The sequence below is a fragment of the Punica granatum genome, chromosome 3 (assembly GCF_007655135.1).
Source record: "Punica granatum isolate Tunisia-2019 chromosome 3, ASM765513v2, whole genome shotgun sequence".
Taxonomy (NCBI): Eukaryota; Viridiplantae; Streptophyta; class Magnoliopsida; order Myrtales; family Lythraceae; genus Punica; species Punica granatum.
This window is the reverse complement of record NC_045129.1, coordinates 25,277,623-25,349,711: the sequence shown is the minus strand read 5'-3', so window position 1 is coordinate 25,349,711 and position 72,089 is coordinate 25,277,623. Positions and strand designations below refer to the sequence as shown.

Below are 72,089 nucleotides of genomic sequence, written 5' to 3'. Positions count from 1 at the left end.
GTATAGCAGTGGGTGCCATAAATGACAGAGGGAATGTAATAAAGGAAGCTAAGAGCTCTGCAGGGCTTGATTGTTCTGGGCTGAGGGGAAGAAGATCGAGGAATTGATTGCCAAAGATCGGGGAATTGATGGCAGAAGTAGAAGAGTGAATCAGTGAAAGGAAAGCTAGTGGTTGGCGGTTAAGGCTTGGATGGTAAAGGTTAATGGCTGTTTCAGATTCGAGCAGATCCTTCAGTAAATGGTGCTGCAGCGGGGAAGGAGATGCAGAGAAGATCTCCGTGGTACTTTGATCGTAACTTTGCTGAGGAGATCCTTGAAGTTTTCGAGAAGAAGTGGAAGATGAGGAGGGATGGAGCTTCCAACAAAGGGAAGAGTTAGAGAGAGAAGCTCTCAACTTAGGAGAGAGAAGGAAAATGAAGGGCCCCGGCTTCCACGGTGATTGTCACTCTCGATCAATATATGAGGATTACTCTTCCACAGACAATCATCATATTGTCGGCTCACTCACCACTCCGTTGTCATTTCACAGATCATAATACGCAACTTCCATGGGAATCAAGTGTTCATTCTTGAGGGCACAAGGCCTAATTCCCCCGATCGTAAATAATTAGAAATGTGCCATAATTGATATCTCGGAAAAACAGGCTCTAGAATGAATTGTCAAAACTTACGAATTTCACTGACTGACAATAAGATAACTGATCCAGCACATATGTAAATAATGGAATCACAGTTTAACTCCCTAAACAAGAAAATTTCGAAAAGCAGCCGCGATTGCAGCTCACTCATCTCACTATACACATATGGCAACAGCCAAGCCACCTAAATAAAGGAAATTAAACTACCTATAATATTGAGAATTGTTCACAGCGTTTCAAAGTGAGATAAGGTACTGGCTTTTCCTCCCCCGGGGGAAGGAATCACCTCATTGAGCCTTGCCCCTGAACTCTTATAGCATTCTGTACGAGCAATATTTGAAGCCCGCTCCCGAATTTTTATTGTGTTCTTTATCAGTAAGTTTTTCATCCACCTGCCGGAAACTGCCAGGCCGAAAGAGCTCGGGATCGTCATCCTCCATGAAGATTGGAACTCCGAAGTGGCCTTCAAACTTGACGCCAGGGTTGACCATCGCAACCGTGGGTCTCTCATAAGGCCCAGGCCTTATTGCACGACGGGTTGCAGCATGGGCTTCCATACCTATTGACCAGAAGGCAACATCACGTGGAGGGGTAGGGACAGCTCATGTACTGGCCCAAGAATAGGCCCATCAGAAAAATTAAATTCAGGAAGAATAAAAAGTCAACTTCCAAATTGAAGAACGAAAACAAAATTTCTACACTTTCTTCGAATTTGAAATAAGAATCTACTAGGGTAAAACACGTTGAAAAATTCATTAAAAATTATATTCGAGATCTATAAATATGGGGAACAATTGCCGGAAAAAAGTTTCTCAAATTTTAGTTGTTAAAAAAAATTCATATTTTCTAGTCAATCCCCAAACTTAAAATAGATTCGGGACTCCTATAATGCACTGGCCATCCTATACCAATATAAGCTAAAGAACACTTAAATGAATACTATCGACTCAAATAAACTATTAGGAAACTAATCTATGATATCGGTTGTGAGTATTACAATCAATGTTCGAGTTTCCCGCTGCCATGTAGAGTTGTAGAAGTCTTTCTGTATTTTTGTAAGCAGATAGCCAAAAGAATGATATGACAGAGGGGAAGTCGTAGTTTCGATCTTCACCTGCATGAGCGAGAAACAGATTGAATGAAGTCGGGCGTTTCACATCCTTTAAGATAAGGCTCAAGTAGGTGAAAGCCATGCTGAAAATGAAACTCTTTCATGCCTAAATAGTATGATGCTTAAATTTGGCTTTGTCACCGGCATTTAGATTAACCAGACATGGCTTTGTCTCATTCAATGCTAGTTTTGTTAGTGAGCAAAGCCACCGAAGTACTAAGCTTCAAATACATACTAAAGCATTTGAGCGCCATTACTTCAGCTGTTTCTAATTCATCATGCAAAGATGCAATGGTTGAATCACATCCGAAACTGAGGGGCGTTGTTCATTTCAGTGAAACTTTATGGACTGTGGGTGGTGCCGAACTAACTCAATCAGGTAAAGCTGAGATAGGTGGTGGCTTGAAAATGATGTTAGATACAAAGATGACTTCAGAAGACAACACTAAGCTAAAATTGGCGCATGAGAAATAAATACCAACTCTTGTTGACATATTTATTTTTCCAGCTGATTATTGGAGGCAAAAGACTTCGACCTAAGACTCTTGAAACATCAAATGCGCCATCGTTATAGAAAGGACGGCCGGGGATATGATTAAGACTGAAAGCATGCCCATGTGAACGAACAACTTCTAGTGTTTTTTTCTCTAGATGAATCCAATAACACATCAACATAGTTCCAGAAACATGTGCTAAACCCAGAAAATGATCAATTTAGAGACTCATTTAATCAACTGGAAGACCGAAAGTGATGCGAACCTCGACAAACCTGCTGTGAGACCATCAACAATAGAATGAGATCAAACTAGGGATCGTCCAATGAAGGTTTCAGGGATAGACAATATTAACCGGCAAAAAAAGAGCCAGAAATCAATATTATAATATGAATATTGACATGCTAGCTATAAGGAGGTAGAAACCAATATTGAAAATGTAGGGAATCACAAATCATCACACTTGCAATAACCGCGGAGTTGTTGAAGAACAGTTTAGAGAAAATATCTCTCACAAGTAGAATGAAATCTAATCTATCATTCTCTGTGGATGCCACATGCCTATTTATAGAGAGATATTAGCTACTAACCTAAATGGGCTAACGAACTTGGCTAAAATAAATTCTGAGTTTAACAAGCCCAAAATGAAATTGGCCCAACTTGTTGAAAGCAAACTAATTATGTCTTAGAACAAATAGCCAAAATTCAGTCATTTGAACTTAGATCATTTTCTAGATTGACTTGTAGGATATTTACAGTCGTGGCTTCTTGTTCAACATGCATCTCGCCCTAGAGCTCGACTTCTCCTCCAATGATGGGCAATACCAGCCCTTGCATGGCTTGTTGGATTCGCTTAGCTGATGCTCTTATACTTGGTCCAGCTGGCATATGCATGCTCTTGTTGGACTCCCCCTCTCTTCAAAAGGATTCGTCCTCGAATATGCACCCACATCAAAAGCAGAAAGATTAGAAATGTAAAGAGTAGAACTCACTTAGTACTCCCATAGAATATCCAACTTGTATGCATTATCATTAATTGATGCTCAACCCATTTGATTGGTGGCTGTTCTGGGGCATTTGCTCAAGAAAAACATCCTTCAATTCCTGCAAAAGAGATGTAGTAATATAGGGTAACGAAGAATCGACGTCAGTAGTAAAATTATAGGCCTTTTTGTTAAAGAACAAATTCATTGGCCTATTTTCCTCAAACGCACTCTTGATCTCTCTGTCATTTTCCCTCTTCACTTCACTTTCTTTTCTCTCATGTTCACACATTTTTTCTCTTTCTATTTCAGCCATATGCTCACTTTCCTTTCAATTGGAAGCAACGAACTTGATATGAAGTTGCTCCTTATACACTTGGTGAGGTGGAAACAACACAAGTGTTACATTCCGACCATCGTTGTCCGGACATTGGGAAGCAATATGACCCTTATCTTTATTGTTGGGTTGAAACCTAGACGTGAACTTCTCTCCTTAAGGCTACTTTCTTTTCTTGTTTCGAAGAAGAACCCCACTTCGATTTCTAAGAGGAAGAACCATAATCTTCATCATAGGCATCTATCGGGTCAACGAGAGGAACACGTTGTTGGTTGTGTAGTCTTCTAGTATGTGGCAATGACGCTCCTAGCAACTGTTCAAGCTTCTTATCTCGTCTTTCCAACAGATCACAAATCTCATCGAATACCATATTCATGCACTCAAATTGTTGTTGCATATCTTGCATTAGCATGCTTTGGGCCTCTCCACCATTCTCTTGCGACATGGTGAAATCTGCAAGTGAAATGTTAGAAATACAAATGGACCTCACACATTCTTTCACGTGTTTACACTCAATTCAATGTCACATAAACACTCGTATTTCACTCTATTTTTAGTCTTTTACCCTCTAATATGCTCACTCGCTCTTGCCTCTTTCCACTCTTATTTTCTCCTCAAAGTCCTTGAGTAACTAAGCAATTCAATAGCTGAATAATGAATATTATTAATTAAAATTAGTGCCTAAATTAAAAAAAGAAATTCAATAGCTAAGGTAATCACATGATCAACCAAAACACTGAAAATATCGATTTAACATCTGAGTTGAAATAGAAAGCAATTCAAGTCAAGGAGACTAAAATGGTGAAGCGAAGGAATGCAAGACGCATTGGAGTTGGAAAGTGACAACTATCACCTCTAGACACAATATGAATGAAAGGAAACTTGTTGGACTTCCAAAGAAAATTTGATTCACCTGAAGAAATTAGAATGGTATAAGGAAGGTAACATAAGGATAATGGCATATATGGAAGAAAATGAAAGAAAACTTTCGGAATTCCCAACTTTGCTTGTAGAGCAATCTTTATCTAAGGAAGTTGCTTCAGTCCAAAAGTCAAGAGCCAATCCAACAAATACTCTTTCTTTTCTTTCTATTTTTTGCCCTTTTTTTTCTGCTCAACTTCTTTTTTGTGCTTTTCTTCACTTTTCCTTTTTTTCTGTATTTTTTTGGACGAATTTCTTTCTTTATTATTATTATTATTATTTGTATTTCTAATAAGATAAACTAAAACCTTAGGGTTCTTGAGGACAACTGAAATCAACCAACAAGAATCACAACTTCTATCAACGATTTACACTAAGAATAATGGATAACAAGAACGAAATATGATAGGTGAAACCTGGATTAGAATCAAAGCCCTAATACCAAATGATGCGAACCTCGACGAACCTACAACGAGACCCAACAATAATAGAATGAGATCAAACCCTGAATCATCCAATGAAGGTTTCAAGAATACAGAATATTGACCTGCTGACTATGAAGAACCAGAAACCAAGATTATAATATGGAATATTGACTCACTATCTATAAGGAGTTAGAAAACAATACTATAAATGTGGGAAATCACAAATCTCACCCTTACAATAATCGCAGAGTTGCTGAAGAATAGCTCAAAGAAAACCCCTCTCATAAGTAGAATGAAATCTGACAGACCTTCCCTATGGAGGGCACATGCCTAACTATAAAGAGATACTAACTACTAACTTAAATGGGTTAATGGACTTGGCTAAAATAAACTTTAAGTTTAACAAGCTCAAAATGAAATAGACCCAATTCATTGAAAGCAAACTAATTATGTCTTAGAATAAATAACCCAAATTCGACCCTTTGAACTTGGATCATCTTCGAGATAGACTTGTAGGATATTAACGGTTGTGACTTCTTGTTCCACATGCATCTCGCTCAATAGCTCGATTTCTCGTCCAAGGATGGGCAATACCGGCCTTTGCATGGCTTGTTAGATTCGTTTGGAACGTGCTCTTGTACTTTGTCCAGTGGCACATGCATGTCTCAAAGCTCGCCTTCATGCTCGACCCTATTATCCTGGGATCCCTCCTCATGCTCTTGCAGAGAGTCCTCTAGTTGGATCATATCAAAAAGAGTGCTAAACTCAAAATTAACAATCAACATAAGATATTTCAACCTCTAGCGAACATCAGAGCCGTAAAAGGTCAATTTTGCAGTTCTATTCTTCAGAAAGCACAAAAAACTACAAATAAAAGTCAATTGAAGAACAACTGAGAACCTGAGTTCGGCATACAAAATGGAAACACACACAAGAATCTTAGTGCAGTCCATTTCCATAGTTTCTTGAAGGTAAGAGTCGTTCCTGTTATGATGGATGGTTCAGTAGGCTAACGCGGCGTGCAAGACGAAAGGAAGCATAGGGTGGGGGTGGGCGCAAGCTTATAGTTTATGCCAAAAATGGAGATATGGTTCCATTATTATCACATCAAACATAGAGAGAGCGAGAGAGAGAGAGAGATAAAGAACAACAATTATGGTGTATAAGCAGAAAGGGTGGAGATGGGTGAAGTCAGAAGGGAGTGAGACACACAGGGAGAAAGAGTGTTGGATATCCCTTCAATTTGGAGGAAGTTTAGCTCAAATTGTATTGGGCTTTTATCGGGCTTTAGTAGGCCCAAGGACCCACTTTTGTAGGGTTTATTTTTCAGCAAACCAGCTGAGGAATAGGTGCAGTAGATCTGAACAGAGAAGATCAGATCAAAACAACAGAACAGGGAGAATTACATAGCAGAATTCGGATCAACAGAGGGCAGCGCGCAGCTGGAGATCAAACGTCGATCGGAACGTCAAACAAACTCCGATTGGGACGAAATTTTGACAGCGGCTTCACAACACGTGGGGCTAAGTTCTGAACGGTTAAAATTTCTACTCGAGCTCTGTAGGTGCTGTTTCAACTGACTTTGTGAACCACTCGGTGTGGGTGACGAATTTAGTGTTTGGATGATCCAAGAGAGTGTTTCTCTTGAGTTTGGTGATCCAAGGGTTTACCCTTGATGAAAGACATTGTATAACCTTCATTCATAGTGGATTGTTGATTCGGAGTTGGTCCCGTGGTTTTTCCCCATATCGGGGTTTTCCACGTAAAATTCTTGGTTTTTTTTCTTTACTGCTTGTTGGTTGATTTGATTAGTTCCTATCTCGATTACACTAGTAGGGGAGGAAGATTAGTCGCTGCGTTATTGTTTGGTTGAGCACATCCCTTCCCAACAAGTGGATTGTGTTGGGCTTTTATTGGGCTTTAATAGGCCCAATGACCCACTTTTGTAGGGTTTATTTTTCAGCAAACCAGCTAAGGAATAGGTGCGGTAGATCTGAACAGAGAAGATCAGATCAGGACAGCAGAACAGGGAGAATTACATAGCAGAATTCGGATCAACAGAGGTAGCGCGCAGCTGGAGATCAAACCTCTGTCGGGACGTCAAATGAACTCTGATTGGGACGAAATTTTGACAGCGGCTTCACAGTACGTGGGGCTAAGTTCTGTACGGTCAGAATTTCTATTCGAGCTCTGTAGGTGCTGTTTCAATTGACTTTGTGAACCACCCAGTGTGGGTGACGAATTTAGTGTTTGGGTGATCCAAGAGAGTGATTCTCTTGAGTTTGGTGATCCAAGGGTTTACCCTTGATGAAAGACATTGTATAACCTTCATTCATAGTGGATCGTTGATTCGGAGTTGGTCCTGTGGTTTTTTCCCACATCGGGGTTTTCCATGTAAAATTCTTGGTTTTTTTTTCTTTACTGCTTGTTGGTTGATTTGATTAGTTCCTATCTTGATTACACTAGTAGGGGAAGAAGATTAATCGCTGCGTTATTATTTGGTTGAGCACATCCCTTCCCAACAAGTGGTATCAGAGCCTCGGGTTAGAAAAGTTTAAGTTTTTTTCGGTGTTTTCGAGATGGGGGAGTCTACAGGATCTATGTTCAAGTTGAATGCAACCAACTACTCTATATGGAAGTCTCGGATGGAGGATCTTCTATTTTGCAGGGATTTGTACGATCCCATTGAAGGGGATTCCGCGAAACCCAAAGATAAGGATGACAAGGCTTCGGAATGCACAAATTGGAAGACTATTGGTTTGATTCGGCAGTGGATAGACAATAGTATTTATCATCATGTTGCTCAGGAGACAAATGCGAAAGTTTTGTGGGATAAATTGACAAATCTCTACGCGAGGAAGACTCCGCAAAATAAAGCCTTTCTCGTGAAGAAGTTGGTTCATCTTCGTTACCAGGATGGAGGTGATATGGCTATGCACATGAGTAATTTCCAGGATATTGTTAACCAGTTAACGAACTTGGAGATAATACTACCCGATGAGTTGCAGGCTTGTCTAATTTTAGGGACTCTACTGAATAATTGGGACACACTTGTGGTTGCATTGAGTAATTCTGCGCCAAATGGGAAACTATCATTGGCCACGGTGACAGATAGTTTATTTAATGAGGAGACTAGAAAGAAAAGTTCTGGGATTTCTATTCGGTCTAAAGCTTTGGTTACATAACAACGGGGGAGAAGTCAAAGCAAAAATTCCTCTTCCAAGCATGGTAACTCACGTGACAAATCGAGGGGTAGATCAAAGTCGAAGACGAGGAAAGTGGTCACTTGCTATCACTATGGAAAAGAGAGACATTACAAAAGGGAGTGTAGAGCTCTGAAGAAAAATCAGAATGACAATGGTGAGAGCAAGAAGGAAGAAGGCACTACAGCAGTGCCATATGATAGAGAGACCTACATCGTTTGTGATGAAGCCTATGTGAATTTCACGTGTCAGGACTCTACCTGGGTTGGAGATACAGGTGCCTTGTTTCATGTCACTCCTCATCGGGATTTCTTCTCATCTTACACTACCGGGGACTATGGTTATGTGAGAATGGGGAATGGACAGTCATGCAAGATTGTCGGTATTGGTGATGTCTATCTAGAGACCGAACTTGGCTGCAAGTTGCTTCTAAAGAAGGTGAGGCATGTTCCAGAAATTCGCCTTAACCTAATCTCGACGGGTCAGCTTGATGATGAAGGCTACAGTAACGAATTTAGCAATGGGAGATGGAAGCTCTCCAAGGGTTCGTTGATTGTGGCACGGGGTCAGAAGACCGACACTCTCTACAGGTTGCGTGCCAGGCACAACTCCGGTCAGGTTAATGTTGCTGAGGATGATCCTATTGAGCTATGGCATAGGAAACTTGGGGCATATCAGCGAGAAATGTATTCAAATTCTTGCTAGAAAGCAATCTTTGCCCGTTAAAGGTATGCACTTGAGCACTTGTGATCACTGTTTAGCTGGTAAGTAGAGGAGAGTTTCTTTTGTTAGAAGTCGTCCCTTTAGATGCGATCATATACTTGATCTTGTGCATATTGATGTTTGTTTCATGTCGAATAGATCTCTTGGTGGCGCTCTCTATTTTGCGACCTTTATAGATGATCACTCTAGGAAGGTTTGGGCTTACCCTATGAGAACTAAAGATCAGGTGACTGAGATTTCAAGAACTTCCATGTACCAGTGGAAAGAGAAACGGGCATGAAGCTGAAATGTGTCAGAGCTGATAATGGTGGTGAGTATAGGGGTCCTTTCGAGAACTATTGCAAGACTCACGGTATCAAACTTGAGAAGACGGTACCAAAGACACCACGACAGAACAGGCTTGCAGAGAGGATGAACAACACAATTGTTGAGAGAGTTTGTTGTATGCTTTCTCAGGCGAAACTATCTAAGTCTTTTTGGGGCGAGGCAATGAGGACAGCGGTTGATCTTATTAATCTTACACCATTAGTTGCACTTGATGGAGATGTTCCCCAGCAGGTGTGGACCGGCAAGAAAGTATCGTACAAGCATATCAGAGTCTTCGAGTGCAGGGCATCTGTTCACATTTCTCGAGATGAAAGATCAAAACTCGATGCCAAGGTAAAACAGTACATCTTCTTGGGTTATGCACATGAAGAGTTCGGGTACAGGTTTTGGGATCCTGATAGCAAGAAGATCATCAAGAGCAGGGATGTTGTGTTTTTTGAGGACCAGACAATCGAGGATTTGCAAAAGTTAGAGAAGGCCAGAGTAAGTAATCCTCACGAGATCTCTATTCCTGTATCGGTTGATGTAAAGCATCCAGTGGAAGAGGTACCTGGTGAGTATGAAGAAACCACGACTAGGGGTGAGATTCCTCAGGTAGATGATGATGTGACTACGGATGATACAGGCTCGCAGTTACAGTTGGAGTCTGCAGATAATCTACCTAGACGATCTGACAGAGTAAGACGACCTTCTACAAGATATCCGCCTCATGAGTATGTGCTACTAACTGACGGGGGAGAACCTGAGTACTATGATGAAGCTGTGGCACATGAGCACAAGGAGCACTGGTTGAAGGCGATGAATGAGGAGATGAACTCCTTGTCTGAAAATCACACGTATGACCTAGTGAAGCTTCCGCAAGGTAAGAGAGCATTGAAGAACAAATGGGTCTACAGGTTGAAGACAGAGAACTCGCGACCTCGATACAAAACTCGATTGGTAGTGAAAGGTTTCAACCAGAAGAAAGGAGTTGACTTCGAGGAGATCTTCTCACCCGTTGTCATGATGTCATCGATCCGAGTTGTTCTCGCACTGGCAGCTAGTCTGAATTTGGAAATCGAGCAGCTCGATGTAAAAACAGCTTTCCTGCATGGTGACTTGAAGGAAGAAATATATATGGAGTAGCCTGAAGGATTCCGAGTTAAAGGTAAGGAGCATTTGGTGTGCAGGCTGAGAAAGAGCTTGTATGGGCTTAAGCAAGCACCTCGGCAGTGGTTCAAAAAGTTTGACTCTTTCATGTTGAGTCATGGCTACACATGGACAACTTCAGATCATTGTGTGTTCGTGAAACAATTCTCGGATGGTGATTTTATCATTTTACTGTTATATGTAGATGATATGTTACTTGTTGGTCATGATATGAGCAAGATTGCAGAGTTGAAAAAAGAGCTCAAGGATTTGGGACCGGCAAAGCAGATCCTTAGGATGCATATTTCTCGTGACAGATCAAGTGGAAAAATTTGGCTTTCTCAAGAGAAGTACATCGAGAAGATTTTGGATCGGTTCAACATGGGTAATGCTAAACCAGTTTCATCACCACTTGTTTCTCATTTCAAACTTAGCTCGAAGCAATGTCCTACAAGTGAGAAGGAGAAAGAAGAGATGAAGAAAGTTCCTTACTCATCAGCTGTAGGAAGTTTAATGCATGCCATGGTCTGTACAAGGCCATATATCGCTCATTATGTTGGTGTGGTTAGTCGTTTTCTCTCCAATCCGAGGAAAGAGCATTGGAATGCGGTTAAGTGGATCCTGAGGTATCTCAGAGGAATATCCAAGGTGTGTTTACATTTTGGCACTGGTAAGCCGGAGTTAGTGGGCTACACGGATGTGGATATGGTAGGAGATATCAATTCCCGGAAATCCACTTCGGGATACTTGATGACTTTTGTAGCGGGAGTTATCTCATGGCAATCAAGACTTCAAAAGTGCATCGCTTTGTCTACAACGGAAGCCGAATACATTGCGGTGATCGAAGGTTGCAAGGAGATGTTGTGGTTGTAAATTTTTTTGCAGGAGTTAAGCTTGAAGCAAGAAAGGTATGTTCTACATTGTGATAGTCAAAGCGCCATTCATCTTTGCAAGAATCCGACTTTCCATTCGAGGTCGAAGCATATCGATATCAAGTTTCATTGAATTAGAGATGTGTTGGAGTCCAAGCTGGTGAAGTTAAACAAAGTACACACTGATGATAATGGAGCTGATATGATGACAAAACCTCTCGCTAAGGAGAAACTTCATATTTGCCGAAGTATAGCCAGTATGCTCGAAGCCTCCAAATAGTCGGGATGGGGAGTTTGTTGGATATCCCTCCAATTTGAAGAAAGTTTAGCTCAAATTGTGTTGGGCTTTCATCGGGCTTTAATAGGCCCAATGACCCACTTTTGTAGGGTTTATTTTTCAGCAAACCAGCTGAGGAATAGGTGTGGCAGATCTGAACAGAGAAGATCAGATCATGACAGCAGAACAGGGAGAATTACAGAGCAGAATTCGGATCAACAGATGGTAGCGCGCAGCTGGAGATCAAACCTTGATCGGGACATCAAATGAACTCCGATTAGGACGAAATTTTGACAGCAGCTTTACAACACGTGGGGCTAAGTTCTGAACGGTCAGAATTTCTATTCGAGCTTTTTAGGTGCTGTTTCAACTGACTTTGTGAACCACCCGGTATGGCTGACGAATTTAGTGTTTGGGTGATCCAAGAGAGTGTTTCTCTTGAGTTTGGTGATCCAAGGGTTTACCCTTGATGAAAGACATTGTATAACCTTCATTCATAGTGGATCATTGATTCAGAATTGGTCTCGTGATTTTTTCCACATCGGGGTTTTCCACGTAAAATTCTTGGTGTTTTTTTCTTTACTGCTTGTTGGTTGATTTGATTAGTTCCTATCTCGATTACTTTAGTAGGGGAGGAAGATTAATCGCTGCGTTATTGTTTGGTTGAGCACATCTCTTCTCAACAGAGAGACAGAGAGAGATAGAGAGAGAGAGGAAACAGATGATGACCCATTGGATGAATGTTAGTTGGACCCATCAATTCCTCAATAGCTAACAACAGAGACAAGAGAGAGAGACAAAGAAAGAGGGGGAGAGATAGAGCACTAGGTGACCCGGTATGTACTGCCTAAAGAAGAGTACCCACATTGTTTCTCATGTCTTTAGTCCCACAAAAGAAAATATAAACATTCATGAGACCGGGTGGTTGACTTCGATGCAGTAGCACAATTCATCAATTTAAAATCAAATAAGTCCTGAATTTAATATACTTCAGGGAACTTCAATGCCCTTTATATTACTTTTTCTATTTTTGTACCGGATCTATATGTTTCGCAGGACTATTCCATGTGAATTTCTAATTTGAGCGTGGGTGTCCTGCTTTGATTCACTTGAAGAGGTAAACCACTCTGAGGTAAGAGCGAGCGATGCTGACACCATATTATCGCATCAGAAGAATATAAACAAAGAGGGATAAGCATACATAGTAGTGCCCTCCCCTTTCTTTCTCCTGCGTTAATTCTCCCACTTTAGTGAAGAAGTTTGTGGTCAGATTCTTTCTGGCTATCCTTTTTCCCAACCCAAAGATTTATTTGGAATCCTTGTTCCACTGTAATTAAAATAAAAAATTCAAATCAATGCTCTTATGACCACGTTAACATAGCATTGTGTCATACTAGAAATTGCCCAAATATATATATATATATATATATATATATATATATGAAAAAGAAAATGATGATGAAAGGGAAAGACCGATTTGATTTTGATCTTTGTTCTGTGCCAGCCAAGGGGATTAGGACATAAGTCCCATCAATTTACTTATGGCATCCCTCGTTGATTCAGAGATTGCAACATGTGACCTCATTGGATTATTATGTGAAAAAGAATTTCGAATTTTTGGCTGGAAATAAAGACCCTAATTATTTTCACAATAAAAAATACAAAGACGGATTTGTTTAGATAATTCAATATATTTTTATTTATTTATTTACTTATAAAAAAATTGAATATATTTTTCTTAAATAAGATTTTAAGTTTGATATTTATATTTTAATGAGTTGATGCGATTTGAACTTGAATTAGTCATGTATTATGATCAAACTTCAAAATATAGGCAAGTGGAAACTGAAAAGGAAGATGCTAATTCTGTCCTTCTGACCAAATATCCCCTTTTACTATGGACGACAAATCAAACTTAGCGTGAAAGCTCATTCATATATAGAAAACGAAAACGAAAAAGATATCTCCTTATTATCCGGAAAAAAAAAGATGTGTTTTCTACCCTTCCGGTCTTGTCTTAATCTCTCTTTAAGTAATTCCCCTTCCCAAAACATTCCCTTCTTCTGGCCCAAAATTTTTTTTAAAAAAGAAATTATTAATTTTAGCCCTTTTTTTTTGCCACTTTTTTTTAATTTTCATTCTTTTTTTCCTTTCATATATCTTATGTTAATTATCTTTTTTCATCCTTCCGTCTATTTTTCCATTAAGTGTATTAAAGTTTGATCCCTTCAAGTGATTCATGTAAAAACGAAATGCCACATGAAGATACATCATTAATTTTCTAGTTTCCATGGAACTGAACCAAATTATATAAATTGGTATCCAACTCTATGCAAGAGTAATTAGCCGTAATAAGTTACAAAATTGAACGATAATTCGAATAGCAATTCGGACAAATAGAATACTATAAAATTAAATGAATTTCACTAGTATAAGAACTTGGAAATTCAAACCGATACAAAGACGAAACCGGAAGATCTGAAGACATGAGAGAGCCGAGTTCTGTGTTAGATACAAACCCCTTGAAATAAAATTATCCCCTCCTGGGTGCTTGAGGTCACGTGGACAATCGTTTCCCAGGGTAAAACGGCAACAACAGAAACAGCAACACAAACAGCAACGCTCCAGCGAACTTGAAGTGAAGCATAAACATTATCTCAAAAATCCGGATGCAAGTTCAGAAATTTAAGAGAAGAAAAATGTTTATGTGTATTTCTTAGATGAGAGAATTGTTGGATTTTATAGGCTAGGGGTTCAATGCTTCTATGATTATTCATGAATGCAATCCATATGATTATTCATGAATGTAATACATTCATCTCTTGTAACCACCACTTAAATATAATTCATTCTCACTTGAATGTAGAGGAATTTTAAGTGAGATTAACATAAGAAAATCAAGAGTCATTACCTTGTGAACAATTTCCTCATTCACCCATTAGCCATAATTCCCAACACTATATACTCCGTGTAGATCTCCATAGGACTCATTGGAGGGAAACTCACATTGGGCTCAGGCGATTAGGTGTTGATGAGTCCGAGACAGTCAAGCTTCTTCCTTTGTATATCAAATTCAAGCAGGTTCCCTCATCTCGGCCACATTGCCGATTCCCAATCTGAATCAATGTGGGTCTTGATTGATATTTCCAGTGCGATATATTCAAAGAAGGAGAACTCTTTTTCGCTATTTCAAAATTATGACATTCTTAAATCATACTGGTGAGGATTGAACCGAGAACCTCTTAATTTCGATTCAGCACCTTGTGTCACTATACTAATATAGATTCCTTCCTTGATTTTTATAAGTGATGTTAGTTTGATCTTTCTTGTGTTGTCCATCATCATCTTCTTACGTGTTCTTTATTTTTATTTATGGTAAATTATACTGGTGGTTCAAAAAGTTTTAATAATGTATCAGGTTAGTCCAAAAAGTTTTTTTTGCAACTTGATGGTACAAAATGTTTCAAAGTTGTAACATGATAGTACAAATAATCATCTCGCCATTAATGCCGTCAAGCCGACGCTGATGGTGCAAAATCGGTTTTTGTAGGACGTTACATGATAGTATAAAATGTTTTGAAGTTGTAATTTAATAGTGCAAAATATTTTATGTAAGTTACATGATAGTGTAAAATTTACAGTATTGTAAAGGACGGCTTGACGGCGTTAATGGCGAGATGACGGTTTGTATTATCATGTTACAACTTTGAAACATTTTGTACATCAAGTAGCAAAAAAAAACTTTTTGGACTAACATGATACATTATTAAAACTTTTTGGACCACCAGTGTAATTAACCCTTTTATTTATTATTTTTTCTTTTAAATTCTAGACAACCTTATTACCAATTCTTGATCAATCAAGGAAATTCAATTGTAACAGGACCTCCGAACTTATGAGACCATGACCTTAAAAAGTCTAGGAGGTATCGTATCATGCACCTTAGGCCTGGATATCTCTCTGGCCTTAAGTCCTCATACCTTAAACAGCAAAGTGGCAACTCTCTCCATTCGATCATTTAGGCGCCCCTTGACACTTGTGGTCCACACAGCCACCTCATCGAAGAAGAAGAGCAAGCCATTGTCCTATGTGATAACTCTCAGGAACTCGAGGAACTCTGACTTCGAGTATCGGCTCAACAATGATAGCTATCTGTCCCTCTTGTGCATTGAACGGCTCATCCATAGCAAAAAATTCTTTAAATGGAGGTTCGACGAAGGGGAACTCATGGCCAGGGTAAGAATGGCAACCTTCAAACTTCATAGTCTTGTTGCGACCGATGAAGAAAACTTAACCACTTCTAAGCTCGGCTTAGCCTTAATCACCATTTCAACAAGGCATCCTTGTAGTATAGAAAAAATCCAAAAGCCGGTTCCTCTTCTCACCCGTCAGCAACAGCAAGGTGGACCTTAGGGTCTTTGTGGCCGAGAATGGATGCACCCCTAGAGCCCGCATAGTCGATGTAGTCATTTCCATCAGTGTTCCCCACGCGAGATCCCTTACAAGATTCAATACGAATTGGCGGTACCTTAGCGACGTTCCTATTCTCATCTCTAGATATTGACATTCCACTAGTGGTCCTTTGGAGAAAGGCGAAGAACGATAACTGGACGTCATTCCTAGTGATGAAACCTTGGTAGCTGCCAAATCCCTATGTCTCGGACTATGAAGCAAACTGGACAAAAGGGTAGTGAATTGGCCATCGAAGGGTGCCTTATCAGTTGAGTTGAGCTTCCGAGTCGGGCCGAGTCAATTACCTTGATGCCTAGTAACATGGAACTTGAGATAGCCTAATGGGCACAATGCGAATTCAACGGGTCGGCCCATGTCCTTCTTTCCCTTTGAAAACTAAAATTGATACCGAGACATTTTTAATTCAATTTAAAACACCTCGAATGCATGGCCTCTCGGTCCGACTACGACAGATTTCCCTTTAATTTCTTCACTCTTTCCAATATTTTATTTACCATGCACGAATTTATCCTGCATGAGTTTGATCACCCATTTTTGTCAGAAATTCCGCTTACTTTTTCTCCTGCTTAATGCCAACTGCGTGATGAGTTGGATGGTCCACATATCTCTTATATATATATATATATATATTGTGTTTTTTTTGTGAGTATGGTTTTTTCTCCAATCATCTGAACAAATTAATCAAATATTAATGCCATTTTTGGCAGCCCATCAAATTCTAGATAAAATGACCTGATACCGTGCAATAACGAGTTTGTTCTTTAGTTCCAATTTACCTGTAAAAATCGGGTTTAGTATTATTACAAACCTACGTTTTAATCGGAAACCCTAAAACCCCAAACAAAGAAGAATTTTGAATACTTTAACCATTAGGTTAATTATCCAGAAAACCTCGACCTTTACATTTTTTTTCTAAATATAGCATGACTTTTATAAATTAGTAGAGAAATGTCCAACATTTGCATTTTCTCTTAAATATAGCACAACATTTTGAGAGTAGAATAGAAATGCACGACCTTTGTATTTTTTTCTGAATATAGCGCGATCTTTAAAAAATAGGATAGAGAGACACGACCTTCAGATTTAGCTGCGATTCTAGTACATCGTCAATTATTCATTCAATGTAACAATGATAGCTAACGGCGCCTCGTAACACAATATGATTGGACGAGTGGGTCCCACGTATTTTTGTTTAATTAAAAACAATTCTAAAAATTAAAAAAATTAAAAAGAATATTTTTTTGTAAGAAAAAGAAATGAGCGGATTGTAGATTGCGAGGGACGCAATCAGGCCTCCATCACCAAAATGTAAAAGCCCCCAATTTCAAGGCTCTTTTTAATCCGATGGTGGGTGCCCCAATCACGGCCACCACTCACGTAATCAGAGTCCTGTTGCAGCCGGCGACCCCAATTGGGAGATAGTTGCCACCAACGTAGCCACCACTATCGGCCCCTCCCATTTCCTCTTATTAAGTTGAATTCCCTTTTCTTTTCTTTCAATTTTTTTATTTATTTTTATTTTTTTTAAATAAAAACCTGTGAGGTTTACTCATCCAATCATGTTGTGTCATGTAACATCATTAGCTCCATATTAGCCGTTATCATTACAATCTAACGGAATAATTGACGTCGTGCTAGATGCGCAACTAAACTTGAAGGCCCTGCATTTCTGTGTTATTTTTTAAAGGTCATTCTATATTTACAAAAAAGTGCTACTCTCTCAAGGTCGTGTTATATTTAAGAAAAAATGCAAATGTCATATATTTTTATACTATTTTTTTAAGATTGTGCTATATTTTAAAAAAAGGTGCAAAGATCGTGTTGTTTTAGGTGATTTAACTCTAACCATTATCAAGTAGATGACTCTTGCATTTATTTTTCCGGTTTTTATTTAGGTCTGCATTTAACATTGTTTTGGGCTTTCTTATTATTTCTCACTATAAAAAAAAACCTTTTATCATTACACCACTCAGTTTATATTTTGAAAGGAATGTAACTAAAAATTGCAATAGACATATATATATATATGTTTATGTTAGAATATATATGTGCTCTTCGTTCCACTAATTGTCGGAATATATTTGGAGTCTTAAACTAGTTAAACAACTGACTTCTTATTTTCGGTGTACTCCACTGGCACTTTTTATAACTTAATTAATTTAGGCCAGAATTTGTGAGAAAAAAATCACATTATGGTCCAATACACATGTTACTTACTTTAGTTGTTGCACATATGAAACTGTATTCTTTTATTTATTTATTTATTTCTGGGTTAGGTATGCGAACTTCAAATGATGACATTAATCACGTCCCATGTATAACCTTGGCCAAGGTAGATTTGAATAGTTCAACCCGTACCATGCAAGTTCCTTTTTCTGATCATATCAATTGTCCTATGTAGAATCATAGGACAGTTTCCAGTTTCTATCTTCGATATCCCGGTTCATGATTTTAGAGCATTTGTACGTATAACGAAGTATGATAATAAATAGCCTGCATAAGGCTTTTCTTTTTCAATGAAAAGTATGCAACTACCAAAGAATTCAACCATCAACAATTGAAAAAATATACTGAAGGCCAAGTGAAAGATACGTCATTATATTTTCACTTAGGGGTACCGTAGTTTGGGAACTTATTGCGTATTTTTATCTTGACATTTTGATTGCATTACAATAAAAACTTGGGAAAAAGACAAAAACCCTCTTGTGATTTGGGATCAGGGCAAATCGCACAATATTCTTTTGTTTGGGACGATTAGCCTCCTTGTAGTTTGCACCGTTAGACATAGGAGGTTACGGCGTTAATTTTTTTTACATTTTCAATCATCAATCTTTAGCATTTTAGTTGTTTTGGTTCTAAATCTTTTTCTTTTATCATTTATATCATCAACTTTTCATTTTAGTCCTATAAAGAAAATCGAAAGGGAATGAAGGGTCAGGGTCCTCAATCGGCGACCCCGACCCCTCCACCGAGGTCGCCGGCGTCCTCCATGGATACCGACGACCTTGGTGGAGGGGTCGGGGTCGCCGATTGTCGACCCCAATCCCGAATCAATCAAGGACCTCCAACTCAAAGTCCTCGATCGATTCTGGGTTGGGGCCACCAATCGGCGACCCCGACCCCTCCACCAAAGTCGTCGGCGTCCTCCGTGGGTACCGACGACCTCGGTGGATGGGTCGGGGTCGTCGATTAGCGGCCCCTACCTCGAATCGACCGGGGACCTCTAACTCAGAGTCGTCGGTCGATTCAGAGTAGGCCAATCGGCTACCCCGACCCCTCCACCGAGGTCGCCGGCATCCTCTGTGGCTACCGGCGACCTCGATGGAGTGGTCGGGGTCGTCGATTGGCAGCCCTGACCCTTCATTCCCTTTCGATTTTTTTATAGGACTAAAATGAAATAAAATGAAAAGTTGAAGATATGAATGATAAAAGAAAAAGATTTAGAACCAAAATGATTAAAGGTTAATGATTGAGGACTGAAAATAGAAAAAAAATGTCGTAACCCCTTATGTCTAATGGAGCAAATCACAAATGAACTAACTATCTCAAATAAAAGAATATGATGCGATTTGTCTCAATCCCAAATCACAAGGAAATTTTTGTCTTATTCCCTAAAAACTTTGGCCGCACGCTTTTTCCAAGAGCCAAAGGCAAAAGGTAGGAGAGCATGGGAAAATCATTAGATATAGATGCCATCATCTTGGATTATGAGTTGAGAAACAATCATAAAGTGAAACATATAGTTTTGGTTGGTTTGGATTAAAAAAAACTTTTAACTCAACTCACTTAACTCTATTTATCTTTAATTCAATAATACAATTACTACTTTTCCATTTTTCTTTAATTTTTTTAACTACTCAATTCAATTTTTAATATTAAATCATCTCAACTATTCATTATTATTTTTTCACAATTCAATAATACAATCATTACTTTTTCTCAACTCCATTATTTTTTCATATTTTTTATCATAATTCAACAACATAATCATTACAAATTAATTAAAACCAAAACTCAACTCAACTCAACTATAAAACCAAACACATTAACTCCCAACCCAAAATAAATAATAAATATGCAACTAAAAAAATAAATAATATAAATATGTATCAATAAATATGGTTAAGTACTTTCGACAAGCAGTTGGTGGCCAACAAGTGGAAGACTCCCAAACGCCCAATGTATAGAAGTAACAAGATTGTCTATTTTATTCAATCAATTGCAAGAGAGTTTTATTTATTTGAAAAAGTAATAGTGACTGAGATCCTATAAAATAGGTGATCTCAACTCTTCTGAACAAGAGCACAGTCGTTGCCACTCTATTTTATAATTGGAAAATTGGCCGAAAAAATTATAATGGTAAATAAATAAGAGTAGTGGAAAAGGGTGAGTGACTACCTGGCTTGAATATATACAGTCCTTGCAGGGCGAAAGGAAGACGGGACGTTGAAATTCTTAGAACATTGCGTCTTTCATTATTCGCAATGGAAGTGATTGTCTCGATGAGTTTCTGGAGTGGGCAGCAACGGTCAGTGAACCCATACCAAAGTCATGTCCTGAAATTCTGAAATTGTTAAGACACAGAGAGCGAGATCAAAATATACATACTGAATCATGCAAACCCGATTTCAAAGAGAAGAGGCGGTTCTGTTGATGAACGAACTTGTGGTGGGAGAGAAACTCGAACATGATTCATGCTTGCCTCAGGACAATTTTCTTCAAGCGAAATTTTCCCTCGCTAACTTCAAGTTTGCTAATGGATTGCGATGTCAAATTACTCTAGGATACGATAGCCCCTAAAATTTACAGACAATAATTCTGAAAAATCTCACTTCAACTTTTTTCGAAATTGTGTATTCTCTCAAAACTGAAATTTATGTATAAAATTTTTTACTGGATTTCTCTGACTTACTGACCCTCGATGGAAAAGACATCTATTGAGGATAGATATGTCCATTGATTTATAGCTGCTTTAGCTTTAATGAATACATCTCTTGGCCAAAAGAGGTGGTGTTACGTTAAAATGAATTCAATTAATGGGCTATAATCCAGTGTGTGCAAGTCCATGATAACACGCCATCAATTAATGGGCCATAATCCAGTGTATGTAAGTCCACGATAACATATCAATACCATACTTAAATATTACAATAAATAGAAATAAAAAATAAATTCAACAGGTTTCATCCGGAGAGAGAGAGAGAGAGAGAAGGTGATTGTAAAAACCAAAAAAGCACGAGCAAATTGTGAAGTGATTCATGTGCAATGGTGTGCCGGTTGGAAAATGGGGCAGCGTGTGGTAGTTCTCCTGGGCGGAAGCGAGTGAGGAGGCACAATTAGGAGCAGGTGTTTTGTTTATGACATGTTTGAAATATGGAGACATAATTAACATTGCTATATATATGCGAAAAGCCTTCAAACCAATTTAACTATTATTTTTTTAAGATAACACTTAAAATGATTTTGTCATAATTTTTTTTAATATGTAAAAATTTATACAATATAGAAAAGTAGAATTATAATGGGGCAACGGAGAAAACTCGGAGGAGTTAAATAGGTGTGAGTAGGTGCATAGACATCTATCCGGAGACACAAAATATCTATATTTCTTGTACTAGATAAAAACATAGAAGTTAGATACATATATAATCTCAATTATAAAATATACTTTAGTATGTATAGATAATAATTATAGATTTTATTTTATTGTTATATTTGAAGAGATAATTAATTGACAAAAATGTGTATTTAGAATGAGGAGATTGATGTAAATGGCTTGTACAAGATAAAAATATAAAAATATAGATATAGATTATCAATTATGAAATATAATTTAGTATGTATAGAATGAGCATACATTTTATTTTATTGTTATTTTTGAAGAGAGAAGTAATCGATAAAAATGTATATTTAGAATAAAGCGATTGATGTAAATGGCTGAATTTAGTTGAAAAGGTACGTGTAGTTACATTTTAGAGGAATAAATTAGATGCATGTTTTTTAAAGTTTGAAGGGCATTATGGGAAAGTAAATATGGAGAAACACCACAATGAGCTCCACACTTTTATATGTATCATAAAAATTTAAAAGTATAGATATAGGGTATAATATCAGTTATAAAAATATGATTTAGTATGCATAGAGTAAATATATATTTTATTTTATTGTTATATTTGAAGAGAGAATTAACTGATAGAAAGGTGTATTTATAATAAGTCGATTGATGTAAAACTTGTAAATGGCTGAATTTAGTTGAAAATGTATGTGTAGTTACATTTTGGAGGAATAAATTAGAGTGACACAAGGAGGGATATAGATGCATGTTTTTTAAAATTTGAAGGGTATTTTGGGAAAGTATATATGAAGAAATACGGTAGTAAGCTCCACACTGTTATATATGTAATAAATAATAGATAAAAAGTGCTTTTATTTTGTCTCAGAATTGACTTATCTTGATGTCCTCTTACTATTTCCGTTTATTTTCCAACATGGACATCTAGCGATGAGTCTGAGGAACTCACCTTCATTACAGCTCAGTTCAAATTGGATTTAAAAAATAAAAATAAATAAAAACAAAAATCCCTAGATTTTGAGGGTGACTATCTACAAGGATGAGGTCAACGACATCTCATACATGACTAACAACCACAGTTGGAGGGTAGTGGTTGATAAGGTATTGCGTATCGGGTTGGATTGGGTCTGCTAACTGTGAGCCCGATAGGAACCAAGGGAGGACCCCAAGGCCCATAAAAATGCAACCCAACATCAAGAACCATAATTGGGGTCGTGCTATTCCACTTCTGATGTGTGAGATACCGAGTTAGGAGGCTCGATGGGCCTCTCCACGAAGGGAAGGCTCAATCCGCTCTCCTTCAAAGGGAATGACTCGATGGGCCCTCCCCTAAGGGAAAGCTTAGGCTCGACACGTATTTTTCTAACATAGGGGGATATACACCGAGCTCCCTCAAAGGGGGAGGCTCAATGAGCCCTCCCCTAGAGGAGTGGTTCGACGAGCTTTTCTCCCATGTGGGGGTAGGCTCAATGGCAGAAGCTCGTTGAGCCTTTCCCGCTATGTAGGGGGAGGCAGGTCGCGCCCCTGTCTTAGTTTGTTATATGTTTAGTCCAATTACACAAGTAAGGCTTCATCAGGCCCATGGGCCTCAAGCCTAGATAATAAGTGCCAGTTTGGGTATTATCAAATATATTCCTCAAAGAAATTACTTAAACTGTAGCCTATCATCAAACATGTTGTAACTTGGAAGGTTGGTGATGGCCGACTCATCTCTTTTTAGTATGACTCGTGGTCTTCTCTTGGGCCTCTTGTTGATCATTGGTCGAGGGGTTTCCAATGTTTTTCCTCTATTAAACCTCATGATAGTCTCAATGTTATCCTTCAAAATGGGTAATAGAATTAGCCCAGAAGCTTGAATTCTGAAGCTATCAGGATTATTGATCAAGCCAGCTCTTTCGCGATGAGAGCAAATACTGACACAATGCTATGGAATGCTACAACTTGGAAGTTCAGCAACTCTAAGTTAAGGTACGATCTCCGACCAAGGAAGGTGAAGGTCTCATGGCATAGACTTTTGTGGTTCCAAGGCCATTTCGCCCGTGCTTCATTCATCTTTTGGCTAGCCATCCTTGATAGGCTGACCACGAAAGAAAGATTGTCAAACTGGGGTTGTCTTAATGGATTTGATCTATGTAACTTTTGTAGTGTAGTTGTGGGATCACATGATCATCTCTTTTTCACTCGCAATTTCTCTAAGCACATCTGGAACATAGTGTTTCGAAGTTATTCATCTCCAGGAATTGTGGTGACTGGGAGCATGAATTCCAAGTCATCTCGAGGCTCATCTTGAGTTTCGTCTTGGGTTTGGGGGTTCGAATAGTCTAGGGGCTCGCCATAGGTTTAGAGGTTTGGCTCAAAACTCTTGGATTCTCTTGGATTGTCTCGGATCCGGAGATTAAGCTCGAGTAATCTCAGATCAAGTCTCGTCTCATCCCCGACTTTGCTCCTCCTTTGTTCAACTTCTCTGTTTCTTTAGGACCACCCTCCCTCCTCTATCGGGTCTCTCTAGTTGAGGCCTTCTCTCTGATTTGCTCCCCTCAAATGGCTGAAAGTGACAGCTCAAATTCAGTCTGAAAGACAAACAAATGCCTTATTTTTTATATAAGTAAATCCTCAATATGTCCTAGTCATAACATATATGTACAAAAATATGTACATAGAAATATCTTCAATATGAAAGGTCAAAATTGGGGGGAAAATGAAAACAAAATAGAAGCTACACATGTTTGTGTTTGGTGAAACAGTTCCATTACTTACTCACCCAAGAAATAATTCCTTCAATGGGACCCAACCCAGGTGGATATCTATGAATATCGTTGATCAAGGGATATGTTTGCAGTTTCAAATGCTAAAAGAAAGAGAAGGTGGTGGGGAGGGTATCATTTGTGGGAAAGAAATCATGGGATGACTTTGAATTGATAATTGGTCGAGAGTCATGCAATGATACATAATATATTTATATATATTAGCATTATGAATATTATGAGTAGCTGAAATTTCATCTAAATAACTAATATTCAGCATCATATATCTTAGATTTATAATCATCAATGATATTTGTGTTATGCTTGTTTAAAGGACACCGCGGCTTTTGGTGGCATCAAGGTTGTCAGAATCATGATTCTACTTAGAATCGGTCGAGGGTCATAGAATCATGAATCGTGAATCGTAAGATTCTACCTGTAGTTAAAAAAAAAAAATATATATATATATATATATATATATACATACCAAATCTCATGTCAGAGATAGTAAAAGTAAATATTAAATGATAAATCTTGCTACTTCCTACTTTGTTCGTCAAAATCAGATAGTGTTTAGTCTTCACAAGAGAGCGCTCCCACTATAATAATCTCCAATGAAAATTAATATAGTACTGTAGTCACAGATCCTATAGGCGAATCTGCTTTTCCTCCCTAACTTCTTATTGGTTTGTCCCTTATTGGAATCATCTTGCACCTAAAAAAGTTCAAAAAAATTCCAGCCAAAATCATCTCAAACCAGACGGTAATCAAGAATCGGCTGGAACCTAATTCGAAATAGTTTCATAAACTTTCCAGGTCCCTATCACTTACAACCAGGAGACAAATTTCAAACTTTTCATAAAATAAGAGAACCAATGAGCAATACTGTCGTACAATGAGAGAAGTAAGGAGGGAGAGAGAGGGGGTATACGACTTTGGGGTTGAAATCAGAATCGTAGAATCGATCAATGAGCAATATTGTCGCACAATGAGAGAGGTGAGGAGGGAGAGAGAGAGGGGGCATATATGACTTTAGGGTTGAAACCAGAATCGTAGAATCGGTTCGACTCTACAATTTTGCGATCCGAATCGCGATTCAGCCACGATTCTACCTTCCTGATTCATGCCATGGAATCGGAATCGCTAGCCACCCTTCGAATCATAGAATCGTAAAATTCTACGCCTCGAATCATGATTCTAACAACCATGGGTGGCATTATGAATTCCCATTGAGATAGTGATGGTTTCATGATAATACATTTGACCATTAACGATTATAGATGATCACAGCTTATCCCCAGAAGGATTTCATATATATATATATATATATATATATATTCCAAGTTCTACACTGTATAATTTTTATTTTTCCACAAGTACAAAATCAATATGAGCCCTTAGATCCCATCTCATTTAACATGGACCATCCATTTTACATAATTTTTTAAAGGGGTATTTACCTAAAATGACCAATGGTTTGTCCGTTTTGTCAAATCTATCATATGCTTTTTTTTGTCAAATCTATCCCATGGTTTACTTTTTGCATCAAATCTATGCCGGCGTTATCTTTTCTGTTGACATCTAACGGCCGTACTGACGTGGCGCCTACTTGGCAAGTGTGGCCCACTATCTCTCCACGTGCCACATCAGCACTGCCGTTAGATGTTAACGGAAAAGATAATGCCAGGATAGATTTGATACAAAAAGTAAACCATGGGATAGATTTGACAAAAAAAAACATATGATAGATTTGACAAAACGGACAAACCATGAGCCATTTTAGGTAAAAACCCCTTTTTTAAAAATATTTTCATTTTTTACTTTCTTATTTTCATCCCATAGATCTTCAATAGTGTTATAAATTAGCCCTCACGCATACACCAATAAGGAAATGCCATGTCATCGACCATAAAACACTCATCAACCATAGCACTCATGCTAGCGACCTGAATGGGTGGGTTGTGTCCAGAGATGGTGCCCAAAATCTCTATTTAAAATCTTATGTTTCCTCTTTTGGATCTAAGAATCATGACCAATCGGGGTTAAGGATATTGTTCCCGACCACCACCCACCCTTCCAAGTCGCTAGTGACCACGTTGTGAACCTTTTGGTGGTGGCTAGGGACAGTAGCCCAAGCCCCGATTGTCTCCTCTCTCTTTTAATTTTTCTTTTTTCTTTTTCCCCCCTTTTTCAAGTGAAACTCCTAGAGGAACTTGTTTTCAATAGTGTAGCCATAAAAAACAAATCGTAATATCATTTTAAACATTCAAAAATAAACTACTATCCTAGAATCTAGGTCTAATCTACTCTAAAGTTGAACTTCATTTTTAGGAACTAATTTATTATTCTTCATATTTTTTGGTGGAAATTTATTATTCTTCTTTTATATTTTTTATTTGTTCTTTGGATACTCACTCTGACATGAATTTTAGAATATCATATTGCAGTAAATTGGATGCCCTATAAACTCTCTGAATCAACAACCCAAGAGCCGGTTGTTTGGATCATTAATGCAAATGGTAGCTTCTCCATCAAAATGAACCATCCTATGCAATTTGTCAATGGACTTTACAAATTGCTTTGTTCTACAACATTGGGAATCCTCATTGCAAAGCATAAAACTACACATATAAGAGCAAGCTTCGGTACTAATATACACTCCGAACGGGAAGTCTAAAATCTGAACGAATTAAACGAAAAAAATTTTGTGGACAAAATTCACATTTTATATAACAAAAATGAACCAAATTATGATTTTTCAAGGATGTTTTTCAAATTTTAAAACTTATAAAAATGAACGGTCCAAATTAGACTGCAGAGAATATAAGGGACCAAATTAGTTACGTATGATGTGAAAAAACAAAAAATATATGCATTGAAGAAGCAACCATAGATATATACTACATTTCAGGCTGTATCTTGTCAGATTTTCCACGAACTTTTTTTTTGTTGATTAATGAACTTGCCTTTTTCTTTCTCGATTTTGTAACTATAACTTTATTTACAAAATATAATTAAAAAGGCAAAAATATTCCTTATTTTTTGTTTAATATGATAAAATTTAAAATAATGGTGATTCTGTAAACAGTCTTGTATACCATGGTAGTACACTAATTCTTCTAGTCATTTGAATATGAAAAATTCATCTTTATCAATAAATCATTAAATCCATCATGAATTTATATGTTTGAATCCAAAGTTCAACAAATTTAAAGGGCCGTTGACGTGTCCTCAAAGATTGACCAATTTAATGAACTGGTCTATTCAATTAAATCGGTCGGCACAATTTTTTTTTAAAAAGGACTAATTGCTCTGCTTTTTTTGGGGGGGGCGAAGGGGTGGGAATCGACCACCACCCCAAGCTAAGTCGTCGTTGGCGACATAGGCCACCAACGACCTCGTTTGCCGGTGGTGGTTACAACAGTCCAGACCAGGAAAAGTACCTAACAAGAATAATAAAATGATACTTATTTTACAGTTTTGAAATTAATATTATTTTACATTTTTACAGTAAATGAAGAATTCTTTATTTTTATTGAATACTATTTATTTTACAATATTTATTTTGCTATTAATCTAAAAATAATTTTATAATATCTTACAATATTTTATAATATTTAATTCATTACATTTTTATGATTTTATTCTTTTTATTTTATTCTTTTTAATTTTTAGACTGTTAAAAGATCAACTTTAAAATTCCTATTTATTTTTATTTTATAAAAAAATATTTTTTTTTTATTTTTGTTATTTATTTATTTTATTTCATAAAATGTCTAACTTTATTTTAATTTTTTATTCTATAATTTAAAATAAATAATTATTTTATACTTATTTAACAATATGTTTATTTTTTAATTTGCAATATTTATTTAAAATTGGATCAAAGATCCAGCGGTGCTGTTATTCAAAAACCCAACAGGGTGAAGTCATACAAGAGTCAAGTCTACAGGACGTGACCTAAAAAAATCTGCAACCCTAAACTAGAAGGTTACGAGACCTCAAAAGGCAGTCAAAGACAGTAATTATCAAACACAGAAAAATCTACAAATTAACAAAGATCAACTCAAAAGCAATTGTCTTTGTGAGATCATCATGATTCTTTGTTGCAAGCCATTTATCCCCATCAACCCGTCCCACACTATTCTGCGAGTAACATTCCATGCTCTTTCCTTAGATGGCTCTTCATTACAGAGCAACTTGTGATTTCTCTCTCTCCAAACAAAATAAATGAGGGCATGCCAAAGAAGTTTAAGCAAAACAATATCCACAGCCTTCCCTTTAAGATGTGTCATTGCCCAATTCAAATCAGCAGACTTCTTGCCTACTTCCCTTCTTAGCCCACACTTCGGCATAATCTTATACCAAAGCTCTTTGACATAAGGATAGGAGCAAAAGAGATGTTCCCTCCTTTCATTCCCTTCTCTATAATTTGCATAAAGGATCAGTGGAAGGAAACCAACAAATGACCCTATACATAGTGCTAAGTTTTTTATTGATGACAAGCCAACTAGTGGAGCTGTATATGAGTATGCAAAAGTTGGACCAGACCAGCTACTAGCAAACTTTCAACACTTTAGTTCTTCCTCAACCAATTCTAAGTACTGGTGATAGAGAAAGCTCCATTTTTCCTTGCAAACCAAGTAACCATATCACTCTTTCCAAGGACAAGGTGGACATTCATCAAAATCTACTACAAATTTCTCTACTTATTTTCTCTACAGTTTCTAGAAATCTAACTTGTACCAATCAAAGCTGAAGCAATAGTAGCATTTGCAGAGATCCCATAGAGATTTTTGTCTCTTATCACAGGGCTCTTCTCGGTACAGTTGTCAGGCTAGAAATAGGTTGATTCGCCATCACCTCTCCTATGCTTGATAAATGGATAGACAATACTTCTGATCTTCAAGAGCCTCTATGCATAAGAGCAATCATTTGGGATCAAGACTCCAAAAACTCCTGCCTGTATAAGCCTCCAGCCAGGCTATCGACAAAGACCCAACTCTCCTAATTAGCAGCCATATGAGTTTCATGGTACAGAAAAAGGTTCCATGTATAAAGGTCTTTAACTATTAAACCTCCCTTATCCTTTGGTAAACACACCACATCCCAACTAACTTTCAATCCCCTTCCATTACCATCATTGCCTTTCCATAGGAATGCTTTGTACTTCTTCTCCACCATCATCATTACTTATTTGGGGAGAGTAAAAGCACAACACTAGAAATTAACCAAGGAATGTTCTACTGTTTGAACCAATTGCAACCTACTAGCATATGATAGCTTCTTAACTGCCCAGCCTTATATCCTGCAAGTTATATTATCAATAAGGGATTTACAATCTCTATTTGTCAACCTTCTTGCAATAAGGGGAATCCCCAAATATTGAACAGGTAAAGAACCTCTTCTAAATCCACTTAAATCCAACATAGCTCTAATCATGCGTTTCTCCATTCCAGCATAGAAAATTTTCGATTTTAGATGGATTCAATCTCAAGCCATACATCTTATAGAACGAAGCAAAAACTTCTAAAAGAGCGTTTAAGGAATCAATATATCCCTTCATAAAAACCATAAGGTCATCCGTAAACCCGAGATGAGTTAATTGAACTTTCTTACAGAAGGGGATTGATGCAAATCGTAGCACGACTTCAAGGGATCCAATTCAAGTTCCAATTGGACCGATTACGCGAGCACGAGCAAAGAAGTTTAAAGATGAACTCAACGGCCTGATTCAAGAGGTTTGGGCTCAAGCAAATTCGTGGAGGCCCATTGGACATGAATCACGTGATCAACAAAGATCCATCAACATGATTCAAGTTATAAAAGATTCCGGACAAGGCTAAATTCAGCAAGTGTTTGAGGAAGCTTCTAGAATATTTGATGATCAAGAGAAGATATCATCAGATTTGTTTAAAGTTTAAATCTCATAGAGATATTCTAGGGATATTTAGATTTCATATCTTTATAGATTATATCATATCTCTATCGATATTTTAAGTTTTATTTTCCTTATTTATAGAAGGAGATATGGCCAGATTAGGATTACTTTATGTCTATATATATTCATCTTAGTGAATTTTAATAAAAAAGGAACATTCAGAAAATTGTGAGAGTATTCTCTTTGGTTCTTGAATGACTAATTCGAACTTATCGGAAGTTTCCGTGGCGTTCATCATCGACTTATCAAACGGCTTTCCACCACCATTGTGGCGTCTTCATCGACTTATCAAATGGCTTTCCATCACCGTTTGTGGCGTCTTCCTATATACCAAGGTTTTTGTTTCGCAATAAATAACGGTTTGAAGTCAGTTATACCAAGGTTCTTATTTATGTTGTAAACAACGGATTGAGGGTTCGTCAATCAAATCTGATTGTGAAACGATCTTGGGTTCCTTTAGTTGTCGGGTCTCGTCATTCTTGGCGGGAATCACATCATTTGGTATCAGAACATCAGGCTCCAAATTGGGTTTTTGTTTCAATTTATTGAGCTTCGTTTCGTCAAGTTTGTTCTTTCTGGATTGTTATTTGTCAAAAAAAAATCGGGCCAAAAAAATCGACAAAAAAAAGAGCTAAAAAAAACGAAAGAACGAAAGAAAAGAAAGAAGTTGTTGTAGTCAATTTGATCCAAATTCTTTGTATCAGACCATTCTAAAGTTATTATTTCCCTTTCTTTGTGATCTACATTGATTATGTTCCCGAAATTACATATAACATTCTGGTTTATTTAATCCTTCATAGTAGTTGTCTTCTCTCTTGTTTCCTTTCTTCCTTAAATTTCCTTCGACCATTAATTTTCCTTGGTAAGTTCTTGGTGAATTGCTACTGGAAATTTTGGAGAATTGTTCATTTTGTTTAAAGAGATCTGAGAGAGAATTATCGAGTGGAAAAAGGCGGGAGTGGTGAGAACATTAGAGGGTTAAAAGCCACGTTTGTTTGAGTGAAAACATGAGTGTAGAGTGATTCACATTCTTGAGTGTAAACACGTAAGGGAGAGAATTGTGAGGTCCTGTCTTTCTAACTTTATTTTGCAGCAATCATGTCTCGCAACAGTTCTAAGAGTATTTCCAAAAGCGCTACGGAATTGACTGATTCGAAAATACTTATAGAGGCCATGATGAGTGAGATGAGGCGTTTGATGAGGTTGGAGTTTGAGCAGGTTCATGAACGGATTGATCTGATGGAGAATAAACGTGTGGAGCAGCCACAAAACGCTCCTAATGCACGTAGGAGGGAAAGAGTTCCATCGAGAGAAGTAAGGGTTGAAGATAAAGATAATTATGGGGCTGGTAATTATGAAGATAAAGATAATTATGAAGAAGATGATCGAGATTCGGTTGTCAGTAATAGGAGACGTGTAGGGCGGTTTAGAGAAGTTAGGAATCGAGAAGACAATAACCTAGGTAGTATTAAGATGAAAATCCCATCATTCCAAGGAAAGAGTTATCCCGAAGCATACCTTAAGTGGGAGAAAAAGGTGGAGTTTGTATTTGATTGTTACAGTTATTCCGAGCTTAGGAAAGTCAAATTGGCAGCCATTGAATTCTCGGATTATGCAATTGTTTGGTGGGATCAATTGGTGATAAATAGGCGAAGAAATAGAGAGCCACCTATAGATACGTGGGAGGAAATGAAAAGGGTGATGAGGAAGCGATTTGTTCATAATTATTACTACCGGGAGTTGTATAATAAGTTGCAAAGTCTTAGACAAGGTAACCGGAGTGTAGAAGAATATTTTAAGGAGATGGAAGTGGCCATGATTAGAGCTAACGTAGAGGAGGATCGAGAGGCTACTATGGCAAGATTTTTGGCTGGATTGAACCGAGAAATTCAAAAAACCGTGGAATTACAACATTATGTGGAGTTGGAGGATGTGGTGCACATGACCATCAAGATTGAGAACCAGTTCAAGAGGAGAGGCAATACACATGCAAGCCAAAGTCCAAGCACATCCACTTGGAAACCAAATCAATGGAAGAAAGATGAGAAGCAATCCACGTCGAAGTTGAAAACTGAGCAAAAGCAAGAAGCAAACAACCACGTTTCTCAAGGTAAAACCGACGCTTCTACCTCCAGGAATCGTGACATTAAGTGTTTTAAATGCCAAGGCATGGGACACATAGCAAGTGAATGCCCAAACAAGCGAGTCATGGTAATGCGAGACAATGGTGAAATTGTGATCGACAATGAAGATTTCGACACCGATGATATGCCCCCATTGGAGGACATTTCCGAAGAGGAATATTTAGCCCATGATGCTTTGACATTAATGGCAAGGAGAGCATTGAGCTTGCAAACAAAGGGAGTTGAAGAAGTGCAGCGGGAGAACATCTTTCACACTAGGTGTTACGTTAAAGACAAGGTATGTAGTGTGATTATTGATGGTGACAGTTGTACTAATGTCGCAAGCACAACCATGGTGGAAAAATTAGGACTGTCCATGTTGAAGAACCTTGGGTCGTACAAGTCGCAATGGTTAAATGATAGTGGTGAGATAAGGGTGAACAAGCAGGTGTTAGTTGCATTTCGAATCAGTAAATACGAAGATGAAGTGCTGTGTGATGTAGTACCGATGCAAGCAGGACACTTGTTGCTAGGGCGTCCATGGCAATTTGATAGGCGTGTGAAGCATGATGACTTTACGAACAAATACTTCTTTGTACTTAATCAACGATCAATCACTCTTGTACCATTGACACCGCAGCAAGTATATGAGGATCAAGTGAGATTGCAAAAAGAGAGTGATCAAAAGAAAGAGAGTGAACAAAAGAAAAAGAGTGAAAATCAAAGAGAGGCCGAGAAAAATGAGAGAGAAAAAGAAAATCAAAATTCGGCCATTGAGAGAAAATCAGAGAGAAAACAAAAGAATTTTTATACAAAAATGAGAGAAATTAGGCAAGCAATGTTTTCAAATCAGCCGATGATTGTACTTTTGTACAAAGATGCATTTTTCAATACTAACGAACTTGATCTCGCTCTGCGTAGTTCTGTTGTTTCTCTTTTGCAGGAGTATGAGGATGTTTTTCCCGAGGAAACACCACATGGGTTACCTCCAATCCGAGGGGTTGAACATCAAATTGATTTTGTTTCCGGTGCAACAATTCCAAACCAACCAGCCTATAAGAGCAATCATGATGAGACAAAGGAGCTTCAACGGCAGGTAAGTAAGTTGTTAAAGAAAGGGTACGTGAGGGAGAGCTTGAGCCCATACGCTGTTCCAATAATACTTGTACCTAAGAAGGATGGGACGTGGAGAATGTGTGTTGATTGCCGAGCAATCAACAACATAACGGTAAAGTATCGTCATCATATTCCTCGCTTAGATGATATGTTAGATGAGCTGCATGGTTCTTGTGTATTTTCTAAAATTGATTTAAAGAGTGGTTATCATCAGATTAGAATGAAAGAAGGAGATGAATGGAAAACTGCCTTTAAAACAAAATATAGTTTGTATGAATGGCTAGTTATGCCTTTTGGTTTGACTAATGCTCCGAGTACTTTTATGAGACTTATGAATAATGTTTTGCGTGCATTTATAGGTAGATTTGTTGTTGTCTACTTTGATGATATACTCGTTTACAAAGAAAACTTAGATGATCATAAGATACATTTGAAATCTGTTTTACATGTGCTTAGGAAGGAAAAGTTATTTGCTAATATGAATAAGTGTACTTTTTGCACTGATAAGCTTGTATTTTTGGGATTTGTAGTTAATTCACAAGATATATAGGTTGATGAAGAGAATGTACGTGCAATCCAAGAGTGATCTAGTCCTACAAGTGTAGGTAATGTTCGTAGTTTTCATGGACTTGCTAATTTTTACAGGCGGTTCGTGAAAGACTTTAGTAGTATAACCACACCACTTACTGAAGTGATAAAAAAGAACGTTGGATTTAGATGGGGAGAAGAACAAGAGAAGACGTTTCGGTTAATCAAAGAGAAGCTGACCAATGCTCCTTTATTATCTTTACCTAACTTTTCTAAAACTTTTGAGATTGAATGTGATGCTTCAGGTGTTGGTATAGGTGCAACTCTTGCACAGGAAGGACGACTAATTACTTACTTCAGCGAAAAACTAAGCGGGGCAATTCTAAACTATCCAACTTATAATAAGGAGCAATATGCAAAACACGCCAACAAGGGGCGTCATAAGATGATTTTTGAACCTAGAGATTGGGTTTGGTTGCATATGATGAAAGAGAGATTTCCGGTGCAAAGACGTTCCAAATTGCTTCCAAGAGGGGATGGTCCTTCTCAATTCCTAGAGCGCATCAATGATAACGCTTACAAACTAGACTTACCTGGCGAGTACAATGTAAGTGCTACTTTTAATGTTGCTGACTTACTTCCTTTTGATGTAGGTGATGATTTGAGGATAAATCCTTTTCAAGAGGAGGGGAATGATGCAAATCGTAGCACGACTTCAAGGGATCCAATTCAAGTTCCAATTGGACCGATTACGCGAGCACGAGCAAAGAAGTTTAAAGATGAACTCAACGGTTTGATTCAAGAGGTTTGGGCTCAAGCAAATTCATGGAGGCCCATTGGACATGAATCACGTGATCAACAAAGATCCATCAACATGATTCAAGTTATAGAAGATTCCGGACATGGCTAAATTCAGCAAGTGTTTGAGGAAACTTCTAGAATATTTGATGATCAAGAGAAGATATCATCAGGATTGTTTAAAGTTTAAATATCATGGAGATATTCTAAGGATATTTAGATTTCATATCTTTATAGATTATGTCATATCTCTATCGATATTTTATATTTTATTTTTCTTATTTATAGGAGGAGATATGGCCAAATTGGGATTACTTTATGTCTATATATATTCATCTTAGTGAATTTTAATAAAAAAAGGAACATTCAGAAAATTGTGAGAGTATTCTCTTTGGTTCTTGAAGAACTAATTCGAATTTATTGGAAGTTTCCGAGGCGTTCATCATCGACTTATCAAACGGCTATCCACCACCATTTGTGGCGTCTTCATCGACTTATCAAATGGCTTTCCATCACCCATTTGTGGCGTCTTCCTATATAACGAGGTTCTTGTTTTGCAATAAATAACGGGTTGAGGTCAGTTATACCAAGATTCTTGTTTATTGCGAAACAAGAACCTCGATATATAGGAAGACGCCACAAACGGTGATGGAAAGCCGTTTGATAAGTCGATGAAGACGCCACAAACGGTGGTGGATAGCCGTTTGATAAGTCGACGATGAATGCCACGAAAACTTCCGATAAGTTCGAATTAGTTCTTCAAGAACCAAAGAGAATACTCTCATAATTTTCTGAATGTTCATTTTTTTATTAAAATTCACTAAGATGAATATATATAGATATAAAGTAATCCTAATCTTTCCATATCTCCTCTTATAGATAAGGAAAATAAAACCTAAAATATCGATAGAGATATGACATAATCTATAAAGATATGAAATCTAATATCCCTAGAATATCTCCATGAAATTTAAACTTTAAACAAATCTGATGATATCTTCTCTTGATTATCAAATATTCTAGAAGCTTCCTCAAACACTTGCTGAATTTAGCCTTGTCCGGAATCTTTTATAACTTGAATCATGTTGATGGATCTTTGTTGATCACGTGATTCATGTCCAATGGGCTTCCACGAATTTGCTTGAGGCCAAACCTCTTGAATCATGTCGTTGAGTTTATCTTTAAACTTCTTTGCTCGTGCTCGCGTAATCGGTCCAATTGGAACTTGAATTAGATCCCTTGAAGTCGTGCTACGATTTGCATCAGGGATGATATGCTAAATGCCCCTCAACAGAAGCTCTATTAAGAAGCTTCAACAAGACATCTATTGCCATGACAAACAGATATGGGGAAAGAGGATCCCCTTGCCTCAAGCCTTTCGATCCATTGAAATATCCTTTCATTACTCCATTAACATAGACCGAAGAACCTTGGCCTCATGCTAAATTCAAAGACCCACCTAGTGTAAATCTCTAGAATCCCAATAGCTTTAAAGGTGCTCTTAAGAAAAGAGCAACTCACAAAGTCAAATGCCTTCATTATTTAAGCTTTAACTGCACATCTTGAACTTATGTCATTTCTCTTTGTTGCACAGTGTGATTTTTAGGCATCCACCCTGACTTTGGAATTTTATTAGTTCGTGTTACCTATTGGAGTCATCACTACACCGTTTATTGATCGGCGAGCCACCTAGGATAAGATACTAACTACCTAAGGATTTAAAATTGACTCGATCTTTGAACGAAAGAACTAAGTCTGGGGGCTTTATTACGGGATTAGAAACCCGCAAGCTAATAACCCGTCCTTCCAGTACACTCTTGGCCTCCTATTGGTTTCTAACACTTTTATTCTCAAAGTCTAATTGTTTATCCTAAACTCTAGGTCTTGTTCGCGTATTTATACAAGAAAGAATAAAGAATGAAAATTACAAGGCTTTTAGCATGTTACACATTCCCACATACTCATATATACATTATTTACACAGGCCACACCTTCGGCCAACATTCAACCATGGGCGATAAATTCAGACCAAATTAACCATGGGCCATACATTCAAGCCAAGTATCGACAAGTGGGCCGAGTAGGCCAAGAAGTGGGTCTAAAGCCCAAAGAGAGGAAAATGGGCCTAGGGCCTCTAGCCTAGAAAATTCTAAGTCTATTTTCCTATGTCTACATACTTTATCCACAATTTTCAATTTTTTTTTAGTTTATTCTAATTTTATTATCAAGACCATATTTACGTGACTAAGCAAATTAATCCCAAAAATCTACAAGAATGGTCCCAACTCCCTCAAGGTCAACACGATATTCAATTTGGATTTTAGGACTCAATTAGTGAGTTTTATTACACTTAACCCTCCTGATTAATGTCAATATTCATGATAATCATTTTTAACCAATTTATACACAAAATTAGATTTTTTTATTCAATTAACTCTAGTATTAAGTCAAGTTATGGACTTTTACCAGTTTAAGGGACCCCGGATCCTAATGACCCACCCTCAAGGTCACAAAGACCTTCCTAAGGGCCTAAGACACTCTAATTAGTATCTAACTACCCTTAGTCCCATGTGATTAGGCCAAGTTTACGTGATTATTACAAATTAATATATTAACTTTACACTTTGACCAACTTTGACTTGATTATTAACACACACATTCGGCCATACTCATACATACACACAGGAATGATTATTCACACTAATCAAACCTAAGGACATTCAATTAGACCCAATAAGATTCCAATTCCTAAGGCCGAAATACTAATTAGGTCAATTTCATCCTAATTAGTCTAACTAGTCCTAATTAGACTCTACTTGAGCAAAATCGGACCTAATTGGACAGTATGCGCACTCGGCCACATTGCCATCAACATAATCAAAGTTCCAATCATCAATTAATGCAACAATCAAAGCAATTGGCCATAATTACGCCTTATTCACAAGGCCCTTAGCTAATCAACACAATTAACCCCCTAATTGAGCCCATAATTATCCAATTGATGCTCGGATCTGCTCAGCAAAAATTTACATCATACTTACGAGCATGGTTATTAGAATTGCAATTCGAATCATAGAATCGTACGATTCTGTGATTCGAATCGTAGAATCGTACGATTCTACGATTCAAGGGGCGACTAGCGATTCCGATTTCATGGCATGAATCAAGAAGGTAGAATCGTGGCTGAATCAGGACGACAATCGTAAAATTGTAGAACCGGACCGATTCTACGATTCTGGTTTCAGCCCAAATTACCAGGCCTAAAGGTTGGGCTTGATGGGCCTCAAAGTGGGCTCAGAAAGCCCAACATGATCTTCTGATTAGTAATCCAATACTATTTATTCCTGCCCACCCACGCTGTTTTGATCCTCGGTATATAATTTATATTTAATAATCCCAGAATAAATTTTCAGATTCTGCCACTCGTATCATATAATTTTTATTATATTATTTTTTTGGATGAGTAAAAAATATTTTGGGTGAATTTTATTGTATTATTTACACTATAACCCAAATACTCAAAGTGTAGTTAAAAAAAAAAAGTCTACCCGATCCGTCAAAACTAGAGGATTATTTACAAAAAATTTTAATCTTCTTATTATACTCTAACAAAAATTCCACGATGAATTCCATAACTTCTATAGAATGAGAAAGGATTACATTAACTTATGTGATTCCATTTGACAAATAGAGATTAAAACTTGTTTTTTTTTTTGTGCGAATTGACTTTCCCGGCATTCTTTGACATTCTTTGAGTTATTCCATAGGCATTCATATCCTTTAAGTTCCACTTAAGGCTCTTGATCACTTATTGTTAGGTGACATTTTTGGAGTTGCTACCTCACGTCTTTGTATCATATGATTTTTGTTTGTACTCTACCGAAAAAAATTGTTTTGCTGCTGAAGGTGTAGTTAAATGATAAATAAGCATGTCACTTGCTTATATTGTTGATTCTTTTGCCATTTTGCCGTTTATTTCGCACCATAATTCACGTGAAAATTTTGTTCATAATATACAGTGCATTCGTATACCAAAATGGAGGGTCGAAATTGTTTCTTGTAGATTACATATTACTAGAATAGAATTTTGAAGTACTCCGTCCTTACTTAAGTATGAGGTAAGATTCAACAAACTCATAGATAAGGCTAATGGATTTCTTATATGAGTTTCGCATGTAGATCGAAGAGGGTGTTCTCATATGAGCAAATTGAAAAACTCATTAATGGCGTTCCTCTAGTTTTGAATGAGCAAGAATTGATCTTTTCTGCTCAGGACAACAGGAAAGTATAATACATATATCTATATATATGATTTTTTTAATTACAAGTAAAATCTTACGATTTACGATTCGAATATACGATTCATAATTCCATGACTCTCGATCGATTCTAGGTAGAATCGCAATTCTAACAACCTTGCTTACGAGGCCAATTTTATGCTAATTAAGACCAATTGAATCAAATCAATCCTAATTTCAAACAGTCGGAGCTAATTACCACTAATTAAGCCTAATTGAGCCACAAATTATTGAATAGACTCATTTAATCCTATTTATCCAAAAATTACAGAATGTTGAGAGTTCAATTTCATGCTAATTTCGACCAACTTAGCGAACACAAGCCTAATTACTTATAGCCAAGTGTGCCTTTAGTCTGATTTCATGCAATTTGGCCCGAATTAGACTCAATTTACTCTAAATTGGACTCAAACACAACGCGACCAGAATTGACCCAAGATCAATAAAATAGGATTAAGCCGAACTTAAGCCTAGTTAGCATACCACTACTCAATTTGTCTTATGAGGGCTCTAATTACACACAATCAAGACATATTTAGCAAGATTTAACTAATTCTAGTGTATATACACGCAATAGACAACCTAATCATATTCTAAAACATCCTATTAACGTGATATTGAGCATAGGTCTTACTATCCTAAGGCTAATCGTCGAAGAATTGACCGAAAGATCCCGCTTTTACCATAAACATGTATATAAGATAGTATGAGAATGAAAAAGGGGAAGAATTGGTTTTGGCCTGAGCCACAAGGCTCGGATCAGTCCCAGGCAGATGCGGGAAGTCGCCACACTATACCTTTTCTTACTTGTTTCAATTAATATTTCAAGCTCGAAAATGGAAGCTTCCTTACTAATTTAAGTAGGTATTAGTGTAATTACGGAATTTTAGGATTATTTTAGCATAATCTCAGCATATCAAGTTGGCCAAAAGTCCGTTCTTTAGCAAATAACCTTATATTTTTAGGCAAAAGGGAGTTGGGGACCATTTTCCAAATAACAAAATATTTGGGATCAAAATAAAAAATAATTCAAAAAATTCAGGGGTCGGACGCATTGCAACTGACCATACGGAAGAGGGTGGTTAACTTTATAATATGTAATATCCGAAAAAAAGAAAGAAAGCAATATTATAGATTTTCTGTTAGTCAACTCACTCAATGGGGCTAAGTGCTATTTTGATTGAAAAATGGAACTAATTGTCATATTGGCAAACCATAAGCGAGGTTTGTGCATTTTACCATATTTATATGTATTTGAAATGGAAACCGCTTAGGTTGCCTTTGGTTTTCAAGTTGGACCATGATCCAACTCAATTTGAATTTTTGTAATGATTGGAAGTGTTGCAAAAATATATAGATTTGGTGAAAAAATATATATGTATGTATATATAAATGTAAAAATAGATAGATAATTTATTATTAAAAAATTAATTATAAAAATGATTAGTAAAAAGGATTAGGGAGAAATTGTTATTAAATAGAGAAAAAGGTCAAAACAATAATGATTGTAGTGTTAAATTTAGAAAAGACTAGAGTTAAGTTCAGCATAATAAAAATTTTTATTTAAAAAACAAACAAAGCCTATTGTGCAGAGTAGCACGATGTAAAAAGATATCATAAAAAATAAAAATTGCTTTGAGAAATTTTACTATTCAATACGTCAGCGACACATCATCGACATGTAAGCATATTTTAATTTATATACATATTAACAACACATCAAGGACACATTTTCTATCTTCTAATTTTATTGTACTTTATATATGGCATGATAAATTTATGACGCCATTAAAAGATCTACGAGTCAAATAATTATCTTTAATATTAAAATGATTAAAAAAAATAAGCATTCCACTATGGAATATTATTTTACGAATTTGCCATTTTTGGATGGCAAATAGACGAAAGGGCCTATTCGATCTACATTTAGGGATTAAGGGTGTGAGCTATGTAAAAAAATGGGACGGGGACCAATTGATGTACCTCTCTCGAAGTCGAATTTGTTAATTCTATCCAACAAGAGAAAAAAGAGAGAGGAGACAAGAGGATGGATGGCGCCCGGTGCGGGATGAGAGAGAGGAACAAGACGAGAACTAGAAAGGAAACGAACAGTTTGACGAGGGGAGGGGGGGGGAGAGAGAGGGGGTGGAGGGGACAACAGCGTATCTGCAAAAATCCACAAAATTCGATTCTGTTTGCTTTGAAAAGCAAGGCACACCCCATTATAAAAAGAAAAAAAAATATGTAAAATATTTTAATGGATCCCCCAAATCTCCCTTTCCCATTACCAACTATTAATCTTTCTCTTTCGTCCAAACAGAGACACCATTAAACAAAAACAAGCAAAAAAAAAAGAAAGTAAAAACTCAAAATCCTTGAGATGGAGACTCCTCTCCTCTCATCAGTCTCACTCTCTCTCATTCAATGAACCTCTCCATCCTTCTCTCTCTCACAGCTAAACACTGTTAACCTTCCTCTTATAATAATCCCCAGCTCTCTCTCTCTCTCTCTTTCCTTGTATAATGTTTGTCTGTTCAGTCAGTAGTTTTTGCTCACTGGCTTGTGTTTGCTTCGCTGTGGTGTGTGTCTCTCTCTGTCTCTCTACAGTTGAACATATCAGTGAACGTGCTTCTTCTTTCTTGTTCTTGAGAATCCTCCAACCAAACCTTCACGCTTCCTAGCGAGAGAGAGAGAGAGAGAGAGAGAAGAGAAGAACATGACCCTTATTATTATACTTGCTTAAATAATCCCTGTCTCTCTCTTCCCCTCTGTCTGCTGCAGAAACTGTTTCTTCTTTTAGCTTAATTTGTTTTTCTGTTCAGTTACACAGCTCACTTTTGAATAGAAGATAAAGACAGAGAGGGGGAGAAAACAGTCATTCCCTTTCGTAATGTAATGAAATGAAATAAAATTTAATTCGAAAAAATAAAGATAAAAATAATTAAAAAAATATCAAAAGAATTTTAAAATATAAAAATAAAAATAATTATATTATTAAATTTAAAAAAGTGTTAAAATTGATAAAAAAAATATTTGATATTAAAAAAACTTAATATTAAAAAAGTAATTATAATAATAGATAATTTTAAAAAAATAATTATTATATTATTAAAATAAAATAAAATAAAGTTAAATTAAAATTTATTTTTGTTGCCCAGCAAAACCAATCGATTGTTCTTTGGGAGTTGGGCTCTTCCCCGTCTTTTGAGAGAGAGAGAGAGAGAGAGAGTGTCAGTCCATGGAGTGCTCATTGAGAATGAGAAAATGAGAGCTCAGAGCTCCTCTTATCAGTTATTATATAATAGCTCTAATGGAGAAGATGGGTCTCCTCCTAGAGTGAATGTGAAGAGAACAATACTCACTGCCCCAAAAAAATTATTCCTTTTTTTTTTTTGTCGCCCCCTTTTCATCTTCTTTTCCCCTGCTTTTTACCCTTTGAGTCTCGCAAGCCGATGCTGCTGCAATCATAGTTTCTACCCAAGAGGAAAGAACAACAAAGGTTTGGCTATATTTCCCCCAGCAAATGCATGCAATTGCTTCCTCTCCTTGGAGCTTCCATGGATGAATTGGGGCAGAGACCCCAACAGCAACAATAATCATCACTTCATTAGTGAAGTGTGAAAAGAAAAGAAGATTCTTGATGGGCCTGAAGATGCAACAGAACCACCACTTGGTGGCAGTGAAGTTGTCCACAACCAGCAGCAGCAACAACAACAAAAGAGGGTACACATTCATTCCGGCGAACAGGAGATGGCTCCCCAAGTTCTTGCTTCTGTGGGTCATGGTGGTTCTGTTCATCAGCCTGCTCATCTACAGAGGAATGGACGCGGATGTGAAGGTCAGGAGGAAGGACGTCTTGGTCAGCATGTGCGATCAACGAGCCAGAATGTTGAAGGATCAGTTCAGTGTCAGTGTTAACCATGTTCACGCCCTCGCCATTCTTGTCTCCACCTTCCATTACTACCGGAACCCTTCTGCCATTGATCAGGTTCCTTCCCTTTTCCTATGTCTGTTCTATGTCTGTTCTTGTTTGGTTTTGTTCCTGTAACATATTAATGTTCCAAGGAAAGAAAAAAAAATGGAAACCAATTTTGTTGCATTTAGGGTAACATTTCCTCATTCATTTGTCGTCTTGGATATACCTACGAACAGTGGGGCTGTCCTGTCGCGGTTCAATGTGCTTCCAGATAAAACTTCCTTTCCAATCTCTGTTGTTTGGATGGTCGACTTAAAGGGGTTAATTTCTTTCTGGGTATTTGTTGGAGATACCAGTTGTTTGTTTGTTCATTGATTCCATGGTCTTGGGTATGTATACAAATACAGGAAACTTTTGCGGAGTACACGGCAAGGACGGCCTTTGAGCGGCCACTGCTCAGTGGGGTGGCATACGCTCAGGGAGTAATTGATTCAGAGAGAGAGGAATTTGAGAAGCAGCAAGGGTGGACTATCAAGACAATGGAGAGGGAGCCGTCTCCTGTTCGAGATGAGTATGCCCCCGTCATTTTCTCTCAAGAGACAGTCTCCCACATTGCGTCACTGGATATGATGTCTGGGGAGGTAAAATCTTGTGATTTTAGTTTTGAGCTGGTTCACAATGGGGAATACAAATTGTTGATGCCATGCCTTGATGTTCTTTTAGGAGGACAGGGAGAATATTCTGAGGGCGAGGGCTACGGGGAAATCTGTTCTAACAAGCCCTTTCAGGCTTCTCGGCTCTCACCACTTGGGTGTGGTGCTCACTTTTCCTGTTTACAAGTCGAAGCTCCCCCCTGACCCAACCATAGAAGAGCGAATTGCTGCCACTGCAGGGTGAGTTTGATCTTCTCTAAGTCCAATTGTTGCAAATTTGAAAATACGTGAGATTAGAATTTTCTACCATGCAATGGGCAGATTGCATATGACAAATGTCATATTTAATACGTTTCTGTAACTACAGAGAGCTACTACTTGGGAAGGAACCAATTCATCTTTTCGTGTTTTCAGTTGGGTGTCTAAATTGTCAATTCCTAAACTAAAGTATATTGAGTAGGTAATCTGTAGTGCTTGATCTATGTTCCATTTGGCACTTCTGCCATGACAAGTAAACATTGTTATGCTTGGTAAACTAAATGTTGAACAAAAGAATTATCTGTTTCAACTTTCATTTTCTTGGTATCATTTTTGTGCTGTTTATTTTATGTGTAGAATGCACCGACCTATGAATTGAATGACTCGCAGATACATTGGTGGAGCTTTTGATGTTGAATCTCTTGTTGAGAACCTTCTGGGGCAGCTTGATGGGAATCAAGCAATCTTGGTTAATGTGTATGATGTAACTAACTCTTCTGATCCCCTCATCATGTACGGTCATCGGAATCCTGAAGGCGACATGTCCCTTATACATGAGAGCAAGCTCGACTTCGGTGACCCGTTCAGGAAACATCTAATGATTTGTAGGTCTGTATATTTAATTACCAACTTTGGTTGATTCCTACAGAAGCCATTTTTTCGAATTTTCACAAGCCTGACTATTGCTCTTGTGATGAACCTGAGCAGATATCATGAGAAGGCTCCGACATCATGGACTGCTCTCACCACCGCATTTCTATTTTTCGTCATTGGACTTTTAGTGGGTTACATCTTATATGGTGCGGCGACTCACATTGTTAAAGTGGAAGATGGTTATCATGAGATGGAGGAATTAAAAGTTCGAGCTGAAGCTGCCGATATTGCTAAATCTCAAGTAAATTTTCATGACCCTTTCTTTCTCTCTCTCTCTCGCTCTCTTTATTCCCCTCTCTGGATTGGAGTTCAACCTACTCTTTTCCTGTTACTATTTAATTTAAATTGTATATTTATGTTCATGGCAGTTTCTTGCTACTGTTTCCCATGAGATCAGAACCCCCATGAACGGCATTCTTGGTACTCTCGTGATCCTCTGGAAGAATCTTTTATCCATTGCTTTGTACATCTAATTTGCCTCTATCATCCCTAGATTAATATTGCATTTCCTAGGAATGCTTGCCCTACTTCTGGACACGGAATTGAGTTCAACTCAGCGAGACTATGCTCAAACGGCTCAAGTTTGTGGGAAGGCACTGATAGCCTTAATAAATGAGGTGCTTGACCGAGCTAAAATTGAAGCGGGCAAGCTGGAACTTGAAATGGTCCCGTTTGAAATCCGCTCGATTCTAGATGATGTTCTTTCTCTATTCTCTGAGAAATCCCGACACAAAGGCATTGAGGTAAGTCATACTTTAATTTGTCATCATTTTTACTTTTGTTTTAAATCCTAGTATTCAATTGCTTTTCCCCACTTTTGCTTGGTACTGATATCATATTTCTTGTTTGATAATCGCCTGCATTTATGTATCTGATTCATTGGGAAGTGAAGCTTGCTGTATACGTCTCTGACAAAGTTCCAGAGATTGTCAACGGAGATCCTGGAAGATTTAGGCAGATAATCACCAATCTTGTCGGCAATTCGGTTAAAGTGAGTGAACTTCTCTCTAAAGTTTTGATCGAATTGATTGGTCTGGGAGTTTTTATTTTTTATTTTTTTAATTTTGCTAAGCAACTGATTCTAAAAGATGTAAGATTGGTGGTAAAGTTTGCGTCATATTGAGCTATCTACCTGAAAACCTGTGAGAATAATTACATTTAAGATCCTTGCTGTTTGGTTAAGTCATTGAAGAAGCACAGAGGCTTGGTGACACCCCTCAAGTTTGATGGGTCAAATTTTTCTGGATCAATGGCTTTTGGGTCATGGCTTTGTAATTGCTCCCTTTATATAGTCCCCTGCCAACCCGCGGGTGATATTTTTTTCACTTCTTTCTCTGGTTGATGCAACTCACTAAGTTAAATTTTGGTAACACGTAAATTTAGTAGCAGTGAACTTCTCGATGATATGCAAAGATGTCCGATAATAATGTGATTTTAAATTTGGGTTAGCAGTCTTCATCATTTTGTATATGTCCAGTAAATGAAATTGCTAGTACTCATTAGATGAGACATTTGACAGTTCACAGAGAGGGGGCACGTATTTGTTAAAGTCCATCTATTGGAGCAAGTAAAACCCCTGGCAAATTCACAGACCTGTCTAAACGGGCTGGCAGGGGAAAATAGGCCAATTTCAGGGACCACTAGTTTCAAAACATTGAGTGGCTCTGAAGCAGCTGATGAGAGAAATAGTTGGGAGTCCTTCAAGCATTTGCTCGCCGAAGACGATCAATTCGACTCGTTGGATGATAGGGCATCCTTTAATGATGGGATGGTCACGCTGATGGTATGCGTAGAGGATACAGGAATTGGGATCCCCTTGTCTGCCCAGGAACGTGTATTTATGCCCTTTATGCAGGCTGACAGCTCGACTTCTAGGAATTATGGTGGAACCGGGATTGGGCTTAGCATCAGCAAGTGCCTTGTTAAACTTATGGGTGGGCAGATAAGCTTTGTAAGCCGGCCTCAAATAGGAAGCACATTCTCGTTCACAGCGGACTTCGGGAGGTGTCCTAACAAAGTCGAGCTCAACAATGGAAAGAAACATATTTCCGAAGATCTGCCTTCTAGTTTCAGAGGGTTGAAGGCGATAGTAATTGATGGTAAACCTGTGAGAGCAGCAGTCACAAGGTACCATCTGAAGAGACTTGGGATCAATGCAGAGGTTGCAAGCAGCACCAGCACAGTGGCAGCAGTGAATGGCAAGAATGGGTCTTTGAAAGCTGGGTATATTCTCATGTTTCTCTTATTTATTCAATTTTTTTTTTCACCCATTGAGCAATAGATTTATAGAAAGAATCTCGTAGTTTCTGGAGATTTTGGATAGGCTTGTCAATTGACAAAATGGGTTAAATTTTTCCTCCCTTCAGGTTTAGTCCGGATTTCTGGAATAAGTTATCTTAAAAATGCATCTGTATTCTATCACTAAAATGTTTTTTGAAACCTTAGTGTCTTTTCCTCAAGGAATTGCCTATTTGGCATTGTTCCTTTGCTCCCTGCATTATTTTCAAGAACATTCTCTTGATATCTATTTCAAAAGCTTGGGCAATTTGGCCACCTCTAATGTTGGTTGTTTTCTCATCTATATTTGTTCATAATTTCTTTTTCCTTCTAAACTGCTAATAATCATCTTTGGTTTTTCGTCGTTTATATGTATATAACATAACTATGTTTAAATTTGGATCTTAATCATGCCATGACCTGTTAAATCTATCGGGTTTGCATGTACATATATTTTCTTCAAATTGACCTCTAGATTTCTTTTGTTGTCTATGTGCTGTTGCATTTTATTGAAAATAATGACAGAATTTGAAACTCTGATTTTCGAGTTGGATATAACCGTCTCAATCTTCTTCTGAATCGACAGATATGGAAGTCCAAGTGTAATTTTAGTCGAGAAAGACTCGTGGCTGTTATCGGGTGAGGATAATTGCCCGAATCTCCCTGCTTTAGATTGGAAGCAAAATGGCAACGGTATGGTTAAGATTCCGAAAGTCCTCCTAGCGACTAAAATATCGGCCACAGAGTTTGAAAAGACAAAAGCTTCAGGTTTTGCTGACACTGTCATTATGAAGCCGCTGAGGGCAAGCATGATTGCTGCATGTCTTCAGCAAGTTCTGGGCATTGGGAGGAAGAAGCCGCAGGGAAAAGACACTCCTAACGGGACTTGTTATCTTAAGAGCCTCCTCACAGGGAAGAAAATTTTGGTGGTTGACGACAACAAGGTAAATTTAAGAGTCACTGCAGGAGCTCTAAAGAAGTTTGGTGCCCATGTCGAGTGTGTGGAGAGCGGGAAGGTTGCGCTGACGAGGCTTCAACTGCCACACAGTTTTGATGCGTGCTTCATGGACATTCAGATGCCTGAGATGGATGGGTGCGTATATATTTATTTATTTTCTTATCATTAAAATGCAATACATTGATGGTTCAGAGTAGCATCTCTATATAAGTATGATGCATCCAACAAAGCTCAAGCTTGAAGCTCTACGCAAAATTGAATAATTGTGGCTTGAATAAGAATTATACTTGACAAACTCGAGTTCAGTTTTACTTTCTCAGTGACTCCAAAATAAAGCCAGACGTAGCTCGAGATAAGCTTTAAATTTCATTTGCATAAGGTTGAGATTTAAAATGACATGAAAGTGGGGGTTGAGATTTGAAATGACAAGAAATAGGATTATACTTTTGTGATTTATGGTTTAAATAAATTGAGAAAAAGACAGGGAGAAGCCTGGACTTAGCTTGATTATGTTTATTGGCCTCTTGAGCCGAGTGTTGCCAAGCTTGAGCTTCACTTTGGTTTACTAAAACTGTAGCTGAAACTCAGCTCAAGGTTAAAAAGAAACTTTGTTGGCTATGTATAGTGTGTACTTCTAGCATGATTACATAGTTTGGGATGATTGCGTCTTTGTTTTGTCATTACAGCCTCCGGTAAAAAGGTTGACAGGAACTCTGAAATTTGCCGCAACTAGAATAGTTATAGTAGAGAACTACTTGTTTCCTGCCCACAAATTGGGGCCTCAACAATCAATTGTGGAGAAAATAAAACCATGAATTCGCTGCAGTATCTATTTGTGACCTTGTTGTATGGATGTTCTTACCTCATATGAGTTCCTTAGAACTGATAGCCCAAGTTTGTGGAAGTAACCCAATCCAATTCCCTGAAAGATCAGGACTTAAAGGATCTCTTCCCCCCCCCCCCCCCCTTTTTGGTCATGGGGCTTCTTTAAAATTCAATGACCAGTTGCTGTTACTAAGGCGAACAATATTTTGAGCATATTGAATAAAAAAGGCCTTTCAGCTTAATTTATGAGTATGCATCTGCTTGTTATAGGACTCACTAAGGATTGTAGTCTCAAGTCAGAGCATGTTGATTATAACAATAATCTTTCATTGTTTTTGGCTGGATAGAGTATCAGCACTTACGAATACACTGGGGGGATATTCTTCAATCAATATTCAGCTGAACTATTTTATAGATCCTAATTACTCAAACACCAACCAGACCTTTCATATATATTCTGGCAATAGGTGCCTCTTGATATTGACCTATTGAGAGGTGCGGCTTGAGGGAGAGTGACAATTAAGGAACTATCATAGACGATGTTGAAGCATGTCAAATAATGATCGTTTAGGCAGGAATATCATATGCAAGAGGGATAGATATGAAGTTGATGTGGGTTCAAACTTACTCAGGGAGGCTCCAAGGTTTGGTGAGCTGGCTATTGCATGTTGTATTGCATGCTCGTGTACTAGAGTTGTGCTAATCTGTGCTGATGGTGGATCGTACTTACGCCATTTTTGGGTCGAGGGGAGTGGATATGGATGGATAAAAACTGCCATATTTGTGATCGAATTTTGTATCATGCAAGTCCTCTATCTGCCATATTGGTGATCGGATTTTGTATCATGCAAGTTCCTGTACCCATTTTGCTGAACAAAATTTACACTTTCTTCGATTCATTTTATTTACAAAAACTCTGTTACTTAATGACGGAAATGTTTATGCAGGTTTGAGGTGACTCGTAAGATCAGGCTGATGGAGAGAGAGGCAAATGAGCAGATGAAGGACGGGACAAGGCCCACAAACATTCGAGAGTGGCACATCCCTGTACTAGCCATGACAGCAGATGTGATCCACGCCACGTACGAGGAGTGCCTCAAGTGCGGGATGGATGGGTATGTCTCCAAGCCTTTTGAGGAGGAGAATCTATACCAGGCCGTCTCAAAGTTCTTCCAGACTGACCCCGTCTGAGACACAGCTGGATTGGAGTTTTTCAGTAGCACTGGCAGTTATGCATCAAACCTGGCTCGAGGATCATTTCTAACTGACTAAAAATAGAGATGTTAATTTGCTCGACTAGCAAATTTTTCCTCGTATATTTGTATACAACTTTCAAGGAGGCATGTGTCCCACTTGCTGCAGATCTGAAGGGGACCAAGCCTTAAAGGGTGTAAATGTCAAAATCTCTACCAATGTTATCTCCTCTACTCGGCATCCGTCATGTGATGATATAAACACACATGATATAAACCCTTTTTTTTCTTCTGACGGGCGAAACGATTCTGTAAGGTAATGGCTCTTGCCCCTGCTTTCGAGTAGCATCCAGCATATGGACAGTGGTACACCCTGAACCCAACTCCAACCCGGACGTAGAATTGGTGGTACAATCATCGTCCAACCGTCAAAGATTGAACCAACTTGCACCAAGAATTTTGGCAGTGGATCTGTCTGCACTATTATGATGAAGCTAGGCAATGATCCGTGGGTTGCATGCGAAATTTGGTGAATATAAAATTGAATTATATTTTTATAAATTATAAATATTATTAGATTAAAAGGATAAAAATATATATTATTTTATCTTATAATTAGAATTGATCTATTAAATTTTAGAGAAATATATATTTAAAATATAAATGGTATTTAAATTAATCTTACAGACAAATAATCCTAAAAAAACTTCCGTGTCTTGAAGTACGATTTTCAAATTTCAAGTAAAATTTTCATTTTTTTAAAGAAAGAATCTTAATAATTAATTAATATATATTAATAATGTGGACATGAAGGATCCGTTGAATGAAACTATAAGGACACTTATTGTGGAGTTAAGAGTTTCAAAATTGAATTTAGATAGAGTGTATCATGTCGCGCGATACGACCTTTATATGTTATAATGATAATGATTGGTTTTAATTAAAGTAAATTACTGGATTTCTTAATTTAGGAGGAACGTTTGGTTTTGATACCAAATTTCTACAAACCACCAGTAATTTTCCAAATACCTTTTACATTTCCTAGAAATTTAAGTAAGTTGCTCATACATTTTAATACATTTAAACATAAAAAAATAATCAATTTGATAAAAAATTTATGAATCAAATACAATTAAAAACTACACCAACGAATACTTTGTGATAGGATATGTTAGATAATGTTGTAAAATGTAAAGATTGATGAAATCACTAATATAAGTAGTCATTGGATTATTTAGAAAAAAAAAGTAGTCATTCAACAAATAATAAAGGCCAGTCGATACACTCATACTTTGTATTCATTTATATATAAATGTGCAATAAATATATTCCATTCTTATGATGTCGAGCTGTTTCCTACTCAACATATCCAGGTTACTATTTCCTGGCCATAGTGCACGAGGACTTGATGATCCAGAGGTGACCCTCTTGAAAGTTCACTTGGAGTCTTCTGAGTTTGTTTTACCTATAGATCTGCTATGATCAGTTGGCATGCTTGCTTGTAATGTTTTCTGTGGAATAGTAAGAACATGTCGGGAACAAGAAGGTGGAATTTCTCCCTCCCCAGACATCGATCACAAGCTGGCGGCTCTGGGCCCAGATGCTAAAGGGCTCGTGCTCTTGAACGCCACACAAGCGGAGAGATATGTAATTTTTATAGAATATTTAGTACATCAAACTTGAAAAGGCATCTCACATATCAAAAATTTATTTTCAATTACCGAGTAATTTTTTTTTAAATAACTTATTTCATTGTATGTCACTCTCATACAAATAATATAAACAAATGTGCAAAATTAATTGAATATCATACGAAACAGAATATAATAAAAATCCATTGAATCGAAATCGAAAGGTCAATTTTATGAAGAGATACAAACAAATACACGAGTCTTCTCGTCAAGAATTAAATCATCCAAGTACTTCAATGGTCAATAAATCACGAGCTGAGAGCTTTAAAAGAATAGAATCGTGGTACTTACTCTATACTCATAATTACGACCCGACATTTATATATATGTATATACACATATATATATTGATTGTAACCGTAAAAAAACAAAAAGACAAAAAACCTCATCGTGGATTGGAATCGGGACAAATCGCACTATTATCTTTTGTTTGGGACAATTAGCCCCCTTGTAGTTTGCTCCGTTAGACATAGGGGGTTACGGTGTTAATTTTTTTTTTATTTTCAGTCTTCAATCTTTAACTTTTTAATCATTTTGGTTCTAAATCTTTTTCTTTTATCATTCATATCCTTAACTTTTCATTTTATTTCATTTTAGTTCTATAAAGAAAATCGAAAGGGAAAGGAGGGGTCGGGGCCGCCAATCGGTGACCCCAACCCCTTCACCGAGGTCGCCGGTACCCATAGAGGACGCTGGCGACCTCAGTGGAGGGGTCAGGGTCGCCGATTGGCAGTCTTAACCCAAAATCGATTGAGGACTCCGAGTCGAAAGTCCCCAATTGATTTGGGGTTAGGGTCGCCAATCAGGGACCCCAACCCCGACCCTGACCCTGACCTCGACCTCGACCCCTCCACTGAAGTCGCAGGTACCCACGGAGGACGCTGGCCACCTTGATGGAGGGTGTCGATTGGCGGTCCCAACCCCGAATCTACCGGAGACCTCCGACTCGCAGTCCTCGGTCGATTAGGGATTGGGGCCGCCAATCGGCGACCCTGACCCCTCCACCGAGGTCATCGGCATCCTCCGTGGGTACCGGTGACCTCGGTGGGGGAGTCGGGGTCGCCGATTAGCGGCCTCGACCCCTCTTTCGCTTTCGATTATCTTTATATGACTAAAATGAAACAAAATGAAAACTTGAGGATAAGAATGATAAAAGAAAAATATTTAGAACCAAAATGCTTAAAAGGTTAAAGATTGAGGACTAAAACTGAAAAAAAAATTAATGTAGTAACCCCCTATGTCTAACGGAGCAAATCACATGGGGACTAATTGTCCCAAACAAAAAAACATGGTGCGATTTGTCCTGAACCCAAATCACAAGATGGATTTTTGTCTTTTTCCAAAACAAAAAAAAAACCAAAAGTGGTGATCTAGTAGTTCCAAATTTACTCTCATGTAATTTGATAACTTCAGGTCCCAAATTCAAATTCTCTCTATGTATTTGTGTTAAAAAATTTGCTAGACGTGTGCTTTTTGACTTGAGTTTGCGGGATATTGGATTTGTATTCTCGGTTGAACACGATAGCCCAAACATTGCGCAGTAGTAAGCGGCAATGTCGCTATTGCTACTGGCCACCTAAAAGATTCAGCAAAAAGTGTAACAAAAAATAGTAGTAGTAGTAGTAATAGTAATAATAATAATAATAATAATAATAATAATAATAATATCACGGAAAATCCGATTACTCATTGCGGTTAACTATTCCCATCTTGGATTTGTGATTTTAATCAAAACTCGTGTACAACATAAAAAAAACAGGAAAAAGAAAAAGAAAAATCAATGTTAATTTGAAATAGTATTCAGTAGTCACCAGTAGAATCAATAAGAGATGTTATTAGAAGGCACCAACAGGAAAAAAAAAAAATAATTGGCGGAGACCGCAGAATAAACTAGAGATATTGAAGAACAAAAGGGGATAGAGGAACCACATAGATTGGTTTTGACTTGAGGGAGGTCGGAGGCTTGGGGCCGGCTGACCGGCGATGCAGATTACAGAGCTCACTAACGTGTGCATGCAGTTCCACATTGTACGTGACCAAGATGAGACAACGGGAAGGGGTCCGACTTTATTCCTCAAAAGAGAAGTATGAGATGAAGATTTAAGAATATAGGTTGGGTTTATTTTTATCCCGCTTTTGCTAGACTAATCCATTTGTGTTCTCGGTAGTATAGTATTAAAATAATTTTACCATCCGTTTGAATTGAAAGAATGGGGGAAAAGGAAAGGAAGCAAAATCCCTTCCCTTTCCTCTGTTTTCCTCATTTTCGCGTCTATCCAAATAAGCTCTTAGTAACATGTTAATTACTCTAGTTAAATATGAATAAATTCCATAAATCTCCTTTAATTACTCATTTTTTTCCGACGAGCTGTTCCACCCTAACCCCTAATTCTCTGGTCTAATTTCCCTTTTTCCCCATCCCGGAAACAGAAACAAATAATATATTCGAAGGGTAGGGCGGTGGAATGGATTAGGTTCAGATGTAAGATAATTGGGCGGGGATGAGAGCTTAGTGGGTTTTGAAGGCCTAGGCCTAATCAATGGGCCTCAGTGGGTTTTACAAGTAAAAAACAAATAAGCTTTTTCTTTTATGGATAAGTAAAAACAAATTGGCTTTATATAGAATATTTATATAGGTTTTAAGCTCATGAAATATAATTGGGTCAACTTAATTATCTTACTGGCCTACTACCCTGCAATACACAGGTTTTTAGTATATTTATGTCATTCTAATCAAATTTGTACTTAATATTTCTAAAGGATAGTTATTATATAGTTGAAATTTTGTTGTTTGATAAATTCATATTTTCTAGCAGTTTAAATTAAAAATTAAAAAATTAAAAAATTAAAAAATTAAAATATTATAATTTTACGTTATAAAATCAACTTATGAAAGACAAAACTATAGATTATTTTTAGTTCTTTTTCATGTAATTTCTCCAATGAATAGATAGTATTTTCAATAAAAGTCACATATATTTATTCTGCATGACTAAAGCAATCATCATATATATTTCTTTCTAATTTTTAAAAGAAATATCATATTAAATAAATCAATATATATATGTAATAAACTTTTCTAAATGAATCTCTCCCAATAAATATTATAATACAAATAATATTCATAAATGTTTATATATATATATATATATATGTAATTTCTAGAAATTTAAGATACCTATCAACACCTTGTTTTGACCTGGCTTGGTCAAAACCCTACTCAAGAACCTGAACAAAGGGTCCCCTTTCAAAATCGTTTGAAGAAATTAAAATTTTCCTTATTTTATTTTATTCCACTTACTAGGAGAGAGGTTTTGAGGAGAGAGGGTATATGAGAAAATTAATTTATCATGTTTTAAAAATAATGCTTTCAGACAAGTCTTCAAGATAAATTTTCTCAGGGTTTAAAGCGGTTTCAAATCAAATTTATATAGGAAAATACAAGGAAAAGGGTCGAAGATGAGGTTTCTAGCCAGTTCAGGGGCAAAGGCATAATTTCAGCTTCCAAATCTAGCTTAGAGTTGAAATGCCGCAAAATTGACATCCGTCTTAAAAAAAAAAGCGCTAAGAAAAGGCACGCGTGGCTACTAATCACGTAAAAATAATGCTTTCAGAAACGTCTTCAAGAGAAAATTTCCCAGGGTTTAAAGTGGTTTCAAATCAAATTTATAACGGAAAATACTAGGAAAAGGGTCGAAGATGAGGTTTCTAGCCATTTCAGGGGCAAATGCATAATTTGAGCTTCCCAATCTAGCTTAGAGTTGAAATGCTGCAAAATTGACTTCCATCTTCGAAAAAACTAAGAAAAAGCACGCGTGGCTACTAACCACGTAAGGTGGTCTTGCGTGATTGCTAATCATGCGAGCCACCTTAGCTAGCCAATTGTGACTAATCGGCCAGCCTGCGTTCCTTGCACGCGTTTTTCAATACAAAAAAAAACCCAATAGTTTCAAAATGTTTGTAAAATGATCCCCACCCCTCTTCTCCTATGAATAGAGGATGAATATTCAACATTGAGAACTTTTTTGCTCCCCTCAAGATTTGAGCAAGAGCTGAAAAATCATTTACATTTCCTCGCATATACCAAACACAAGGTTTTGCTCACATTTTCCTTGTAGGTTCCTGGTGGAAAGAAGGATAATTTCTCGAAAGGAGGCCCCATCGAGGAGGTTGAAGTGAAGCCGATTCCATTTCCCTTGGGTGTCCATCGAGCGGTGTTCTTCGGGAGATTTCATCCCCTATGACTCACTTCTTATGGTATAATTTCTAAAAATTGGGTCAGGATGTGAGAAAAATGACTTAACTGTATTCTTTGTTAAACACTTGGAACAAATCCATGGGACTAAATGAGGGTTCCTGTCTATTAGATTATGGGTAAATAGGCCTCAAAGAGGTGCTTCTGTGTCATTAGTGTATTGTTTGTTCGGTTTCTAGCTTAGAAAAGTCAAGAGATGAAAGCATAGAGTATGTTCATCATGCATAAAGGTTAGAACCAACCTCTAGGCCCGATATCGACTCATATATGTCATATTTGTTGTTTTGGGTGCTAGGAACTTGATTTTTCAAACTTTCCCGAATTTTCGGTTTGGTCCAAGTCGGTTTTTGATTTTCCATACGATTTTCAAATCAGCCCGGGCCTCTAAGAAGGTTTTCCATGAGTTTTCAAGTCTGTCCAAACCTGCCACGAACTTTTCTAGGCATTGCAAATCAGTCCGGACCCATTTTTCAAACTTTTTGTTCTGTTACAGATTAGTTCAGGGGCCGTTTTGGACTTTTCTGAACTTTCTGAATCAGTCCCAGCGCTTTCTTGGGGTTTAAAATGGGTAGATTCTACAACGAAACCTCAACTTGTGTTTTATGATGGAATATTAATATAAGCCATCAGATCCCACCAACTTTTAATTTCATCCGTCAATTATTTTTATATTTTGCTCATGATATTTCTAGTCCTTTATATTTTTATTTCATAATTTTCGCCTACAATACTTTACACTATTCTCGAATCTTCCCATCACATGTATCAATTACATTTTTTCACGTCATCCGTCATCGCCACATCACCTACCCCACTACATCACATCAACATTTCATCCATGTTGTTAGCACCCCATTTTGGTCCACCGGCTCAAGGGGACGACAAAATCATCATTTCTGTCATCCATTAGAGGGAAGTATTTTCAGCTAATTGCATGAGCGTGCACGAATTTTGAAAATGGGGCACCTTCCTAATTTAATTTCAATTATACAATTTTTTAGAAAAAATTACTATACAGGACATTTTCAGGCCTTACGCGCGTCAAATACAAGTTTCAAAATCCTAAACAAAACTCGGAGCCGAAAAATAATTATCAGCATCATATTGATCCCTGAATTTTTCTGAACGCAATGGTAATCCCGAATCATTTTTCTGATACCCGATTGAAAAGGCGAGAATTTCGAGCCTTATGCGCATTAATTTCAAATTTTCAAAATTTAGGATGATAATCAGGACTGAAAAATATTTTTCTACATAATATCGATCATTGAATTTTTCTGAACAAAACTGTGTTTTGAAATTATTTTTTGGATGTCCAATAAAAAATACGAGAAATTTGAAAATTACGATCGACGTGTGTCAAATGTTCATTGATTTTATTGAGATTCGATCTCCATTGATACAAATTGAAATTCTCATAGAGTCGAGTATTTATCGAATTTCACAATTTCAAAATTTTCATTTCGAAAACGTTGACGGATCTTGAGAATCCGATTTATCGACAGATGGACGCCCGTACGAAAAAAAAATGGGGGGGAAGTCAACAGACCCCCGTTTCTTTTCCTTTTCTCGTCCTTGTCCGTTCTCTGCTTTCCCTTCCCACTTCTTTGCAACCCAACTTGCAAACATTTCCTTTTCTTCCTTCTTCTCAGCAACCTGCAAGCTTCAGACTCGTTCATCCTTTTTTCCTTTCTTTTTCTCTTTTCTTTTTCCTTGCTGCTCATCACCCGAGCTAGAAAGCAACGATAACTTTTCCTCTGCAGCTCTGGTCAACCTCCTTTTCCTCCTCTCAGCACGCCTGGTCCAGCCGTTTATTGCTCTCCCTCTCCTCTTTCCTTTCAGGTGAAACTGCCCTCCATGCACGTAAAAGGCTGGCCCTTCTGCTGAACCTGCGGTGGCTCCCGTTTCCCTCACTTTTCCCCCTCAGGTTAGACAGCTCAACTCTCTCTCTCTCTCTCACTCCCATTTTTCATGCAAACACATAGAGAAAATAGAGAGATCGGGAGGAAGGATAGAACAAAAGGAAAAAAAATGAAAGAAAATGGGACAGAAGAAAAAAGACGGACATAACAGACGTTGAAAAAAAAACCTTCAGCTCAATCCTCTAAAAAAAAAAAACTCTCAACTCAAGGGCCCGCCTCTCCCAACTCCCTTTCCCTCAGCTCACGGGCTGCTTCGGTTCTCTCAGCTCACCCGACTCATCCCTAGTTCCTCCCTCGAACCAGCACTTCCAGCTTTCTCCCTCTCATCATCGCGCCTCCATCGCAAGACAGCAGGACCACCTCGGCTCCACTCTCTAGGACTCTTTCAACACCATCAGCTTCTTCTCGAGAGCTAAGTTTTCTTCCCGTTCCCTCTATACTCTGGACAGCATTGAGTTGTAGCCCCAAGAAATTTGTTTTAATCATCCTTACCTCATGAAATGAATCGTCTTCATGTCTAGCTGCTTTAAGGACGCCTCCCCTTTGCTTCTCATGTCATTTCGATCTCATTAAAGTCGATTTCATGGACATACCGTGACACCCGAGTGCACTGATATGATTTTTTGCCTGAGTTTGATGACGCCCGAATGTGTGGCTTAATGGGATTCGCTAAGTGATGAGATTTACTTGAATGCGGAGAATGATTGACACGGGAAGTGGCTGAGACGAGGGATGGCCATTCACGCGACTGACTTGGAGATGGGTCCATGATATTATTTGGTGAATTTTTATTCGACTTGAGACATTTTGTTCGAGCTCCCCTAAGCTGTCCAATGCACTCGAGCTGAGTCTCGCATACCATTTCTCTCATTATTCTGCTTTGCCATCCGTATTTTACCCGTTCGTTTTCGTTTTGCTGTTCTTTCTATCTCTTTTGCAGGTCCAAGACCCCGAGCTCAATGAACTCAGTTGCAGCTCTCCCTCCTCATGGTTGCGGTGACCCATTTGTTTAGCTTGAGGCTCGGTTTTTGTGGATTTTCAAAGTTTCACGAGCTCCCCCCGGTCATTAGCTTGATAGAGGTATAAAAACTCAATCTTAGCGGCATGTCTAGAACTCCCCTTTAATGTGATTGCGTGATAACTCGAGAAATGAATGAAAAGTGGGTCGTGCAAACCGTGATGATGAGTGAGACTTTTTCAAACTCGGTTTCACAAAAGTTTTCAAGATGTTTCAGTTCAGTCCCTATAAGCTTTCACTATTTTTCAGAACCAGCACAGAACTTTTTGATCTGTCTCAACATAATCCTGGGATATTTTCAGCATTTTCGATTCAGCCATTAAACTTTCCAGACAATTCGGATCAGTCCGGAGAACTTTTCATCAATCTTCAATTCAGTCCCTACAGGCTTCCACTGTTTTCAGAACCATCACATATTTTTCTGATCTGTTTCAACATACTCCTGAGACATTTTCAGCATTTTCGATTCAGCCACTAAACTTTCCAAACAATTTGGATCAGACCATAGAATTTTCATCAATTTTCAGTTCAGTCCCTGACTTTCTTGACAAATCCAGAATGGCCCCTGGTCAACATTTTAAATTTTCAAAGTTGCCCATAACTTTTGAGCTGTTCCAAATCAGTCCCTGCGACCTTAACCGAATTTCCAAATCAGCCCCAGTTTATTGAAATTGTTTAATTCAGTCATTAGATATTTTCCTACAAAGTTTCCAAGGTTAAACGAGATCTCCAAACCCTTTCTACTTGAGTCCCTAAACGGTTTCTCACTTTCAACCCTTCTCATCTTCGATATCAATCATTCCTCGGGTTTCTTACATTATCTCGTTTCATGAGCCAATGCCGTTTTATCGATTCCATCAATATCTTGCTTGTGCATGGTTATATGTTTGTATGTGTTTTTCGAGACCATGGCGGCACCGACTATGTAAAATATGCTTGTTTATCATGTTTGATGTTTGAGTATGCGAGAGGTAGTCGGGATTGGGTTAGAGAGACCGTCCAAGATCCAAAATAGGTCAAGGACGGCCTCTTTACCTCAGTGAAATCCACTTCTCCGATTGTGTCCAATCGTATTTTTAACATCGTCGCAAACTAAGCCTTAAAATGCTTGTTAAAACACTATTTTTGAAATAAAGTGCATGGATTCGTGTATCAGCGACCTTTGCGGGCCCACGAGGGTCCGAGGGTGTTTCGGTCATTTTGAAGGAGTTCCCTCGGCTTTCGAGGACCCATCTAGGTCGCTGTGCCACGAGTTGTTTTCATAAAATTAAGCATTTTGGGTATCAAGACTCTATCCAGGCGATTAATCCATGATCTGCTTGATTATCTAAAATCGGTACATTTAATGCATTCGACGATAATCCATAACCATGAATTCCACCAATGGGGTAATTGGAACGTTCATGCGACAAATCAATACACCCTGGCCCTAATAATTTTGCACGAATCGGTAATTAATTGGTAACACGCGTGGATATGTTGCAAACATGCGTTGGTGCCCTTCTCAAAACTCGTAATTTTTACAAAACCCGAGACACTTGGTCCAATGGGGCATGAACGTATAGGAAGGACTTGCGCGTCCTAATTCGATGTCTCACCTGATTTCAGGTAACTCAGGTTGGGGCGTGAAAGTTCTTTTTAGATCATTTCCGAATAGATTGATCGCTTCTTTGGCTCTTTCGGGGTTCTTGCACAACCTTGGAAGATCTAGGGAATTGATCGGCGCCGGTCACAGGCCGAGGTGGCCCGCATCGCGTAATCTCTCTTTTTCTGAAACAATTTTCACTGCAAGGGCAAAATCGTCTATTTGTAAGTTAGCGACACCCATAGGGTTAGGATAAGGGAAACACTACGGTACTAGGCTAAGGACGGGCTACCTGTCTAGGCGCAGGTTCACCTGCATGGATCTCCCTATCCGACCGATGAGTTTCTGTTACCCTAGCGTAATTTCAGGTATTTGGGTCGGGTATTTTGGCTCAAAATACAAATATCGGACTAATCGTGCACTCTGCTTAAGACAAAAATGGGCAATAGCGGGTTAGGCACTAGTTTTTGGGCAAAATTCATGTTCTGTAATAACCTGTAACAACCGTAGTATCACAATACAAAACAATCCTAAAAGCAACTCACAAACACGAGACTTGACTACAGACATCATGTCGGTCAGGTCCTCGAAAACAACGCCAAATGCGAAATACCGTCTAGGGGCGATCCTTAACTGATTTACACGTAACGCTCGCTTGTCTGCTTAGGGTAGGGTTTGCATACCAAGATACTTTGGTTAATAATCGGTTAACTGACGTAAACTCGGCAATAACAAAACCCTTGTTTATTTATTTGTGCTTGCTTATTACATTTCTGCACTTACTTGTTATGCGGGTCAAGCCCGAATTCCTACACGGGGTCCAATGCTCCAATCGTCGATCACGGGGTCCAATGCCCCCATACACCGAGCACGTGCTTTATTTTTAGATTTTGGTATTTCTAAATACACGGTGAGCATCGAGTGGAATAATGACCGAATGCGAACTGACCGGGATTCAGTCATTGTAATTTGTATTTGTATTTATTTGAGAGCACAATGTAATGATATATTTTGTACATTTATTCATGTAAAAACCCCGGTCGGAAAGTGAACGATCCGAGTGCTGAATCGATCGAGTCAGTTTACGTACCTAGGGACGAGTAAACCAATGCTTTGCGGTTTTAGTTCGCGCGAGATGTCGACCATCACGGTCCGATGAACAGTTACGTGAGAATAGCAAATCGACTCCTCGATGTACGGGCCTACTCTTTTCTTGAGTTCTTAGTTTGAATCGATCATTTTCTTCGAAGTTACTGTGTCAAAACGGGTAAGACGAGCGCTATTTAATCATGCGGTAAATAAATAAAAGTAACAAGCCCTAGGCAAACAAAGTACCGATAGGGCGTGCGATATATAGGCCCGCACGTAACAGAACCCCGAATCCGAAATTTCCGGTTCTGCAAGACCAATGCCTTAGCAAACTAGGTGTATCCCATACCCATTGACCCGGGCAACTCACCGGCCCTTGACCCTCGGGTCGTAAATATGTAGTAGTGACTCATTCTCACGCGTGTCCGTCACACGTCCCCACGGGAAGGTGAACACTCCCAAACCGTGCGATAGCGTGCACATTTGGGCCCCGGCGAGACGAAATTCGAGTCCTCACAACTTTGAGACTCCGCTGGGGACACTTAGAGGGTTCGGGCTCGTTCCCACTCGCTTTGCTTGCTTATTTAACGCTTTCTGCAGTTTCTTGCTTATCTACTTCACGCACTTCTATTTGTGCACTCGCATTGCATATCATTCTAGCTCTAAGAACCTATGAGTCGCGTCCTACGACCGATGATAGGAGCACATGTTAGATAGGGGTTTCGAGTAGGGGTATAGCGCGCAATTTGATTGTCTCTTAGGCCTTGAAAGACCCCGCCCGATTTCAAGGAATTCATACCCTTGAGTCGGGAGCCCCCATCCTTAGATAGCACGGTCCCTATAGTACCGAAACCATGCATCGTGCTGAACCTCCATGCCATCTTCCAACCCGGCTTCGACGAACAGTCCATCGAGTCGGCCTGCGTGCCACTTGAGTCTTTTCTGTTTCAAAAGCGATGTACCTTATAATTTGTACTAAGCCGTGAGTATTTACTTTCTTCGCACACATGCATCATATATTTTACAAAATTAGGGTGTCATTCATATTGACGAGTCCCAAGTTGGTCTTCCTTTCGTCTTGGTAAGAGACACCTCACTCGGCCTCTTGCTCATGCCTCGATAGAGTCCACCAACCCATGAGGACCTCATCGACTCGCCACAAGATGTAGGCCACACGTCTTCTAAGACACCCTTCCATTCGAGCACAGTCACCATGATCGACCTCACCAATACTAGGATCGATCACCGAGAGGTTGCTGAGAGATGAAGAATTCGTCAGCCAACTACGACTTTAGAGGGAGCTCGCTCAGACCTGCGCCAAACTATAGAAACGCGATCAGGAGTTTGCTTGAGCGAACGCCGCCCTGGAGTAGTCTAGGAAGAGGGCTCATGGAGTCCCACATATGCACTCTAGGATAGATGTCTCTGCAAGGCCCTCGCTTAGAACCGGTGCTTTCCAAGGCCGCGCTTGCTCAAACTTCGAGTGTGGTGGAAGATCAACTTAGGACTTCATTTCGCAAAATTTGCATTGTACTTTGAACTTCTTGAGTTAATGTGAATGACAACATTAGCTTTTGGGAATTCACGCATCACATGCATCCTATTTATTTATTGTTTCACACGGCAGCTAACACCCCGCACTAATAGGCGAGTTGAGACAATATTCGTAGATAGACCACTTGTTGTCTTCACCCTTCCTCCACGATAAGGCGAGTCGTGGCCCGAGGCTGACCTACTTTCTCAAGCGAAGCAAACTCCCCACTAATCCCACGCAATCGAGCACGTCGTCGCATGACTGAGTATACGTCCCTTTGGGCTACCAAGTGCTTCCATCAGCACGATTGAGTGCGCCTTTTCAAGTCGTGCGAGCCCGCCCTCACCTTGCCCGTGCACACACCCTCAACGTAACATGTGCATGTCCCTTGGTGCGCTCGCACGACGCCTGCCAAGCCAGTTCGCTCCTCGACGCACTTACCTTTAAATTACGAACAGTTCTTGTTTCTTCATTGCTTTTTCTCTCCCCATTACAGGAAATAACCGACAAAAAGGCAACTTGACTCTTGAACGACCACAATCAAGGCAATGAACACTCCCTGTCCAACTTCATGGAACTTCGACACCGAGTCCTAACCCTCCCTCCACAAAGATCGCAACTAACTGCCCTAACAGACAAAGCGTGGCCCAGCTCATCCGCCGCGAAAGTCAGTTGCATGGTCGCACCTCCGATCGAATGATGGTCTCAGCCCGCCCTCCGCTGTGTCCACCAACCAGCCACCAGGACAACACGCATAATCCTCCTTAAACTCACTTTTACTTTCATTTAAATGCAATTCCCAAACGGGCTCCCAACTAGAACGAACCCTTCAAAGGGCACTAGGACAGTCTCGAAGACGCCCTATTGGTTCTGTTGGAGCTGTTCGACTCGCCTGTTCTCATGGGACCCGGCTCCTCGAGCATTCCCTAGGACGGCTGCGCATGCCCACCCGCAACAAAGGAAAGTATACTCATGTAGCCCACAACCATGGTCTAGCCACTCCAATGTGGTGATGACTGTACCGCCGAAAACAAGTGTTCCCCACGCGTGGCACCATATGGGCCACGTGATGGATGAAGGGATATCTCATGGGTCCACTCCATATTTCTTACCGCATACTCCATCACACAATCACCTAATGCATCATCTTCTTTGTCGTCCTTTACAAGGACACTTCGGTCACAGGCGAAGAACGATGCACGGGTTTATACCTCCTTAAGAACTCTATCTGGCCCTTCACCTTTTACTTCAATAATGAAAGGGTCTGACCAAGAGGTACCCCCCCTTCGAAGCCGAAGACGGAGACGATCGGGCAAGCCATTCAACATTGACGCGAGCGTCTCCATCGAGATCGAGCGACACTTGGGGCAAATCGGACCTTCACCATTGCAAAGGCCCACTAACGACAACATACAATAACAAGTCCCAGGACAAGACACATTCGACTTCAAGAGCGCCCATCCTCCAAGGGACATCCTCCACGGCAAGCAGCAAGACAACCCGGTCACCCATATCTCTGAAGCGACTTTGTATTTTCTTTTTCATTTTCGTAGATATGAGGGGAAAACCATTTGTAAAAGTTTACAAGGGAGAAGAAACAATGATTTGGCTTCTGAATGCACAAGGAACGAACACCGGGTCTCCACGAGGCAAAGCGCATCAAAGCACCCGCAGCAACGAAAAGTCGGGAAAAGCAAACAAATACAAGGGCACAAAACAAACCCCGGCTACAAGGGAAAAAAACAATGGGAAAAGAAGCGGAAAAAAACCTGCCAAACAAAGAAGAGAAGAGAGAGAGAAAAGAAGCGGAAAAACCCGCCAATAAACAAAACAAGGCAACGCCGAGTTTTACCAAAAGTACCAGTGCCGCTAACCTCGAAAAAAAAAATCCAACAAAAAAGGGAGCAACAGACGCAACTCTTCGACAGAGACGGAGCACAACGCACTCGGAGGTCGAATCCATTGGGTCGTTCGCCCTTACAAACTCGAGAGACACAAGAATCGAGCCCGCTAGATCGAAAACTCTTTGGACGATCTAGGCAAAAACTAAAGAAAAAGAGAGGTACGGTTTAAAATCCCGTAAATGGAAGAACTGTGGCAAAAAGAGAGTCCATCCCCTTTAGGTTGAGAAGTGCGGGAACCCGAGGTGGGCGACCGTTGCAAAATGAGAGCAAAACAAGAGATAGATAAAATTGACCCCCTAGTCTGACACATTTCGCGCGGAATAGGGATTCCCATGGGAAGCGATCAAGTTGTATACTTCAATAAGATCCCCTATCAGCCCTCCTACAAGACTTAACCACCCAAAGCGGACTCTTCCTCGAGCGCAAGCACAATGTACAACCGAGCACACCATTTGAGCAGTTCGACACAACCCAAACAATAAAAGGATGGAAGAGAGGGGGTACATCTTACTACAGGCGTGAACCTGTGTATACTTTTAGCCTTGGACAACGTGCTCCCCACACTTTCTCTTTTCTCTTTGCCATTATATAAATCCAAATAGGCTACAGCCACCCTTCAATCGGCTGCCACAGAGCCGAAGTCCCAGATATTCCTTTTCGGGAGTCTAGTCATAACACTCCGGAAATGACTAGACCGAGGTCTGACCAAATCTGAACAGAAATCCCCATGCGGGTTACAAACGCAGCCGCCCTACGACACCCTGACGAGAAAGGTCCTAAGCTGACGAGCACGTCGAATAACCGATAAGAGCCACCGGGGCATCATTGAGAACTTCTCGATATGCCCATGTATGGCCAATAAGAGTCTCGGAGGCCTCGCATCGAGGCCTTCGAAAACGGGACCCCATTCGCATAGCCAAAATAAAATTCTTCACGGGTCGCTCAGACGACCCGAAGTTGAAAAAGCATGCGTCACAGTGACTTCCTTTTACATGTGCTTACACATCGCTATTAACCCCAAATAATGCCAGGATCACGAATACCACAAGCAGCAAGAACTACGGTGGACTCTGATTCCCGATCCTTCGGGGTACGTAGGCGTTCCACTCAAGAGCTCGAGTCCCTTATTGCAAGACCAGGTGCATCCCCAGCGAACTACAATCGCGCTTGCGACAGAGCCGGCATCCGGCAAAGCAACGAGCAATTGCCCCAGCAACGAGGCCGACTTCCGGCAAATCAAACGCACTACCGCCCCAGGGGCAAAGCAGGCCTCTAGTAAAGCACAACCATCCCGGCAACAAAGCAGGCTTCCAGCAAAGCACAACTATCCCAATAGCAAAGCCGGCCTCCGACAAAGCATAACTGCCTTAGCAGCAAGTCGACCTCCAGCAGCAAGGTCGGTTTTCGGCGGTCCAATAGGCATCAGCTCCAGTAACAAGACCAGCCTCCTGCAGATCAACGCACGACCGCCCCAACAGCGAGGCCGATTTCCAGTAGATCAAACAAACCGCCGCACTAGGGGCAAGCCACCGACGAATAAACTTCATCCCGACAGCAACGCCAACCCTCGGCAAATCAACACCTTTGCGATAGCACTAACCCTGCACATTCAGTGCATACCACCGTTCACATGACTAACGAAAAGTTGTGCCCATCTCTGCAGGTGAGCCACCTGCGGTTCTCACTCTCCTCCGAGACAAGATGGGTCTCGGTCCTAAGAATTAGTCCAACCCACAACACCGCCTCCCTACGGCAACATTCACAAGCAACTAGGGCATCCCCCGTGAACACAGCGATCGAGCCATCCCCGCCAAGCACGCGATGCAAGTCATCCAGCATGCGCCTAATCATGCGACAAACCGCAAGTCACACCTACCGCTGCACCATCCCAGCAAAGCCCCGATCCAATGCCAAGCGAATCAAAGTCACCCATTTTCAGCTCTCTGCACCATTCCTTAATGCTGATCCTTGCTTCTACATCTTCTACGCTTTCCTATCAAACTTGCATTTATTGCTTTATGGGCTCCGGCCCCGCACTTACTGCTTTCACCGGCTACGGCCCCGCATTTACTGCTTTCACGGGCTCCGGCCCTGAATTTACTGTCTTATGGGCCTCGGCCCCGCATTTAGTGCTTTCATTGGCTCCGGCCCCGTATTTACTGCTTTATGGGTCTCGGATCTGCATTTACTGATTTCGTGGGCTCCGGCCTCGAATTTACTGCTTTATGGGCTCTAGCCCCGCATTTATTGCTCTCACGGGTTCTGACCCCGCATTTATTGCTTTATAGGCTCCGACCCCACATTTACTACTTTGAGTTACGAATTCACGCTTTTCTGTTTCCTTGCCTTGATTCCTTTATCTTTCTCTTTCACAACAGGTCCGTGTACTTGCATAGATTTCTCTCGTACATCCAAAATATGAGAGCAAGCGGCTATAGGGGAGCCGGAGTGGTCGTTGGGATCAGACGAGGTGTTTCTCATAGTCTTTGACTGCATCCTCTAACTGAGCACGCAACCAAAGACGGACAAGCCGTCAGCAACCCATTTTGGACAATCAGCTCTAGGAGACGAAAAAATCGTCATTTTTGTCATCCATTAGAGGGAAGTATTTTCAACTAATTGCTCGAGCATGCACAACTTTTGGAAACGGGGCATCTTCCTAATTTAATATCAATTTTACAATTTTTCAGAAAAATTACTATACGGGACGTTTTTAGGCCTTACGCGAGTCAAATTCAAGTTTCAAAATCCTGAACAAAACTCAGGGCCAAAAGATAATTCTTTGCATCATATTGATCCCTGAATTTTTCTGAACGCAATAGTGGTCCCGGATCATTTTTCTGATACCCGATTGAAAAGGCAAGAATTTCGGGCCTTACGCACATTGATTTCAAAATTTCAAAATTCAGGATAATATTCAGGACTGGAAAATATTTTTTTACATAATATTGATCCTTGAATTTTTTTGAACAAAACGATGTTTTGAAATTATTTTTCGGATGTCTGTTCAAAATTACGATCGACGTGTGTCAAATTTTCAATATTGATTTTATTGAGTAGAGTATTTATCGAATTTCACGATTTCAAAATTTTCATTTCGAAAACGTCGATGGATCTTAAGAATCCGATTTATCGACCGATGGATGCCCGTACGAAAAAAAAGGGGGGGAGTCAACAGACCCGTTTCTTTCCCTTTTCTCTTCCTTGTATGTTCTCTACTTTCCCTTCTTGCTTCTCTGCAACCCAACCTGCAAACCTTTCCTTTTCTTCCTTCTTCTCAGCAACCTGAAAGCTTTAGACTCAGTCATGCTTTTTTCCTTTCTTTTTCTCTTTTCTTTTTCCCTTCTGCTCAGCACCCGAGCTAGAAAAAGGGGAAGGACATATGGTCCAACCCTCTGTTGCTCTCCCTCTCCTTTTACCTTTCAGGTGAAACTGCTCTCCATGCACGTAAAAGGCTGGCCCTTCTGCTGAACCTGGGGTGGCTCCAGTTTCCCTCACGTATCCCCCTCAGCTCAAACAACTCAACTCTCTCTCTCTCTCTCTCTCTCACTCCCATTTTTCATGCAAACACACGGAGAAAATAGAGAGATCTAGAGGAAGGACAGAACATAAGGAAAAAACTGAAAAAATGAAAGAAAATGGGACAGAAGAAAAAAGACAGATAGAATAGACATTGAAAAAAAAAACCTTCAGTTCAATCCTCTAAAAAAAAATCTCAGTTCAAGGGCCCGACTCTCTCAACTCCTTTTCCTCTCAGCTCACCCGACTCACCCCTAGTTCCTTCCTCGAACCAGCACTTCTAGCTTTCTCCCTCTCATCACCGCGCCTCCATCACAAGACAGTAGGACCACCTCAGCTCCACCTCTCCAGGACTCTTTTAACACTGTCAGCTTCTTCTCGAGAGCAAAGTTTTCTTCCCGTTGCCTCTAAAATATGGACAACATTGTGTTATAGCCCCAAGAGAATTGTTTTAATCATCCTTACCTCAGGAAATGAATCGCCTTCATGTCTAGATGCTTTAAGGACGCCTCCCCTTTGCTTCTCATGTCGTTTCGATCTCATTAAAGTCAATTTCGTGGACTTACCGTGACACCTGAGTGCACTGATATGATTTTTTGCCTGAGTTTGATGACGCCTGAATGTGTGGCTTAATGGGATGCGCTAAGTGGTGAGATTTACTTCCAACTAAGGAACATATACTCATGTGGCCCCTAGGCATGGTCTAGCCACTCCAATGTGGTGACGACTGTACCACCGAAAACAAGTGTCCCCCCATGCGTGGCACCACATGGGCCACGTGATGGATGAAGGGATATCTCATGGGTCCACTCCATATTTCTTACCGCATACTCCATCTGCAATCACTTAATGCATCATCTTTTTTGTCATCCTTCACAAGAACACGTCGGTCACAGGTGAAGAACGATGCACAGGTTCACACCTCAATAAGAACTCTGTGAGACCCTTCACCTTTTACTTCAATAGGGAAAGGGTCCGACCAAGAGGTACCCAACCTCCGAAGGCGAAGACGAATACGATCGAGCAAACCATTAAACATCGACGTGAACGTCTCCATTGAGATCAAGCGACACCCCGGGGCAAATCGGGTATTCACCACTGTAAAGGCCCACTAACAACAACATACAATTACAAGTTCCATGACAAGACACACTCAGCTTCAAGAGCGCCCATCCTCCAAGGGACATCCTCCACGGCAAGCAGCACCGATCACCCATATCTCTCGGGCGACTTTGTATTTTCTTTTTCATTTTCGTAGACATGAAGGGAAAACCATTTGTAAAAGTTTACAAGGGAGAAAAAACAGTGATTTGGCTTCCGAATGCACCAGGAACGAACACCAGGTCTCCGCGAGGCAAAGCGCATCAAAGCACCCGCAGCAATGAAAAGTCGGGCAAAGCAAACAAATACAAGGGGCACAAAACAAACCCTAGCTACAATGGAAAAAAATAAAGGGAAAAGAAGCGGGAAAACCCGCCAAACAAAGAAGAGCAGAGAGAGAGAAAAGAAGCGGAAAAACCCGCCAATAAACAAAACAAGGCAACGTCGAGTTTCACCAAAAGTACCAGCGCCGCTAACCCCGAAAAAAATATCCAACAAAAAGGGGAGCAACGGACGCAACTCTTCGACAGAGACAGAGCACAATGCACTCGGAGGTCGAATTCATCGGGTCCTTCACTCTTACAAACTCGAGAGACAAAAGAATCGAGCCCGCTAGGTCGAAAACTCTTTGGGCGATCTAGGCAAAAGAGAAGCACGGTTTAAAATCCCGTAAATGGAAGAACTGTGGCAAAAGGAGAGTTCATCTCCTTTAGGTTGAAAGGTGCGGGATCCTGAGGTGGGCGACCATAGTAAAAGGAGAGCAAAACGAGAGATAGATAAAATTGACACCCTAATCCGACACATTTCGTGCGGACTAAGGATTCCCATGGGAAGCGACCAGGTTGTATACTTCAACAAGATCCCCGATCAGCCATCCTACAAGACTTAACTGCCCAAAGCGAACTCTTCCTCAAGTGCAAAAACATTGTACAACCGAGCACATCATTCGAGCAGTTCGACACAGCCCAAACAATAAAAGGATGGAAGAGAGGGGGTACATCTTACTACAGGCACGAACCCGTGTATCCATTTAGCCTGGGGCAACGTGCTCCCTACACTTTCTCTTTTCTCTTTGCCATTACATAACTCCAAATAGGCTACAGCCACCCTCATTCGGCTACCACAGAACCAAAGTCCCAGACATTCCTTTTCGAGAGTCTAGTCATAACACTCTGGAAATGACTAGACCAAAATCTAACCAAATCTGAGCAGAAATCCCCATGCGGGTTACAAATGCAGCCGCCCTACGGCACCCTGAAGATAAGGGTTCCAAGCCGACGGGCACGTCGAACAGCCGATAAGAGCCACCGGGGCATCATTGAGAACGTCTCGATATTATTTGCAATCTAGCATCAGTCTTTTATTATTTGCAAACTAGCCTTTTTTTTATTATTTATAAATTAGCCCCATTCTTTTGTTTTTCACAAACTAGTCACATTCTTTATTTCATTGGCAAATTAATCCCATTCTTTCCTAATCTAGCGTATTTCCATCCATATTTCTCTTTAAATCACATCTAATCCCCTTCTTTCCTATTTTATTCTACATTTGGTCACTTTTTCTCCTTTTATTCCTTATTAACTTTTCTTCCATTTTTTTATCTCATTCTTCCATTCTTGAATTCCACTTCCAACTCAACTTTTTCCCTTTTTCAACTTCACAATTTTCCTTCTTGTTTCTTTCCCTCTCTTACCCAAAGATCTCATTCATTTTCAACAAGAAGCTAAAGAAATTCAGTCAGCATTTTGGGGGAAATATCGGCCAAGTTCATGGATATAAGAAGAAAGGAAGTTCATTAAACAGTTTTCCCGATCTTAAGCAACATTCCTATCTAGATCTTTCTTTCCTCCATACCCATAATTTTCATTCATTGCTCCTATTCATTTTCAGCTAAAGATGGGGAAGAATTCGGTCAGCATGGTCAGCAGAATAGGAGCCAAGTTTAGTTGAAAAGAAAAAGAGGAAATTCGTGGGAATTTGCCCCGTTTTTGGCACCCCTTTCCAATCTAAACCTTCATTTCTCTTCTTACCTTTGACCCTCAAGCAATCAGCATTCATTCCAGCACCGGAGTAAGAGAAGAGGAGGGAGAAAAGATCAAAATTCGTCCAAGTACAATCAGGGTAGAATAGATCAAGAAAAATCCCATTAATCTATTTCCCGTCTTGCACAATTTTCCTGTTTTAGACCACCTTTCCACCTTGCCACTCTCCCTCACCTTCACACATTGATTCAGTAGAGAAACAGAGGGAATAGGAGAATAATTTCATCCAGGTTCAAGGAGAGCAGAAGAAAGAAAGAAAAAAGTCATTAAACCGCTTTCCCGTCTCGCACAACTTTTCGATCTAAACCCTTCCTTCCACTCTTACCCGTCACCCTCATTGATTCAGATTTCATTAAGCAATTTTGGGGAAGGAAGAGGGAGCAGAAGACAGAGAGAATTTATCCAGGCTAGAGCTGCATAGAGGAGAGCAAAGAAAAAAACCATTATTGCTGGAAAAACGCCGTTTTCCGGCAACCACCTATCCACTTTCACCTAAACCCCAAACAAAACACATATCCCACCTATTTTCGACCTCCCAAGTCCATTGGTGGTGTTAGTTTTTCCATTTAAGATCTCCTTCCCACCGTTCCAGCATCGTCCAGATTCGGGTCTCCCTCGAATTTTTTCGGTTCCTAGGCGTTTTCTTCATCCCGACTTAGCCCG

The 72,089-nt window shown here is 39.2% G+C and overlaps 1 protein-coding gene across 1 annotated transcript; it reads left to right on the top strand.

Annotated features, from left to right (window-relative positions):
- Positions 1–42,236: 42,236 nt before the first annotated feature.
- LOC116200714 (histidine kinase 4) lies at positions 42,237–50,081 on the top strand. Its single transcript, XM_031531572.1, has 11 exons — positions 42,237–43,020; positions 43,356–43,589; positions 43,672–43,841; positions 44,250–44,468; positions 44,568–44,754; positions 44,882–44,933; positions 45,027–45,256; positions 45,406–45,504; positions 46,033–46,736; positions 47,377–47,883; positions 49,521–50,081. The coding sequence occupies exons 1-11, from the start codon at positions 42,673–42,675 to the stop codon at positions 49,762–49,764; spliced, it is 2,994 nt and encodes a 997-aa protein (XP_031387432.1). The 5' UTR covers positions 42,237–42,672; the 3' UTR covers positions 49,765–50,081.
- Positions 50,082–72,089: the final 22,008 nt, after the last annotated feature.

Bases quoted from the DNA above. Each gene is read 5' to 3' on its own strand.
- LOC116200714 (XM_031531572.1), top strand. From the start codon at position 42,673: ATGGGCCTGAAGATGCAACAGAACCACCACTTGGTGGCAGTGAAGTTG. The intron at 44,934-45,026 runs GTACTCTCGTGA...TGCATTTCCTAG, and splicing joins CCCCATGAACGGCATTCTTG to GAATGCTTGCCCTACTTCTG. The intron at 47,884-49,520 runs GTGCGTATATAT...ATGTTTATGCAG, and splicing joins CAGATGCCTGAGATGGATGG to GTTTGAGGTGACTCGTAAGA.